The 72,089-nt window shown below is 43.8% G+C and overlaps 2 protein-coding genes across 3 annotated transcripts in view; both read right to left on the reverse strand.

Moving 5' to 3' along the window:
• rab3il1 (RAB3A interacting protein (rabin3)-like 1) overlaps nucleotides 1-11,774 on the reverse strand; it is a 43,729-nt gene extending 31,955 nt beyond the window's left edge. Inside the window, exons 1-2 of the mRNA XM_045705986.2 lie at nucleotides 11,624-11,774; nucleotides 9,398-9,551 (exon numbers count right to left, since the gene is read on the reverse strand). The gene's annotated coding sequence lies outside the window, so the exon portion shown is untranslated. The remainder of the gene's footprint in view (nucleotides 1-9,397; nucleotides 9,552-11,623) is intronic.
• Nucleotides 11,775-15,260: 3,486 nt separating this feature from the next.
• Nucleotides 15,261-55,601, reverse strand: LOC106584785 (inner centromere protein). Of its 2 annotated transcripts, XM_045706327.2 has the most exons (17): nucleotides 55,342-55,601; nucleotides 54,624-54,772; nucleotides 54,338-54,445; nucleotides 52,955-53,607; nucleotides 44,147-44,189; nucleotides 43,817-43,874; nucleotides 41,689-41,833; nucleotides 32,396-32,526; nucleotides 31,943-32,077; nucleotides 30,555-30,572; nucleotides 29,852-30,061; nucleotides 29,636-29,740; nucleotides 27,013-27,155; nucleotides 25,674-25,791; nucleotides 20,059-20,169; nucleotides 19,050-19,251; nucleotides 15,261-17,781 (listed from the first exon to the last, which is right to left on the reverse strand). In XM_045706327.2, exons 1-17 carry the CDS (start codon nucleotides 55,342-55,344, stop codon nucleotides 17,597-17,599), a joined length of 2,517 nt encoding a protein of 838 aa, XP_045562283.2. In that variant the 5' UTR covers nucleotides 55,345-55,601; the 3' UTR covers nucleotides 15,261-17,596. The 2 variants fall into 2 exon arrangements, with proteins under 2 accessions (XP_045562283.2, XP_045562284.2); XM_045706328.2 differs by lacking the exon at nucleotides 30,555-30,572.
• Between the last annotated feature and the right edge of the window lie 16,488 nt (nucleotides 55,602-72,089).

Here is a 72,089-nt window from a genome sequence, read left to right on the forward strand (position 1 = left end):
TAACTCCATCATATATACAGCTAACTCCATCATATATACAGCTAACGCCATCATATATACAGTGTTTGATAGTGACAGTAGTGTTAGATAGTGACAGTAGTGTTTTGGTGTTAGATAGTGACAGTAGTGTTAGATAGTGACAGTAGTGTTAGATAGTGACAGTAGTGTTAGATAGTGACAGTAGTGTTAGATAGTGACAGTAATGTTAGATAGTGACAGTAGTGTTAGATAGTGACAGTAGTGTTAGATAGTGACAGTAGTGTTAGATAGTGACAGTAATGTTTGATAGTGACTGTAGTGTTAGATAGTGACAGTAGTGTTAGATAGTGACAGTAGTGTTAGATAGTGACAGTAGTGTTAGATAGTGACAGTAGTGTTAGATAGTGACAGTAGTGTTAGATAGTGACAGTAGTGTTAGATAGTGACAGTAATGTTTGATAGTGACTGTAGTGTTAGATAGTGACAGTAGTGTTAGATAGTGACAGTAGTGTTAGATAGTGACAGTAGTGTTAGATAGTGACAGTAGTGTTAGATAGTGACAGTAATGTTAGATAGTGACAGTAGTGTTAGATAGTGACAGTAGTGTTAGATAGTGACAGTAGTGTTAGATAGTGACAGTAGTGTTAGATAGTGACAGTAGTGTTAGATAGTGACAGTAATGTTAGATAGTGACAGTAGTGTTAGATAGTGACAGTAGTGTTAGATAGTGACAGTAGTGTTAGATAGTGACAGTAGTGTTAGATAGTGACAGTGGTGTTAGATAGTGACAGTAGTGTTTTTGTGTTAGATAGTGACAGTAGTGTTAGATAGTGACAGTAGTGTTAGATAGTGACAGTAGTGTTAGATAGTGACAGTAGTGTTGTAGTGTTAGATAGTGACAGTAGTGTTTTGGTGTTAGATAGTGACAGTAGTGTTAGATAGTGACAGTAATGTTAGATAGTGACAGTAGTGTTAGATAGTGACAGTAATGTTAGATAGTGACAGTAGTGTTAGATAGTGACTGTAGTGTTAGATAGTGACAGTAGTGTTTTTGTGTTAGATAGTGACAGTAGTGTTAGATAGTGACAGTAGTGTTAGATAGTGACAGTAGTGTTAGATAGTGACAGTAGTGTTAGATAGTGACAGTGACAGTAGTGTTAGATAGTGACAGTAGTGTTAGATAGTGACAGTAGTGTTAGATAGTGACAGTAGTGTTAGATAGTGACAGTAGTGTTTTTGTGTTAGATAGAGACAGTAATGTTAGATAGTGACAGTAATGTTAGATAGTGACAGTAGTGTTAGATAGTGACAGTAATGTTAGATAGTGACAGTAGTGTTAGATAGTGACAGTAGTGTTAGATAGTGACAGTGGTGTTAGATAGTGACAGTGGTGTTAGATAGTGACAGTAGTGTTTTTGTGTTAGATAGTGACAGTAGTGTTAGATAGTGACAGTAGTGTTAGATAGTGACAGTAGTGTTAGATAGTGACAGTAGTGTTAGATAGTGACAGTGGTGTTAGATAGTGACAGTAGTGTTTTTGTGTTAGATAGTGACAGTAGTGTTAGATAGTGACAGTAGTGTTAGATAGTGACAGTAGTGTTAGATAGTGACAGTAGTGTTAGATAGTGACAGTAGTGTTTTGGTGTTAGATAGTGACAGTAGTGTTAGATAGTGACAGTAGTGTTTTGGTGTTAGATAATGACCGTAGTCTTTTTGTTTTAGGTGGTGACTGTCGCAGTCTACAGTTTCTTCCTGGTGTGTCTGATTGGTCGACAGTCTTAGACCCCGCCCAGGGCTACGCTGGTAACGACATCGACTTATACCTGCCTGTCTTCACCCTGCTACAGTTCTTCTTCTACATGGGCTGGCTCAAGGTGGGGAAGGAGGGAGGGAGGGAAGGGTGGATGGTTGATTGTATAATGGTTGATTTTCTCTGTGTGTGGACAGGTGGCAGAACAAATGATAAATCCATTTGGGGAAGACGATGAGGACTTTGAAGCCAACTATCTCCAGGTTTGGCATCCTCCATTTAAAATGCCATTAAATTCTTCTGCTCTATTTGGCTTCTGCTCTATCATTACATTTTCTCTCTCACATCATTCATTCCATTGCATTCGTCTTGTAGAGGTTTATGTTAGACCAGTCCACCATGATTGAGACTTGGGTTGTGTTCATTAGGGTATGCAGAACAGAAAACATTAAAAACATTTTACAACAGTTTTCTTCCATTTGCTGTCTAATGAACTCAACCCTGTTCTACCTGGAGCAGATCAAGGAGCATGAGGAGACCAACCACTCCTCTCCTGGGGAGGGGGGGTCTGAGTCGCCTCCTGGGGGTTCATTCCCCAGTCTTCCCCCACTCCTCCAGCGTCTCACTGCTCTGCCGGCGCCCCGGTGCTTCGTTCAGCCGCTTCCCCCCTCTTCCTGCACATCGAGGGGGCCACCTTCATGCCGGGCCCCATCCACGTCACGACTCCAGCCACCTTGACTACATCTTCTCCTCCATGCCGCTATACGAGAGGTCTGGCTTCTACAGCTGCCCCCAGACCCCCATCCACTGTGTTCCCCCAGCCATGTTCCCCCAGCCCCCATCCACTGTGTTCCCCCTCCGATGGAGCTCACACCTGGGATTGCAGCACCAGCTCCCTGGCCCCTCTGATGGTGGGCTCTGGAGGTCTGCTACCCCCGGGTCATACACCCCCTCTGCCTTCCCCTGGCTGAGTTAGGAGGGAGAGGGTCCTTGTCTTCCGGCCTTCTCCTTCCCTGACCCTGGCAACCCTCCGGAACTCTGCCCCATATCGAAGCTCCGGCCCGGGCAGGGCCTGATGTCTCGACAGATAACACACAGTCACCCAAAGGCCTATAGCCTGGAGCCCTCAGCCCCTAGGGAGGTGGCGGGGAGAGAGTGTTCTCCTTTAACCCCCCCTCTCGCACCCCAGCTCACAATCCCAACAACAGCTCCTCTAGTATTAATGCACCCCAGCACTATCAGCACCACCAACCCCAACACCACTACTCCAGCCAACTTCTGCAATGGTACCAGCCACAACAACTTTTGTAACCATGCCAATTTCAACAGCAGCAGTACTCAAGGAGCAGGTAGCAACAGTGGCACCAATGGAGGACTGAGAAACAACTTCAACAACATCTCCACCTCCACTTCCATGTCCTCTAACCAATCAGCCATTCAGCATCCAAACTCGCCCAATGATTCAGAGATTTCATTGGCTAAGGGGGATCCTCACTGGTTGGGAGCTCTGGTGGTGGATAGTGGGATGAACAAGGCTCCTGGGAGGTGGGTACAAAACTGAGGAAGGAGAGAGATGATTGGACAAAGCTCCTGGGGGGGTGGGAGCAGGACTGAGGAAGGAGGGAGATGATTGGATGAATTGGGGTTCAGAAGCAGTGTACACGCATCTTTTGGACTTAAGGTTTCCCTCACTGACATTGTCTGGAAAATATTGTCTGAGAGAATATTGTCAGAGAATCTTGTCTAATGTTGGGCGAACACAACAAATTCAAAAATCCTAACATCGCTGAGCCTAAATCAGGGCCAAAAATCAAGAATCTTGTCAGAGAATCTTGTATGGAGAATCTCACAATGGATTCCAGCAAATAAACCACAGTGAAATCTACTGAAGAATAATTTATTCAAATCAACCCCTTATAAAACACCAATCAACCCCCGTATAAAATACCAATCAACTCCCTTATAAAACACCAATCATCCCCCATATAAAACAACAATCATCCCCCATATAAAACAACAATCATCCCCCATATAAAAGACCAATCAACCCCTGTATAAAACCCAAATCAACCCCCGTATAAAACCCCAATCTACCCCTTATAAAAACACCAATCAACCCCTTATATCTTCTTCAGGATTGGTGGGTCCCCTGTGAGACGGCTGAGCTAACATAGGCTAATGCGATTAGCATGAGGTTGTAAGTAACAAGAACATTTCCCAGGACATAGACATATCTGATATTGGCAGAAAGCTTAAATTCTTGTTAATGCACTCTCCAATTTACAGTAGCTATTACAGTGAAATAATACCATGCTATTGTTTGAGGAGAGTGCACAGTTTTGAACATGAAAAGTTATTAATAAACAAATTAGGCACATTCAGTCTTGATAGAACATTTTGAACCGAAATGCAATGGTTCATTGGATCAGTCTAAAACTTTGCCCGTACACTGCTGCCATCTAGTTGCCAATATCTAAATTGCACCTGGGCTGGAATAATACATGATGACCTTTCTCTTGCATTTCAAAGAAAAAGTTTTTTTTTTTTCTTTGTATTATCTTTTACCAGATCTAATGTGTTATATTCTCCTACATTCCTTTCACATTTCCACAAACTTCAAAGTGTTTCCTTTCAAATGGTACCAAGAATATGCATATCCTTGCTTCAGGGCCTGAGCTACAGACAGATTTGGGTCATTTTAGGCGAATGTTTTTTTTAAAAAGGGGCCGATCCATAAAACCCCTTATAAACACCAAGTTCTCATGCTCCTAAACAATGGCGGCTGTTTATTTACCCAACAACTCTGTTCCAATGAGCTGTAGAAAAGGAAAATCTACACATTTAAAAACACCGCATTCCCTACATAGTGCGCTACTTTAGACCAGAGCCCTATAGGACCCTATTCCCTATATATAGTGCACTACAATAGACCAGAGCCCTATAGAACCCTATTCCCTATATATAGTGGACTACAATAGACCAGAGCCCTATAGAACCCTATTCCCTATATATAGTGCACTACTTAGGACCAGAGCCCTATAGAACCCTATTCCCTATATAGTGCACTACTTTAGACCAGAGCCCTATAGAACCCTATTCCCTATATATATAGTGCACTACTTAGGACCAGAGCCCTATAGAATCCTATTCCCTATATAGTGCACTACTTTAGACCAAGCCCCATAGAGCCCATCAGGTCCTAATGGCCTGGTACTCAGGGCTCTATTGTCCCTCTAACCACGATGTGATTTTTGATTTCATTTGCATCAAACACTTTGCATCAAAACAGTATTGTAACGACCCTGGGTTTATAAGTCTGGAAATCGACTCTGCCGCACGAGCATGCTTTTGCGACACGGTCGATAGTGTGCCGGACCTCGGGCTAGAAGGTCGAGGGTTCGAGACCTGCTCCCTCCCTGTTTCATTACAGTATCATGCTTTTAACAATCTCCATTAGGCTCCAAAAAGTGACATCACTTTCATGAGCAATTTGAAGAAAGAAGTTAAAAAAATTAAAAAATATATTGGTACATAATTGGTTTAGCCTATACTCCAAAATTAAACAAAGTAATCGCCTTTGAGTGTGGACTGTTATCACGCATACTGGATGGACTGGTTTCCTTATGCTACGCTCCAAACGTTCTATCCATGAGTCTGGGAGAGAACGTATAGGCCTAGGCGATGCTGTTGGTTCATTGATTGTGCAGGGCTGATGTTACGGATACAGGTATCCTGTGTATGTATCCTGTGTGTTTCTTTTCTCTCCTTCTCCCCTCACAGGTGACAATCAATATTCCCCAATCAGTCATCAATCAGTCACCAATCAAGACACCTGCTCCTTTTCCCTCAACCAATCACATCCCTTTCCCTTGGTTTAAAAACCCAGCCAGTTGTTTTGTCTTTAGTTCAATCTCACTCTCTGTGTCTATAGCTCTCTCTGAACACAGCTCTCGCTTTTGGCAACTACATGTCACTTTGTCCGTCAGCCTGTGAGTATTGTTTTTGTTAAAGTGTTGACTGTTTGTTTGTTGGTGGGAAAAGGGGGTACCAAGACAAGTCGCCCATGGGCCTACATTACCCGTAGGTAACCCTTGTCTAAATACCCTAGTTAGAACTGGGCGGACCACCCACTGTATTTTTGGTTAGTTAGCTAGCTGTTCTTGAAGTAGACTAGTCTAGTTTTGGATTATTGTTTCTTTCCTTGGGTCCAGCTCAGCCCCTCTTCCCGCCCCCCTTTACCGTGTGTTCTAAAATAAACCTTTAGTGTTTGACGGTAAATTTAAGTTGTCTGTGGTTTTTGTTCTCACTGTTCTTTATCACTATTATAATTTGCATGAGTTATGTTACGGGTCTCATTTCCATCCCCCCTAGACTGCAGGGCCAAAGGGATTCGTAACAGCTGATTAAAGTTACCAAATACAAATTCAAATTGTAGGCTGTTGAATAGCCTAGTAATAGGGCATTGTTTATATTTTCATTAAAAATAACACATTACCTTCAGCTACAGAATCTCACCACCGTGCGTTTCCATCTCCTCCTCTCTGTCCCTCATTCCTTTCTTGAGCGTACACAGGTAAGTGCTATAAAAAATCTGTTAGTCGGGAGCTTCATGAAATGGGTTTCCAAGGCCGAGCAGCTGCACACAAGCCTAAGATCACCATGTGCAACGCGAAGCGTCGGCTGGAGTGGTGTAAAGCTCGCCACCTTTGGAGCAGTGGAAACACGTTCTCTGGAGTGATGAATCACCATCTGGTAGTCCGACGGACTAATCTGGGTTTGGGGGATGCCAAGAGAACGCTACCTGCCCCAATGCATAGTGCCAACTGTAAAGTTTGGTGGATGAGGAATAATGGTCTGGGGCTGTTTTTCATGGTTCGGGCTAGGCCCCTTAGTTCCAGCGACGGGAAATCTTAATGCTACAACATACAATTCTGTGCTTCCAACTTTGTGGCAACAGTTTGGAGAAGGCCCTTTCCTGTTTCAGCATGACAATGCTCCTGTGCACAAAGCGAGATCCATACAGAGATGGTTTGTCAAGATCGGTGTGGAAGAACTTGACTGGCCTGCACAAAGCCTTGACCTCAACCCCATCGAAAGCCTTTGGGATGAATTGGAATGGCGACTGCAAGCCTGGCCTAATTTCCCAACATCGGTGCCCGACCTCACTTATGCTCGTGGCTGAATGGAAGCAAGTCCCCGCAGCAATGTTCCAACATCTTGTGGAAAGCTTTCCCAGAAGAGCAGAAGTTGTTATAGCAGAAAAGGAGGGACCAACTCAATATTAATGCCAATGATTTTGGAATGAGGTGTTAGATGAACAGGTGTCCACATACTTTTGGTCATGTAGGGTACCTTCGTGTCACGGGAATTTTGCTATCTCAATGGTTGAACTCAACTATCACTCAAGCTTTGTCTATTTCCCAGAGGTCGTAAATCTCTGGTGACTGAGGGAGGTGGTGGATAGCTGAGTCGAGAGTCCCCTTACTGCATCCCTAGTCTGATTAACAAATCTTTCTTGGTTATAATAGATATAGTTTATCCAATCCACATTTTTATTTATCGTAACCCACCAAAAGAAAGTAGTAGTGAACCCTTCCCCTGTTTTGATTCAACGGCTTGTATTCATTGGGTACTCCCCTAGGGATCCCTATGGAATCCATCCATATGGGGCTACCCTCATCTAGGACTAGACTTCTCTTATTTCTGTCCATTTTACTCACAACTGGCCATTGATGACTAATCCTCACTGGTTGAACCAATAACACCGGGGCACAAGTGCCGAACCACCCTTTTGGCAATGCTTGTTTGAGTCTACCTTTACTAGTACAGGCCCACCAGACATCCGTCAAAGGAACCACGAGATTCGAGAGTTTTACAGCCATTGAATGCACCCAAATTTCTGGTGCCATTCGTATGTTTAACACTGGTACTCCCCAGGAGTCACCTTGAACGGCAGTGGGGTGGCGGAGCTTTTCAATCGTGCAAGGCCAATCCCCGTACAATTGACTTCAGTTTGGTTAGACCCTAAGTCTAAGACGCAGGAAAACATTACCTGTGGCATCGGGGCCGTCAACATAGTTGGTTGCCCCGTAGAACATGCATAACAATTGGTTTGGCCCAGAGCCCTGGCCGTGTAATTCATCCATCTCAACCAGAGATTTTCATCTGGTATTCCTTCTACCTCCCCTTGGTTCCTTTCTTGGAGAAGGAAATCCTTCACATTGGGTAGAATCAAAGGAATGTCCACCTGAATGATCAACTCGCCTTGGTCCTAATAATAGATTTACTACGGGGTATTTCACTGTGGTGTCCGTCAATTGAAATGGGGGCAGGTATCCTTGCCATACTTATCAGCGCATGCCAGATACAAATTATGTCTCTCCTAGTTACATTTTGTATAGTTACTACTATTCCCAACATGTATGAAAGAATATCCTTATTCCGTTTAACACCCCACCGTGCACTCCATTTCCAGATATTAGTCTCATATTCCCTGCCCCATGTGTGTTTAAACACCTGGGACCGGGAACATGTGGACATAATTGTTTGACACAGGTATAAGGGGGTGTTGTCATCGGTTATCTCCTTACAGTAACCCGACCTGATCTTAAATCTCGCGTTTTGTCCTTCTCTAACCCCTATTATATATGTCACTCTTCCTTGGCTGTCCTTATATTGAGTATTTTGTCTTTTGCTTCTCAACAATGGTAGAGATTCGGTACGATTTATGCCGACTGGTGGTGGATCTGGATGGATTAGGAAGATTATTAGTACGATGATGCAGCTTAGGGTCCCCCATATTCCCAAAAACCGCCAACCCCCCCCCCCCCCCCCCCTCCTGTCTGTAGCCTATCTGCCAGGAACCACCCCATACTCGCACCTCTAGGAGCACACACAGTGATGAAAGGTCGGGATAGGGGATCTTCGTTAAGGAAGTAACCCCCGAACCCTGTTGATACTCGGTTCTTCTCCTAACTCTGATCAGCAGTGCTTGTATGTGTTCCTACCTTTTTGCAGTGGGTAACGTGGACCCAGTTAGCTCTCTCAGCTATTCTAACAGCAAAGGCGGTGGTTAACAGAACCTGGTATGGGCCTTCCCAACGGGGCTGCTTCCAGTCTTTTCTCCTCAGGGACTGGATCCACACCCAGTCTCCTGGTTGGCTTGAGTGAATCACCTTCTGTAATTCACCTGTTGGACACAATCTTTGACATACGGGTGTGGTTAACCTGTCTGGGCTAGGGGGCAGTATTTTTCACGGCCGGATAAAAAACGTACCCGATTTAATCTGGTTACTACTCTTGCCCAGAAACGAGAATATGCATATAATTAGTAGATTTGGATAGAAAACTGTAAAGTTTCTAAAACTGTTTGAATGGTGTCTGTGAGTATAACAGAACTCCTATGGCAGGCAAAAACCTGAGAGGATTCCATACAGGAAGTGCCCTGTTTGACAATTTGTTGTCCTTCTGTTGCATCTCCCGTTTTATATTTATCCAGCTACTAATGCCTCAAACTATCTCTCGTTAAACACCAAAATACGGTATACCGAACAAATCCTGCTGGATTATTAGTGGTAACTATCCTTTCTACAACGGATTAAAACGATATTATATCTAATGCAGTTTACAGATATTTATCCCCCAAATCCATGAATAAAGATTACTGACCTTATTCTTGCAGCTGAGAATTCAATGTAGGTTGGATCTCATCACCGTCTCTGTAGTGGACCAGTCTACCACCGGCCTGAAATAGACCCTCAGTTCAGCGGTCAGGTCTTTCTTTCACGGATCCGTCATCCGTCCATGCATGGTTTCGGTGCATCTGGGATGAGAGGCAGGTATTGAGATCCGGCTCGAAAGACCAAGTTGTCACGAATTTTGCTATCTCAATGGTTAAACTCAACTATCACTCAAGCTTTGTCTATTTCCTAGAGGCTGTAAATCTCTGGTTAATAAAGAATTAGACAGTCTCAGATTCTGCAATAGATCAATACTTTATTCAGAGAGCGCTCTGACTTCAAAATAAGAACACACAAATGAACTCACATCAGTAGAAACTCCACCTCTCTTTAGGTGGGCTGTATTTTTCCAAAGTTCACATACATTGTTTATCACCCTTCTGCAACATGTTTCATCTTCTGCAAGCCTAGCCATTTCTAACAGTTTTTCTCCTCCATAGGGTGGGGAGGCCTCTTTCCAGTGTCAACGTTATCACAAGTTGACAGTTCGGTTGTCCCTGAATGTCTCAACTATACCCAGCTCATATTGCGAAATAGTAACAATGGCCTAGTCACACACATTATTGAATTATGACTCGACACATTTCATACAATTATATGGTTTCAGGGTGGAATACTTTAGAATAATTTATGTTTAAGATAATGACTATCACTTCGAGCGCTGTAATTTGTATTTTCTAAATGTAGCATTTTGTGGCCCCGTTTCACCCTGCATTGGTATCAGAAGTCTGATGGTGCGATATGCGCATCTGCTAAATGAACTAAATATACTCTAACTGTATATGTGAAGATTAACAATTGCAAAAGCCTTCTGAGTATTTTTTGAATGTGCTTCACCATGAAACAAGGCCAATAATAATACCCAAAGTGCTTTGCGGTTCCTGTTGGTATGTTCATTTTTACATATACACTGTGTACAAAAGATTAGGAACACCTGCTCTTTCCATGACAGACTGACCAGGTGAATGCAGGTGAAAGCTATGATCCCTTATTGATGTCACCTGTTAAATCCACTTCAATCAGTGTAGATGAAGGGGAGGAGACAGGTTAAAGAAGGATTTTTAAGCCTTCTGACAATTGAGACAGATTGTGTGCCATTCAAGAGGTGTATGGGCAAGACAACAGATTGAAGTGCCTTTGAACAGGGTATGGTAGTAGGTGCCAGGCGCAACGGTTTGTGTGTGTCAAGAACTGCAACGCTGCTGGGTTTTTTCAAGGTCAACAGTTTCCTGTGTATCAAGAATGGTTTTCCAACGAATTGAGGCTGTTCTTAGGGCCGGGGGGGGGGGGGGGTTGCAACTCAATATTAGGAAGGTGTTAGGTAATTTAGTAGACACTTAACCAGAATGCCTTACAGTTAGTTGAATGCACTAAGATAGATAAACAACATGAGTCATAGCAAGTAAAACATTTCTGTAACTGTTGGAGAGAACGTTGTTGCTGTTCGGGCAAGTTACTTCTTAAATGTATTTTAAAATGCTAAATAAATATTGTAATGCTATACACTGTTTATGGTATTTTGTAATTGTCATTTTTCCCTGGGTGCCACCAGACATTCAGACGTCAAAAGTGTTAGCACTTGGTGGCCTATATCAGCCCCCCAAAATAAGTCTTTAGATGAGGCAGGTGAACCTGCAACCACAACACTTAAACCACATTAGACATGACATATTCTAAGATTCACAGGAATAGTTAGCTTTGCCCCTTCTTGTCCAACCTCAAAACATTAATGGAAAATCCAAAACCTGTAACCCCTTAAGACAACAAATAAATATGTTAGTGTGTGTATATGACTATTTCTACTGCTAACCCTAATGCCTAACCTTAAATATTTTTGTTGGACACGTTTGCTCACCACCAACAGAACTTCCGTTGCACTACATAATCACCATAAATGTGTCGCCTCCTCCAACATGAACATGGCATCTACTGACTTAACAGTTAAATGAGAACACACTTGGTAAATATTTTTCTCTATAGTTGCCTAAAACTCAAACATCTATAACTCTCGTCCCCTTGGAACAAGCCCAAACAAAACATGTCCAATTTGGAAAAATGTGCAGTCAAAATAAATTGTGCGCCAGGGTTACACACTGGCTAAACCGAAAACTTGACTATCAACCCTCAAGACGATCAGCAATAAAGTTGTCCTTACCACAGACATGTCTGATTTCAAGGGGAAACTCCTGCAATATCTGTAGTAACTTTCCTCTAAGGAAAGCTACCACCTCACTGCACAGGCCCAGTCCAACATCAATGTCATGGCTCTAGTAGATTTGTCTGGGTTGGTACAGTTTAAGTTCGGTTACATTGGACCAGGGGTGAAAGTAAGGCGGTACTGTCGCCTTTCGACTCGTGCACACTTGCATACAGTAAATTGCCTCGTGCCGCTTGTGAGTGGCTCGCTTGTGAGCGTGCTGGCAGCACGTTTGATTGTGCATCAAGAATTTAGCACAGCAAGTTTGTTTGAAGGTCTGGTTAAATAGGTAAATTGTTTAATCCATTTCAAGAATTTATTCACAGGTAAATAGTAATATGCTCTGGTGAGAAACTTTGCTGCCCTGTTTCCAATCATCCAAATGGCTGGGAGAACCTCAAGGAAGTAAATACATTTAGAAAATGAAAAACGATGTATGATTAGCTACAGTGCAGTGCAGGCTAACTCAAATGAGCTTCTAATGTAACTAGCTAGCTATCTAGCCAACTTTACATACTGTATAACTAGCTTGCTAAATGAATTAAATATCGCTAGTTATCTTCATGTATGTATCACAAAAAAAAAATCGAAATGGATTTGTAGGTAGCTAACAGCCATGGAGGAGGGTGAAAGGATAGCAGCCCCAACTGTCAAAGTGAGAGAGTAGGCTATTCTGGATAGGGCAGGTACTTTTGTGTAGTTCCTGTCCCTAGAAGTAAAGACGGAGATAATAGAAGTGAGGACGGAGATAATAGTAACCTAATATTCAGTGCAATGAAGTGAAAGCCTGTCTGCAGATGAAGAGGTCCCACTGAAGAGCAGTGGTTCTCAGTCCTGGGGACTCAAAGGGGTGGGTGAACATTTTTGTTGTTGCCTTAGCACTGCACAGCTGATTCAAATGATCAACTCATCAAGCTTCAAGTGGTATTTATGTATTAGTTTGTGATGTTATCCTTGATATGATCCTGCTATTGTCACATGCTACACATGCACATATCTATCCAATGTTATCAGGGATATTATACTTTAGTAATCCACAATGACCTGGTGATGTAAGTCTAATGACATTATCTTCCATATTCCTACAGATACCTTGTAACTGGCGATTCCTTCAAAACGTTTGTCTACATTTACCGTGTAGGGCACTGCAAGGTTGCCTGACCAGGGCCATCTGGGACTGCCTCCTGGAGGAATACAGGCATGTGAAGGCTACCTGTGTCCTGCATAACTTGCTGAGGATGGGCACAAGGACCAGGAGGGGATCTGCAGCTCACCGTCATGTGCCAGAGGAGAGGTCTGCTGCTCTGCAGAATGTTTCAAGGATGGGGGCCAACAATGCTCTAGGTTATAACCCCACCCACAGAGGGCACAGCATGATCAGATGTGAGAGGTCACTTGGTCAGGTCAACAGGAAGTATTATTAAAGAGATGCTTTACATTGAAATACAGATAGATGTAGTAGTCCCAGAGTTAATGATCCAAGGTCAGTTTTGCATTTCACCTCCTGATGATTGACAGTATTAGCATGATTAAGCCTTGTTTTTAAAATAATTCTCTCTCATCTGCAGGTATGTTTTGATGTGAGAGAGGATGCCAACCCCCAGTCCCGTCATCACCCACTCTTAAGATAACCTTCGGGCCAACTTGGGACACAAGACACCATTATGCAATTGTGATGAAATGAGAGATTATTAGGGTAGCACTGTAATTTATTAATTATATGCCATCTTCCCTGCTTCTCTGTTCTTACCTATTTCCCTTTCACACTTCTCTCTTCCTCTGTTTTTATAATGCACACCAGATGTGCATTTTATTTATTTAACCAGGTAGGCCAGTTGAGAACAAGTTCTCATTTACAACTGCGACCTGGCCAAGATAAAGCAAAGCAGTACGACAAAACAGAGTTACACATGGGTTAAACAAACGTACAGTCAATAACACTATAGAAAAATCTATATACAATGTTTGCAAATGGAGTAAGGCGGTAAGGCAATTAATAGGCCATAGTAGGGAGGTAATTACAATTTAACAAATTAACGAGTGTTATGTTCAGATGATGATGCGCAAGTAGAAATACTTGTGTGCAAAAGAGCCCAAAAAAAAGTAAATAAAAACAATATGGGGATGAGGTAGGTAGTTGGATGGGCTATTTACAGATGGGCTGTGTACAGCTGCAGCGATCGCTCAGATAGCTGATGCTTAAAGTTAGTGAGGGAGATATGTCTGCGATTTTTGCAATTCGTTCCAGTCATTGGCAACAGAGAACTGGAAGGAAAGGCAGCCAAAGGAGATGTTGGCTTTGGGGATGACCAGTGAGATGCGTGTGCTACGAGTGGGTGTTGTTATGGTGACCAGTGAGCTGAGGCGGAGCTTTACCTAGCAAAAACTTATAGATGACCTGGAGCCAGTGGGTCTGGCGACGAGCATACAACAAGAGCATACAGGTCGCAGTGGTAGGTGGTATATGGGGCTTTGGTGATAAAACGGATGGCACTGTGATAGACTGCATCCGATTTGCTGAGTAGAGTGTTGGAGGCTATTTTGTAAATGACATTGCCAAAGTCGGGGATCGGTAGAATAGTCAGTTTTACAAGGGTATGTTTGGCAGCATGAGTGAAGGAGGCTGTGTTACGAAGTAGGAAGCCGTTTCTAGATTTAATTTTGGATTGAAGATGCTTAATATGAGTCTGGAAGGAGAGTTTAGTCTAGCCAGACACCTAGGTATTTGTAGTTGTACACATATTCTAAGTCAGGACCTACATGTATATAGGACTTGCATCCTTGGCACAAAGTTATTATATTCTACTCAATCCATACGCTTCATTAATGTCATTTTAGAATGTTTTTAAGTCGATACAACTGGCTCTGATAGCTGAGGTTCATAGTTTGGTATAAATATATTAGTTCAGAACATAACGTTTTAGGGTCCATACACAGATTGGATGTGTAGCTAGCTATGTAGCCATAGGCATACAGCTATTTTTATCCTCCGCTTCACAATAAGCAAGACAATAGTTAGCTAGCTACGTCACATCAGCTGCATTGCATTGGAAATATCAGCAAGGCAAGCTTACAAAATTGTACATCCAATTGCAATAAATGTTTTAGCTAGCTAGATTCTTTACATCCACTGTTTCACATGATGACAGCCTAGTTTGCTGGTTCTCTCAGGAATCCCTAACACATTAAAACACAAATTTCATATGTCACAACACCGCATAAAGCTAGCTAGCTGGTTGGCTAATGTTAGCTAGTTTGCTAAATAGCGATGTTTCATAAATGAACTTTATGACAAAAAAATATGCATAATCGTTTGTCTCTACATTAACATATTCCTCTCAACTGTATTTTTTTTACATGAGTCGTGATGACGTCATAATGAATTACCTACAATTGCTTCCATACCAGTAAAATTTCATAAAAATATGAATTATTTTAACATATTGGAGCATGCATGGTCCATATTATCAGATGTGCTACTTCATATGGCCCAAATATATCAATATCACCTGTAGCCCAACTGATGCAGCATAGTGGCTATAAATAAATAGGCTGAAGCATAGGGTTGGCTGCATTTACCCCATTAGACACATCCTGATTGTTCATATTTTTATTGTAAATATGAATATATAAATATTCACTCAAAATTACATTTTTTGGTTTCTACTACAAAAAGGATGTCATTGCCCTTTTAAAGAAGCCATTTCCCAAACTGCATTTGTAAAATGATGACACAATCGCAATTGCATGAGTAGACAAACGTGATAGCAATGTAAAAAGGCCAAAACTACTTTTCAAAATACATGTTTTTGTTATTGCCAAAATGAACATGGGAAGTGTGAGCAACAAATCAAGCATGTCAGTTCAGATCAGACAAAATAATTTGGTAATATATTTAGTCTGTATTAGACTGACATCTCCAAACCAGACTGTTATTGAAGATCTACACTTCTCCAGAATACATATATGATAGAAATCCATCTGTTTCTGCGCAGTGAGTAACAATATAGTAACAAAAAATAAAGGGAACACTAAAATAACACATCCTAGATCTGAATGAATGAAATAATCTTATTAAATACTTTTTTCTTTACATAGTTGAATGTGCTGACAACAAAATCACAAAAATAAATCAATGGAAATCCAATTTATCAACCCATGGAGGTCTGGATTTTGAGTCACACTCAAAATTAAAAGTGGAAAACCACACTACAGGCTGATCCAACTTTGATGTAATGTCCTTAAAACAAGTCAAAATGAGGCTCAGTAGTGTGTGTGGCCTCCACGTGCCTGTATGACCTCCCTACAAGGCCTGGGCATGCTCCTGATGAGGTGGCGGATGGTCTCCTGAGGGATCTCCTCCCAGACCTGGACTAAAGCATCCGCCAACTCCTGGACAGTCTGTGGTGCAACGTGGCGTTGGTGGATGGAGCGAGACATGATGTCCCAGATGTGCTCAATTGGATTCAGGTCTGGGGAACGGGCGGGCCAGTCCATAGCGTCAATGCCTTCCTCTTGCAGGAACTGCTGACACACCCCAGCCACATGAGGTCTAGCATTGTCTTGCATTAGGAGGAACCCAGGGCCAACCGCACCAGCATATGGTCTCACAAGGAGTCTGAGGATCTCATCTCGGTACCTAATGGCAGTCAGCCTACCTCTGGCGAGCACATGGAGGGCTGTGCGGCCCCCCAAAGAAATGCCACCCCACACCATGACTGACCCACCGCCAAACCGGTCATGCTGGAGGATGTTGCAGGCAGCAGAACGTTCTCCACGGCGTCTCCAGACTCTGTCACATGTGCTCAGTGTGAACCTGCTTTCATCTGTGAAGAGCACAGGGCGCCAGTGGCGAATTTGCCAATGTTGGTGTTCTCTGGCAAATGCCAGACGTCCTGCACGGTGTTAGGCTACAAGCACAACCCCCACCTGTGGACGTCGGGCCCCCATACCACCCTCATGGAGTCTGTTTCTGACCGTTTGAGCAGACACATGCACATTTGTGGCCTGCTGGAGGTCATTTTGCAGGGCTCTGGTAGTGCTCCTCCTGCTCCTCCTTGTACAAAGGCGGAGGTAGCGGTCCTGCTCCTGGGTTGTTGCCATCCTACGGCCTCCTCCACATCTCCTGATGTACTGGCCTGTCTCCTGGTAACGCCTCCATGCTCTAGACACTACACTGACAGACACAGCAAACCTTCTTGCCACAGCTCGCATTGATGTGCCATCCTGGATGAGCTGCACTACCTGAGCCACTTGTGTGGGTTGTAGACTCCGTCTCATGCTACCACTAGAGTGAAAGCACCGCCAGCATTCAAAAGAGACCAAAACATCAGCCAGGAAGCATAGGAACTGAGAAGTGGTCTGTGGTCACCACCTGCAAAACCACTCCTTTATTGGGGGTGTCTTGCTAATTGCCTACAATTTCCACCTGTTGTCTATTCCATTTGCACAACAGCATGTGAAATTTATTGTCAATCAGTTTTGCTTCCTAAGTGGACAGTTTGATTTCACAGAAGTGTGATTGACTTGGAGTTACATTGTGTTGTTTAAGTGTTCCCTTTATTTTTTTGATATTTTTTTTTTTACCTCCCAGTCCCTTTTGTTATTGGTTGTACCATTTGGAAGGCGGTAGCCGGCCCCTTCTCAAGTTTGTCACAGTTCCACTGGATATCCCTTCATGTGAACAACGGAAAATGACCATCTTCAGAAGCGGGGACATGTTCTACTCATTTTATTCAGGAGAATTTTTGAAATGTAATCTAAATGTATTTAAAAAGAATATATATATAAAATTGTTAGCTACATTCCTCGCACTTATCTGAAGTCACTTCAGGTGTCCGTCAGCCAGAGGATTCTATAATATAATACATGCAAAAGAACAAACGTAACAAAAATACAATATAAAACCCATTCTATCCCAGTTCCCAGTGTTTAAATGGGCAGGGCCTCCATTTTAGGAGGAGAGTGCCAGATACCAGAACTGGTACGTTTGAGGTAGCGAGGTTTGTTCTTGTAGAAGATGTGGTCCAACATTGGGGGTTCAATCTCTCCATAGTGACAGTCCACGTCCGTTGGGTTGAAATATTGCTTCTTCATGGACTGTTTCAGCTGTTCGCCTAGAGGGGAGTACAGGTTCGCTTTAATAAATATATGTTATAAGGAGTTGGCTGCAGCTCTGACTTTTCTGGACCCTTCTTCCCCAGGGGGCTAAAAGGTCTCTGCTCTACTCCAAGAGAACAGGTTACTCTAACGAATGGTGCTTGTTTAATAAAGTTAGATGAAAGCTGAATCAATTTCGACAAGCTCACATAATGATAGTATTGTACATAACAGAACCCAATGTAATAGCATAGTTTAACGTTACTGTAAGAAAAAAAAATTACAAATTAAAAATAACAGACCAATGCATTTCCTATAAGAGTTTAGGATGATTGTGTGCTTCTACACCTGCATTCCTAGGTTTTGGCCTTTCTAGGGAGTTTTTCCCAGCCACCGTGCTTCTACATCTGCATTGCTTGCCGTTTGGGGTTTCTGTAAAGCACTTTGTGACATCAGCTGATGTAAAAAGGGCTTTATAAATACATTTGATTGATTGATTGATTGATTGTGTGAAGTGGCCGTTTGAGAGAAATGTGACCAAACCCAACGTGTGAGCCACTAGGCAAAACATGTCCTTTGATTTAAACCACACACAGGTATGCTACAGTTGATTAACACCACCTGCTGTGCCCAAGTCACTCGCCGTGCCCAATGTGAAGCACTGTACACATAAGAGCTAAATGCATATTCCCATAAAAATTGAGCTCAAAAATGGTTGGCATGCAGATGCAGCATGGACGTTTCACTGGTAAAACTAACGATTATCATTCACAAATTGACAATGAGAAATGTGAAGGGAGGGCAACCATTTTTTTGGGGGGGGGGGGGGGGGGGGGGGGGGGCTTGCGGTAAAGAAACACATGCACAGAACATGATACGGCTCATTCCAGCTGGATCCAGGGGGGTTGGAACGGACGGTTACCTATGGATCCGCAGCCGATGTTAGAACTCATGGTAAGTTACCCAACATCAGGTTTAAAGTAGACTTGGCATATTGCTATAATACACAGTAGGGCCAATTCCTGCTTATAGAAAACAAGAATTGACATCTACCCAAGACTGCCACTACTGGTTCTTCCCAATATAACCCTGGCTTGATTCTGAAATGAGCCATTTCCACATCAAGAGACCATTTTTTATAATGTCTTTTCACTAAGAATACTCACCGATTATGTTACATGTAATACAGATTATGTTATAATTTATAATGATTATGTTATATTGCAGTTTTAACCGTCTTTGGAGGAGAGTAAAATAAAAAATATTGAGTTTCTTCTCAACGTACCCTTGGCCCATTTGGGGATGGGTTTCCTTGGTGCCGACTCATCATCAGTAGAGTCCTCACTGTTCTGGTCCATCCCATAGTCCTCAGGGTTGGTGTTGAGAATAACGGGCTTGTTGCCCCCCTTAGGAGTGATCTCATACGACTGGGGAGACCGCTTGATATCTACAGTGACGTCGAGTACTCCTCCCTTCCCTAGGGGAGTCTTCGTCGTGGGCCATGGGAGAACATGAAGGTATATTATGGATACATTTTCAATTAAAATAATTATTATGCAGACCGACTAAATAAACCAAGGCTCTATGCAGACAGACTAAATAAACCAAGGCTCTATGCAGACCGACTAAATAAACCAAGGCTCTATGCAGACCGACTAAATAAACCAAGGCTCTATGCAGACCGACTAAATAAACCAAGGCTCTATGCAGACCGACTAAATAAACCAAGGCTCTATGCAGACCGACTAAATAAACCAAGGCTCTATGCAGACCGACTAAATAAACCAAGGCTCTATGCAGACCGACTAAATAAACCAAGGCTCTATGCAGACCGACTAAATAAACCAAGGCTCTATGCAGACAGACTAAATAAACCAAGGCTCTATGCAGACAGACTAAATAAACCAAGGCTCTATGCAGACAGACTAAATAAACCAAGGCTCTATGCAGACAGACTAAATAAACCAAGGCTCTATGCAGACAGACTAAATAAACCAAGGCTCTATGCAGACCGACTAAATAAACCAAGGCTCTATGCAGACAGACTAAATAAACCAAGGCTCTATGCAGACAGACTAAATAAACCAAGGCTCTATGCAGACCGACTAAATAAACCAAGGCTCTATGCAGACAGACTAAATAAACCAAGGCTCTATGCAGACAGACTAAATAAACCAAGGCTCTATGCAGACAGACTAAATAAACCAAGGCTATGTACCTTTCTCAGAAGTAGAGCTAGCTCTAGATGTTATCCAGGGACCTTTCCACATCAGTTACCCCCCTAGTCTCCTCACCTGAACTTCAGCAGTCAGGTGACAATTGGTAACAGTGGTGGCAGTCTCTGTTTTTGTCTGTCTGGCTGCTTCTCTATGTCTCTCCTCCTCAGCTTGCCTCTGCTGCTCCTCCTGGTGGGTAGAACATAAAACTATTTAGTAACAAAATAAAAAAAGGTACACAAAACATTAACAGCTGCTCTTTCCATGACAGACTGACCAGGTGAATCCAGGTGAAAACTATGATCCCTTATTGACATGACTAGTTAAATCTGCTTCAGTGTAGATGAAGGGGAGGCAAGTTAAAGAAGGATTTTAAAGCCTTGAGACATGGATTGTGTATGTGTGCCATTCAGAGGGTGCTATATTGTAATTACTTCACCACCATGGCCTATTTATTGCCTTACCTCCCTTATCCTACCTCATTTGCACATGCTGTATATAGAGACTTTTGTACTGTATGTTTGTTTACTCCATGTGTAGCTCTGTGTTGTTGTCTGTGTCTCACTGCTTTGCTTTATATTGGCCAGGTCGCAGTTGCAAATGAGAACTTGTTCTCAACTAGCCTACCTGGTTAAATAAAGGTGAAATAAAATAAAAATGGGAAAACAAAAAAATCGAAGTGCCTTTGAACGGGGTATGGTAGTAGGTGACAGGCGCACCAGTTTGTATCAAGAACAACAATGCTGCTGGGTTTTTCATACTCAACAGTTTCCAGTGTGTACCAAGAATGGTCCACCACCCAAAGGACATCCAGCCAACTTGACACAACTGTGGGAAGCGTTGGAGTCAACATGGGCAAGCATCCCTGTGGAACGCTTTTGACACCTTGTCGCGTCCATCCCTTGACAAATTGAGGCTGTTCTGAGGGCCACTCAATATTAGGAAGGTGTTAATGTTTGGTATACTCAGTGTAGGTTTTGGTTGATTGAGCCACACACACACACAGGTTCCAGTTCATTGGGGTATATCGTAGCAAAATGTTTCACAACAGAAAACAAAAAGTTTATTCTTGGACAAATCCAGGTAGTCCCTCCTAAGGTTGCACATTCTAGGGAATATTCAGAGGTGGAAACTTTCCATGGGAGTTATCGGGAATATATGGGAATTAACAGAAATATGCAAATTAATATTAATACCATTTAAGTGTAGATGTTTTTTGCTTTGGATATATACTGCTCCAAAAAAATAAAGGGAACACTTAAACAACACATCCTAGATCTGAATGAAAGAAATAATCTTATTAAATACTTTTTTCTTTACATAGTTGAATGTGCTGACAACAAAATCACACAAAAATAATCAATGGAAATCCAATTTATCAACCCATGGAGGTCTGGATTTGGAGTCACACTCAAAATTAAAGTGGAAAACCACACTACAGGCTGATCCAACTTTGATGTAATGTCCTTAAAACAAGTCAAAATGAGGCTCAGTAGTGTGTGTGGCCTCCACGTGCCTGTATGACCTCCCTACAACGCCTGGGCATGCTCCTGATGAGGTGGCGGATGGTCTCCTGAGGGATCTCCTCCCAGACCTGGACTAAAGCATCCGCCAACTCCTGGACAGTCTGTGGTGCAACGTGGCGTTGGTGGATGGAGCGAGACATGATGTCCCAGATGTGCTCAATTGGATTCAGGTCTGGGGAACGGGCGGGCCAGCCCATAGCATAAATGCCTTCCTCTTGCAGGAACTGCTGACACACTCCAGCCACATGAGGTCTAGCATTGTCTTGCATTAGGAGGAACCCAGGGCCAACCGCACCAGCATATGGTCTCACAAGGGGTCTGAGGATCTCATCTCGGTACCTAATGGCAGTCAGGCTACCTCTGGCGACCACATGGAGGGCTGTGCGGCCCCCCAAAGAAATGCCACCCCACACCATGACTGACCCACCGCCAAACCGGTCATGCTGGAGGATGTTGCAGGCAGAACGTTCTCCACGGCGTCTCCAGACTCTGTCACGTCTGTCACGTGCTCAGTGTGAACCTGCTTTCATCTCTGAAGAGCACAGGGCGCCAGTGGCGAATTTGCCAATGTTGGTGTTCTCTGGAAAATGCCAAACGTCCTGCACGGTGTTGGGCTGTAAGCACAACCCCCACATGACCATTTGTGGCCTGCTGGATGTCATTTTGCAGGGCTCTGGCAGTGCTTCTCTTGCTCCTCCTTGCACAAAGGCAGAGGTAGCGGTCCTGCTGCTGGGTTGTTGCTCTCCTACGGCCTCCTCCACGTCTCCTGATGTACTGGCCTGTCTCCTGGTAGCGCCTCCATGCTCTGGACACTACGCTGACAGACACAGCAAACCTTCTTGCCACAGCTCGCATTGATGTGCCATCCTGGATGAGCTGCACTACCTGAGCCACTTGTGTGGGTTGTAGACTCCGTCTCATGCTACCACTAGAGTGAAAGCACCGCCAGCATTCAAAAGTGACCAAAACATCAGCCAGGAAGCATAGGAACTGAGAAGTGGTCTATGGTCCCCACCTGCAGAACCACTCCTTTATTGGGGGTGTCTTGCTAATTGCCTATAATTTCCACCTGTTGTCTATTCCATTTGCATAACAGCATGTGAAATTTATTGTCAATCAGTGTTGCTTCCTAAGTGGACAGTTTGATTTCACAGAAGTGTGATTGACTTGGAGTTACATTGTGTTGTTTAAGTGTTCCCTTTATTTTTTTGAGCAGTGTATTTACCACATCATATGGAGACAGAAACATAAACCTTTTACCTTATCATAAGTAGACATAATTGCAAATGAATAAATCCATCCAATTGACATTAAAAAAAACTATTTAGTTACAAAATGAACTTTAATTAAATGAGTTGACTCTTCACATGGGATGATTTCACTGAATAACAAAAGGGAATATTGAATGATACCCAATGATCCATCGCATCTCCCAAAAACGTTTTCAACATACATCTGTAAAATGATAGTCTAGAAACTAAAGCGTTGGTTGTCTTCCTCTCAGGCTTCCATGTCTTCTCCCTGGACCTTCTCAATGTCCACCTCTTTAACATCAGACTCGGAGGCCTCATCTTCACTGTCACTTTCCAACCTTGTTGAGGATGGCTCGTTGTCAGGTTCAAAAAGCCAAAAATTTACCCAGATGGACACCAATTTTTCAACCCTTGTATTGGTCTGCCTGTTGCGTGCTTTGATGTGTGTGTTCCCAAACATGGACCAGTTGCGCTCTGAGGCGGCTGATGTTGGTGGGATTTGGAGGATGATGCAGGCAACAGGGGAAAGAGCCTCAGATCCACAAAGTCCCTTCCACCAGGTGGCTGATGAGATATGTTGGCACGACTGCCATATTGCATCTCCATCCCAAAGCCCTTGCTTGGAAGTGTACTTCGCCAGACTGCCAAGAACTTTGCCCTCATCCAGGCCAAGGTGGCGAGACGCAGCAGTGATGACACCATAGGCCTTGTTAATCTCTGCACCAGACAGGATGCTCTTACCAGCATACTTTGGGTCCAGCATGTATGCTGTGGCATGTATGGGCTTCAGACAGAATTCTTCACGCTTTTTGATGCATTTCAGAATTGCAGTTTCCTCTGCTTGGAACAACAGTGAGGTGGGCAGGGCAGTACGGATTTCTTCTCTTACATCTGCAAGCAGAGTTTGAACATCAGACAGGAGCGGCAGGTAGCCTTGTGGTTTGGGACGGTAGGTAGCCTAGTGGTTAGAGTGTTGGACTAGTAACCGAAAGGTTGCAAGATCAAATCCCCGAGCTGACAAGGTAAAAATCTGTCATTCTGCCCCTGAACAAGACCGTTAACCCACTGTTCCTAGGCCATCATTGAAAATAAGAATTTGTTCTTAACTGACTTGCCTAGTTAAATAAAAGTTAAATAAAAAAAGGATGGCATTGTCTCCCTCAATCCGTGCAATGGCTACGGCAATAGGTTTCAGGAGTTTCAGGTTGCTTACCAGTCTCTCCCAAAATACATCATCCAGGAGGATCCTCTTGATGGGGCTGTCCATATTGGCAGACTGATATGGCCATTTCTTGGAGAGACTCCTTCCCCTCCAGGAGACTGTCAAACATGATGACATCACCACCCCAACAGGTGTTGCTGGGCAGCTTCAATGTGATGCTCTTTTTCTTCTCACTTTGCTTGGTGAGGTAGATTGCTGCTATAACTTGATGACCCTTCACATACCTAACCATTTCCTTGGCTCTCTTGTAGAGTGTATCCATTGTTTTCAGTCCCATGATGTCCTTGAGGAGCAGATCCAATGCATGAGCAGCACAGCTAATGGGTGTGATGTGAGGGTAGGACTCCTCCACTCCACAGACCAAGCAGCATTGTCTGTCACCAGTGCAAATACCTTCTGTGGTCCAAGGTCATTCATGACTGCCTTCAGCTCATCTGCAATGTAGAGACCGGTGTGTCTGTCCCTTGTGTCTGTGCTCTTGTAGAATACTGGTTGAGGGGTGGAGATGTAGTTAATTATTCCTTGCCCACGAACATTCGACCACCCATCAGAGATGATTGAAATAGAGTCTGCTTTCTCTATGATTTGCTTGACCTTCACTTGAACTCTGCATCCAGCAAATGAGTAGATAAAGCATGTCTGGTTGGAGGGGTGTCTGCTGGGCAAAGAACATTCAGAAATCTCTTCCAATACACATTGCCTGTGAGCATCAGAGGTGAACCAGTTGCATACACAGCTCGAGCAAGACATTCATCCAGCATTTCTCTGACTACGTTCCTCCATTGAGTCAAAATAACTTCTGATTCCAGGAGGACCATGAGCTGTTGCAATCGATAAGGTGTCTGATTCATAAATTTTCACCTCGAATAGAAGTAGAGGGACTTATGTCAGAGGTTGATTGTTGTGAGCGCTGAGGGAACTTTATGCACTTGGCCAGATGATTCTGCATCTTTGTTTCATTCTTTATATATGCTTTGGCACAGTATTTGCAAATGTACACAGCTACTCCTTCTACATTAGCTGCAGTGAAATGTCTCCACACATCAGATAGTGCCCATGGCATTTTCCTGTAAAGATTAGAAAAAAAGAATAAAAAACCCAAATACAATGCCATGTACAGATAAATAGTTAAGCAGTTAGATTAAAACAATAAATATTTAAAAATGAAACATGAATTAACACTCCTCAGTTACCAGGCTCAGGCAAGCTAAAACCCACAGGGTAGCAAAAACTGTTAACAAGTTAGAAATTATTTAAACACACTTTGCTGTAGGCTACTATTTACTAGTTAGCAAAGAAATCATGTATGTCATATAAAATATATTAATCCCACCCAGTATTGTAATCAAAACTTACCCTAAAGCATGTAGTCCTTGGCCCAGAAAGTGTAGTAGTGTGGGCTCAATAGCATCTCATTACATGAGAATCAGCTGTACATGTGATGGAAGAATGCACTGTGCATGCAGAGGGTTGCAATTCCAGTGAATTGGGGATAGTTTAACCAAAATATGCCACAAGACCTAGAATTGCCTTGTGTATCCCACAAAAAAAGGTTCACTGTTATAAGCCAACTTCTTTGATTCATTTAAGCAAAATTCCCAGGTTTAACTTCACATGGAAAGATTCTGGAAATTTATTGGAAAGTTTCCAACCCTTTGCAACCCTAGTCGCTTCCCCTAAAGCATGACTTACCCTCCTACTCCTCTCCTCCAGCTCCCTCTTCTCACACAACTCTTTCCTCTCTTTCTCCCTGGCAGCGCTCTCCACTTCTCTCTGAAGAGCAAAGGCCTGTTCCCTCTCCACTCGCTCCCTGAAACACACAATATTCAGCAACAGCCTTCTGTCTCCACATCAAAAATATTCCTGCTATTTTAATGTTTTTTATTATCCTTTTTAATTATATAGAATTAGTATAATAAATATAAAACAACATGTAAAGTGTTGGCCCCATGTTTCAAGAGTTGAAATAAAAAGTACCTGACATTTTCCAAGAGCACAAAAAGCTTATTTCTCTCAAATGTTGTGTACAAATATGTTTACATCCCCATTGGTGAGCATTTCTCCTTTGTCAAGATAATCCATCCACCTGACAGGTGTGGCATATCTGGAAGCTGATTAAACAGCATGATAATTACACAGGTGTACCTTGTGCTGGGGACATTAAAAGGCCACTAAATTCCACAGATGTATCAAGTTATGAGGGAGTGTGTAATTGGCATGCTGACTGCAGGAATGTCCACCAGAGCTGTTGCCAGAGAATCTAATGTTCATTTCTCTACCATAAGCCGCCTCCAACGTTGTTTTAAAGAATTTGGCAGTGCGTCCAACAGGCCTCACAACTGCAGAACACATGTAACCAAGCCAGCACAGGACCTCCACATCCGGCTTCTTCACCTGTGGGATGGTCTGAGACCAGCCACCTGGACAGCTGATGAAACTGTTGATTTGCACAACCAAAGAATTTCTACACAAACTGTCAGAAACTGTCTCAGGGAAGCTCATCTGTATGCTCGTCATCCTCATGATGACGAGATGTGTCACGCTGCATGAGACAAATGGTGGTCACACCAGATACTGACTGGTTCTGATCCACGGCCCTGTAACCGATGTGAAATGGCTAGCTAGTTAGCGGGGTGCGCGCTAATAGCGTTTCAAATCGGTGACGTCACTCGCTCTGAGACCTTGAAGTAGTTGTTCCCCTTGCAGAGGGCTTTTGTGGCGCGATGGGTAACGATGCTTCGAGGGTGACTGTTGTCTGGGTGCCGAGGGTCCCTGGTTCGAGCCCAGGTAGGGGCGAGGAGAGGAACGGAAGCTATACTGTTACACCCCTACTTCTTTTTTTTTTTTTTAAAGGTATCTGTGACCAACAGATGCATATCTGTATTCCCAGTCATGTGAAGTCCATAGATTAGGGCCTAATTCATTTAATCGACTGATAACCTTTTATGAACTGTAACTCAGGTTAAATCTTTGAAATTGTTGCATGTTGCGTTTATATTTTTGATCTGTGTAGTTCGCTATGGAAAAGTACCTTTCAGCAGCATCTTGTCTCTCTCTCTCCTGTTCTTTCTCCAGCTCCATCGCTAGTCGGGCCTCAGCCATTTTGCGAGTCCTCTCCTGCTCCTCTTCTGTTCTCCTCTTAGCCTGCAGCTCCTGCTGATGCTTCTCCTCCTCCTGGGGGGGGGGGGAAGACAAAGGGTTACATTAACAACCCACCCCTGCCTTAAGGAGATTTGTATTAAATTCCAGATCAACCCCTAGGCAGGTCTGAGATGATTGGATAGGTAGTAGCTTCGTCTTGCCCTCTAATAGGCCAGTCACCTATCCAATGATCTTGAGCAGGGTCACCCAAACCCTGGGTGCACGTTTAGTTTTTTTGCCCTAGTACTACACAGATTATTCAAATAATCAAAGCTTGATGAGTTGGCTATTTGAATCTGCTGTGTAGCGCCAGGGCAACAACACCCCCCCCCCCCCCCAGGGGCAGGACCAAGAGCAAAGATCATCCAACACAGCAGTGGTCACCAACGTTTTCTGAGTCAAAATGCAAGCAGAGATCTACTGCTCAGATTTTAGACATATATATTTTTTTAAACATGCTTAAGATGTAAGCCTATGCAACATTAAGCTATTAAAAACAGTACTGTATCAATGCGGTTTGTAGTTAGCTATAGGCCCAATACATTATCACTACATATTGGCTATGCTTGAATTGCCCTGCCAATGTTGTTCTTCTCAGACAGTTTTGAAATTATATATTTTTTTTTTTTTTAGGTAGCCTATATGATCACACTTGTAATAAATTTGTTGTATTACTTTTGAGGCACAGCTGAGCGAGCATAATCATTTAAACATTTTAGTAGACTGATAGCCTGCATCTGATGGTCAGTTTGAGGGGGGGTGGGAGGGAAGGAGAGAGCAGCAGTGAGGCTGCCTCTACCTGATTTACTTAACGCTGAGGAAAAAAATAAATAAAAAAAAAATAATAATAATAATTAAAAAAAGGGACACCGTCTTCCAGCTGATGGCGAAATTCTAATCACACTGCATTATTTCCGCGTCATGCACCAATTCATGTGGTTAATGATGTCCAGATAAAGTGAAATCCTCAATATAAAAAATACAAAAAGAGACAAGCCGCTAATATTAAACGCCATACTGAAACACTTTTCTATAGGCTACTTATTTATTGCAGCTGCAGTGCTGGTTGTTTTGCATTTTATGTCACGTTGAACAACGTGTTGGCCGTGCTGAATAACAGCAGCAGTGTTTCGCTGTCCCTCTAGTCATTGTTTTTAAAAAGTTTTTACATTTTCCAGTGTCAACGTTCCTGTGCGTTCAAGGCTTCTTTTTACATTCTATGGCTCAAGAAAGCTCCGTGTCTGCACAGTTATCTGATTGGCCAGCCGGTAGGCCTATAGGTTCGCTTGATTTGCTCTCTGGGCCTGCTGGATAGGCAGAGTTCTACCTTCAGACAAATGGTTCAAAATGTGAACACTTTGCCTTCCCCGCACTAGGGCTGCTGAATCAAGTGCACCTACCACCAACAGCACAAAAACGATAGAAAACTATAGGAATGGAATGCTTTATCTATCGTTGTTTTTTTGTTTGTTGATCGACTAGAAACGCCTTGGAGATCGACCAGTCGATCGATGAGTTGGTGACCACTGCACTAGTTTTAGCCGTGGGCCATTTATTTTTTTATTATTATTATTTTTTTTAATGAGTGGATGTTCATGGGGCCAGAACATAATTACAAATAATTTGAAGACTGCAAATTGACCGCAAGTACCCCAAACAGATATTTGGCTAAAACAATAATTTCAAACCTTGCTTACATCCTAAACATACGGTACATATGCATCTCTATGTGTGGTAATACCTTGGAACAGATTTCCACAATTAAAGTAGCTTGGAGCTGATTTTGTGTTTATAACAGTCTTATGTCCAACAATAAAATACATTTATATACACATTTGTTTTTCTTCAGAAAACTTGGGAAGGGGGGGGGGGGGGGTCAAATAAAATCACCGGAGGGACAAATTCAGCCCACGGGACAGCAGTTGGGGAACCCTGACCTAGGGGGACTAGGGGTTGATTTGACATAGCCAGGGATGCAATTAAAATATATTTAACAAATTTTTTTAATTGAACCCTTATTTTACCAGGTAAGTTGACTGAGAACACATTCTCATTTACAGTAATGACCTGGGGAATAGTTACAGGGGAGAGGGGGGGGGGGGGATGAATGAGCCAATTGTAAGCTGGGGTTGATTAAGTGACTGATGGTATGAGGGACAGATTGTGAATTTAGCCAGGACACCAGGGTTAACACCCCTACTCTTACGATAAGTGCCATGGGATCTTTAGTGACCACAGAGAGTCAGGACACCCACTTAACATCCCATCCGAAAGACAGCATCCTACACAGAGAAATGTCCCCAATCACTGCCCTGGGGCATCAGGATATTTTTTTTAGACCAGAGGAAAGAGTGCCCCCTACTGGCCCTCCAACACCACTTCCAAGCAGCATCTGGTCTCCCATCCAGGGACCGACCAGGACTAACCAGCAGTGGGATGCAGGGTGGTATGCTTCTGGCATTATAAACTATATATAAAATATAAACCAAACAATGTCAGGATATTTGTCTCACAGCTTGTTGAATCTTCCTCCTCCTCCTCCTCAGTTCCAGCTCCTCCTGGCGTTTGGTGGCCATCTTCTTCCTGGCTTTTTCCTCTGCCACGCGCTCCACTCGCAGCTGGGGAACAACAGGGGAAATGGTTGAGCACTTTTGCGTCAATAAATACTACACAGTTCTGCTTCTCATAAAAAATACATCTAATTCAAGTTAATTGTCAAGCTCTCCTACGGTGTCGTGTTTCTCATCAATCTGGAGAATCTTCTTCTCTTTCTGTTCTTCCTTCACCCGGGCCTCGACTACCATCCGCAGCCGCTCATCCCTCTTCTTCATCATCATCTCTTCCTGTTTTCTCCTCTTCTCTTCCTCCATCTTTTGCTTCCTCTCTTCTTCTTTCTCCTGCTTCTTCTTTAGTGCTTCCAGTTTCAGGCGTTCTCTTTCCTAGAACAAGAACACACTGATGTAATAGAGGAATCAGCTCTCCTTAGTACGTTGACAGTTTACCACGCATTCTAGAGGCAACTCATTTGGGACTGAGTGAAATCAGTGTTAGTAGTAAGTATATATATATATATATATTTTTTTTTTAAATGGGACGACAAATGGAAAGGGAAGAGTGAGTAAGATTAACATGAGACTTAAAAAGGCACCAAGGGTGATGTCTGAAATAAAACCCATCTCAAGGTGCCTTACAAAGATCTGCAGAGTAAAAGTCCATGTATTTAAATGAAAGCCATTAGTTGGTGAGGAACGAACGGATGCGGGTTTTTTTGGGGGGGGAAAAGACCCAGAAAATGCCTTAAAACAAGTTAGACATAAAGCCCAGCCTTTGTTACAGATGGGGAGGAAGGGGGACAGACAGGTAGAGCTGTACCAGTGAAGAACCAGACGGAACACACCTCCACATATCCCACTAGATTCCTCTGATACGTACCACGAGACCACTGCCTGACTGTAGATGGGACCGCGAGAGAAAGATCCAGTTAACAAAGCTGCATATGTTCTGGTAAGATTCATGTTTATAAAAAAAATATATACTTTTATTTTCTTTTTTTAAAACACACTTTTGGCTCAAAATGAAAACACACTAAGGGTGTAACGGTTCACCAAAACCCACAGTGTTGGTTCGGTACATATTGCGGTTTTTGGGGGTCACGGTTTGATTACGTAGTACCGGTCTTGACTGCATCAAACCGAAAGAAGCAACAAAGCTAAGTTAGCTAGTCTAATTGAGGCTACATGCACTTTTCCCCGTCCTTCAGTTAAAACAACTGAGATTATTAACTTGCAGCTCTAGGTTCTTGGTCATTGTAGCATATCCTTCTCATTGAACATTGATGAGATAATCTCCTAAATTGCTTTGCCACACCGGAGACTGTGGACTGTAGAGCCGCTTTCGATGACTTGTGATTGGCCAACGACAAGCACCACTCTTGCGTAGGCTATTCTCGTTGAGCAGTGACGACATACTGTTTACGTTTTATCTGACCATCGACATTGTGATCTACCGATTAAATGTTCCCAAAATGGAGATTTAAAACAGCCTCAAATTCTGGTTTAAAAATAGTCCCCACCACTCGACATCCTAAAGAAATTGTTCTTGTTTTCAGCTCAGATTTACACAAGAGGCAATGGCATACAACGCAGCAGAGGCAGTTTGAGTGTTTATATTAAGCAAAAATGATGTATTCATTCTGATTCACAGTGCGGACTGAGCAGATGTCCTCGTAGCGAACGGTTCGGTATGTTACACTAAAACAGTTATGAGATGTGATCAGGACAACATTTGGGCAAAGGTCAAAGGTCAGTTATGGAATAAGGGCCAAGGGGGTGTGGTATATGGCCAATATACCACGACTAAGGGTTGTTTCGAAGGCACGACGCAACGGCCCTTAGCCCTGGACACGGCCCAGTGGTGGGTCAGTCTCCAGCCTCTTCAGTTCAACATTAATCCAGAATGCTCCTGCCACAGCCCAGAAGTCAAGTGGCTCTAAACCTGCCCCCAGTCAACGCTATCAGCCCAGCTATATGTTCAATACAGCCCTTAGCCCTGGTATACTGACCATAAATCACAAACCCCCGAGGTGCCTTATTGCTTTTATAAACTGGTTACCAACGTGATTAGAAAAAAGAAAATGTTTTGCCATACCCATATATATCACAGCTGTCAGCCAAATCAGCATTCAGGCCTTGAACCACTCAGTTTATAATTTAAATTATATATGAGCGGAGGATGTCAGAGAAGGAGGACGTCCTTAATTCCTCAGGAAGTAGCATAACCCAAGGGCTCCTAAATAAACAATGAAGAAAATAAAAACGAACCTTGAGGTCGACTCTGCCCGGCGTGGTGTGTTTGATGAAGGACTTCATGACCGTGCTGCGACCCAGAGAGCTGGGGATCATCAGCATCTGGTTTTTCTGGACCGTGTGGAGGAACGACCTCACGTTGGGCCTCACCTACAGTAGACAAAAAAATAAAGATTACACAGGCTGCATTTACTACATCAGGGTCTATTGAATACACATGACACTATGATTAAAAACCCTTTAACCCCGTGGAAGAATTAGCCCACTCTGTGCCAGACAAGCTAGAGGGAAAACATGGTTGAAAATTACAACAAGTATACATCCACAAAATGGTTTAAAATGACATCGATTCAAATAGTTTTTTTTTTTTGCACACTAGGAAGACCTACATTTTTCACTCGCGACACTTTGGAAAAGAAAAATACAATATTGCTATACAAAGATACCGCCTTAAGTCTTAGTTCTTACACTCTGGCTCTTCTTGAGGGGTGAAGGCTTCTTCCCGGGGGTCTGGAAGTCCTCTTTAGCTTCTGCTGCTACTCTGCGCTTGGCACTGAGGCGAGGACCCAGACTTGATGGTGGCTTCTTACCACTGCCATCTAGGAATGGATGGAATAAGCACGTTAACCACCAATAATCCTAATAAAAATCTTATTGCTTGCACACATATATTTGGCAGATATTAATGGTAGGTGCAGCAAAAATGTTTGTTTCTTGCTCCAGCAGTGCAGTAATAGTGAATAATACACAAATCCCCAAAAAGAAACGAAATTAAGAAATAGCAGAAACAGTCCGGAATATCTATATATCTATATATATATATATATCTTTTCCAAAGTGATGGGGTGAATAGACAGTATATGAATAGAAAAGTTGTGTACAGCAAATAGTTATTTAGGATGAGCCATGACTACAAAACAGTATATACAGTGCATTCAGGAAGTATTCAGACCCCTTCCATTTTTCCACATTGTTACATTACAGCCTTATTATTAAATAAATTATTAATTAATTAATTATTAATTAATTATTAAATAAAATTTTTTTTTAAATTATAATAATAAAAATTTGTTTTTGGGGTTTTCCCCTCAATCTACACACAATACCACATAATGAAAAAAGTGAACAGGTTTAAAAGTGTTTGCAAATGTATTAAAAATATAAACAAATACCTTATTTACATAAGTATTCAGACCCTTTACTAGGGGAATTGAGATTGAGCTCAGGTGCATCCTGTTCCCATTGATCATCTTTGAGATGTTTCTACAACTTGATTGGAGTCCACCTGTGGTAAATTTCATTGATTGGACATGATTTGGAAACGCACACACCTGTCTATATAAGGTCTCACAGTTGACAGTGCATGTCAGAGCAAAAACCAAGCCATGAGGTCGAAGGAATTGTTCGTGGAGCTACGAGACAGCACTGTGTCGAGGCACAGATCTGGGGAAGGGTACCAAAAAAATGTCTGCAGCATTGAACACAGTAACCTCCATCATTCTCAAATGATAGAAGCTTGGAGCCAAAGACTCGTCCTAGAGTTGGCCGCCCGGCCAAACTGAGCAATCGTGGGAGAAGGGCCTTGGGTCAGGGAGGTGACCAAGAACACGGTGGTCACGCTGACAGAGCTCCTCTGTAGAGATGGTTGTCTTTCTGGAAGGTTCTCCCATCTCTGCAGCACTCCACCAATCAGGCCTTTATGGTAGAGTGGCCAGAAGGAAGCCACTCCTCAGTAAAAGGCACATGACAGCCTGCTTGGAGTTTGCCAAAAGGAACCTAAAGGACTCAGACCATGAGAAACAAGATTATCTGGTCTGATGGAACCAAGATTGAACTCTTTGGCCTGAGTGCCAAGCATCCCATCTGGAGGAAACCTGGCACCATCCCTACGGTGAATCATGGTGGTGGCAGCATCATGCTGTGGGGATGTTTTTCAGTGGCAGGGACTGGGAGACTAGTCAGGATCGAGGGAAAGATGAACAGAGCAAAGTACAGAGAGATCCTTGATGAAAACCTGCTGCAGAGTGCTCAGGACCTCTGACTGGGGCGAAGGTTCAACTTCCAACAGGACAACGACCCTAACCACACAGGAGTGGCTTCGGGACAAGTCTCTGAATGTCCTTGAGTGGTCCTGCCCGAGCACGGACTTAAACCCGATCAAACATCTCTGGAGAGACCTGAAAATTGCTGTGCAGCGACACTCCCCATCCAACCTGACAGAGCTTGAGAGGATCTGCAGAGAAGAATGGGAGAGACTCCCCAAATACAGGTGCCAAGCTTGTAGCGTCATAACCAAGAAGACAAGGCTGTAATCCCTGTCAAAGGTGCTTCAACAAAGTACTGAGTAAAGGGTCTGAATACTTATGCAAATGTGATATTCCTCTATATTAAAAAAGACCAGCGGTAAATAATAACACAAGCTTATGAAACACTGTTTCGTTGCAACTGCAGTGCTGGTTGTAGCATGAGTGGAAGTAGGGAGAATGCAAATGTTATGGCTGTTTTAACAATGTTGACAGTGCTGAACAACAACTTAAACATAAACTAAACACAAACAGCAGCTTGTTGCTGCATTCGTTGAGTCTAGTCATGATTTTAAAAGTTATGGAATATCACATTAATCAACTTTGCTGTGCATTCAAGGCTTCTTTTTACAGTCTATGGCGCGAGGGAACTGCAGACACGGTGATCTGAGCCATCCGATTGGCCAGCGGTAGGCCTAAAGGTTCACTTGATTTTCTCTCTGAGCCTGTTGGGTAGGTGGAGTTCCACCTTCACATGAAATGGTTCAAAATGGGAACACTTTGCCTTCCCGGCACTAGGGCTGCTGAATCAAGTGCACCTACCACCAACAGCACAAAAACAAATGAAAAATAATAGGAACGCAAGGCTTTATCGTTGTTTTTTTTTTACAGAAATGTTTGGTAATCAACTAGGAATGGCTTCGTGACCACTGGTCTAGGGTGTCGGGTAAGGTGATATGATCCTCAACTAGACTCACAAAGCAGTTCATGATGACAGAAGTGAGTGGGTAAAGGAACGATGGTGGACATCTTGAAGCAAGTGAGAACAACACACTGGGATAGGGAGATTGACGGACATATTCAACACTCCAGCCAGCTAGTCTGCACATGCTTTGAGAACTCGGCTTGGTATGCCGCCTGGGCCGGCAGCCTTAAAAATGTCTTAAGTCACATCGACCAAGGAGAATGAGAGCTCAGTCCTCGTGAGCGCCACTTGTTTCCTTGAAATGGGCAAAGAAGGTGCTTGTCCAGGAGCAAGGCGTCGGTGGCAAAATGTTGCTGGTTTTCCCTTTACAACCTGTGATTGTCTAAAGTCCCCGCCACATACATCTCGTGTCTGCGCTGTTTAATTGCGGCTCCACTTTGGCCCTGCACTGTCATTTTGCCTGTTTGTTTGCCTAACAGAGGGCATAGCTGGTCCGTTTGTACACGTCCACGTTCCCAGTTACCTTGCCGTGGTTAAATGCCGTGGTTCGCACTTTTAGTTTTGTGTGAATGCTGCCATCAAACCATGGTTTTTGTTTTGGATAAGTTCTAATCACAGTAGGAACAACATCCTCTATGCACTTCCTGATGAACCCAGTCACTGAGTCAGTGTATACGTCAATACTATTCTCAGAGACGACCCGGAACATATCCCAGTCCACGTGAAACAATCTTGAAACATTGATTACAAATTGGCCAGACCAATGTTGAACAGTCCTTACCACGGGTACTTCCTGTTTAAGTTTCCGCCTATAGGAGGGGAGGAGCAAAATGGAGGTGTGATCTGATTTGCCGAAGGGAGAGCCTTGTAGCCGTCCCAGAAGGGGGAGTAGCACAGGAGACGCATTGATAAAAGTTCAGTAGAGTTTTCCTTAGATTTCCTTTATTCAAGTCAGCAGCTACAATAAATGCGGCCTCAGGTTATGCAGTTTCCAGTTTGCACAAAGTCCAGTGTAGTTCCTTGACAGGCGTCGCGGTGTTTGCTCGGGGGGAATATACATGGCAGTGACTATAACCAAAGCAAATTCTCTCAGGAAGTAATGAGGTCGGCATTTGATGGTGAGGTATTCCAAATCAGGAGAACAAGACGACTTGAGTTCCTATACACTATCACACGATGAGTAGTTAATCATGAAACATACACCTCTACATTTCTTTATCCGCCCAGAGAGTTCCTTTTTCCCCCCATCTGCGCAATGGACAGAGAACCCCGCTGGTTGAATGGACGGTGACAGTATATCTGGAGAGAGCCATGATTCCGTAAAACAGTATGCAAGAGTCCCCGATGTCTCTCTGGCAAGGAGATCCTCGCCCCGAGCTCGTCTATTCTGTTGTCCAGGTATACGTTAGTGAGTAATATGCTCTGAAGCGCCTCCTGAGTTGGACTAAAAACCCAATACTTCACGGATCCGTTTCCCCTAACACAGATTAAGTCTAGCCCTGGACTAATAAATGCTTTCAAAAGGAAATCCTCCATTTAGAATGCTATTAAAAAGTGGAATTGACAGCCTTTTAACCTGTTGGGGGTAGGGGGCAGTATTGACACGGCCGGATAAAAAACGTACCCGATTTAATCTGGTTACTACTCCTGCCCAGTAACTAGAATATGCATATAATTATTGGCTTTGGATAGAAAACACCCTAAAGTTTCTAAAACTGTTTGAATGGTGTCTGTGAGTATAACAGAACTCATATGGCAGGCAAAAACCTGAGAGGATTCTATATGGGAAGTGGCCTGTCTGACAAGTTGTTGTTCATCTGGGCTCTTTTTATTGAAGACGGAGGATCTTTGCTCTAACGTGACACTTCCTACGGCTCCCATAGGCTCTCAGAGCCCGGGAAAAAGCTGAACGATATCGAGGCAGCCTCTGGCTGAAACACATTATCGCTTTTGGCAAGTGGCCGATCAGAGTACTATGGGCTTAGGGTGCCCGAGTCAACCCCGTGCTTTATTTTCTTTCGTCTGTTTACCTAAATGCAGATTCCCGGTCGGAATATTATGGCTTTTTTACGAGAAAAATTGCATAAAAATGGATTTTAAACAGCGGTTGACATGCTTCGAAGTACGGTAATGGAATATTTAGAATTTTTTTGTCACGAAATGCGCCATGCTCGTAACCCTTATTTACCCTTTCGGATAGTGTCTTGAACGCACGAACAAAACGCCGCTATTTGGATATAACTATGGATTATTTGGGACCAAACCAACATTTGTTATTGAAGTAGAAGTACTGGGAGTGCATTCTGACGAAGAACACCAAAGGTAATAACATTTTTCTTATAGTAAATCTGACTTTGGTGAGTGCTAAACTTGCTGGGTGTCTAAATAGCCCGGCATCACAGGGCTAGCTATCTACTGAGAATATTGCAAAATGTGCTTTCACCGAAAAGCTATTTTAAAATCGGACATATCGAGTGCATAGAGGAGTTCTGTATCTATAATTCTTAAAATAATTGTTATGCTTTTTGTGAACGTTTATCGTGAGTAATTTAGTAAATTCACCGGCAGTGTTCGGTGGGAATGCTAGTCACATACTAGTCACATGCTAATGTAAAAAGCTGGTTTTTGATATAAATATGAACTTGATTGAACAAAACATGCATGTATTGTATAACATAATGTCCTAGGTGTGTCATCTGATGAAGATCATCAAAGGTTAGTGCTGCATTTAGCTGTCTTCTGGGTTTTTGTGACATTATATGCTAGCTTGAAAAATGGGTGTCTGATTATTTCTGGCTGGGTACTCTGCTGACATAATCTAATGTTTTGCTTTCGTTGTAAAGCCTTTTTGAAATCGGACAGTGTGGTTAGATTAACGAGAGTCTTGTCTTTAAAATGGTGTAAAATAGTCATATGTTTGAGAAATTGAAGTAATAGCATTTCTAAGGTATTTGAATAACGCACCACGGGATTCCACTGGCTGTTACGTAGGTGGGACGATTTCGTCCCGCCGGCCCCAGAGAAGTTAACTACTTTGCAGGTATGAAACAAACAAAAATAAAATCAGTCAAAAATGGTTTCAATGACCGGAGGCTGGGACAGCTTGGCTTTCTCTGTACGCAACTACAGAGAGAGATACAAAGTAAATACACAGGAAGAGCTATACAGAGATATATACATATATATATATATATATATATATAGGAGTAACTTGGTCAGGCAGTAAGAGACGGGTCAGTAGGCTGGTAATGTAGTACATTATGTACTACTAAATTATGTACTACATTACCAGCCTCCTCTAGTCACTCCCCTATATATATATATATATATATATATATATATATATATATATATATATACTGCTCAAAAAAATAAAGGGAACACTTAAACAACACATGCTAGATCTGAATGAACAAAATAATCTTATTAAATACTTTTTTCTTTACATAGTTGAATGTGCTGACAACAAAAATCACGCAAAAATAATCAATGGAAATCCAATTCATCAACCCATGGAGGTCTGGATTTGGAGTCACACTCAAAATTAAAGTGGAAAACCACACTATAGGCTGATCCAACTTTGATGTAATGTCCTTAAAACAAGTCAAAATGAGGATCAGTAGTGTGTGTGGCCTCCACGTGCCTGTATGACCTCCCTACAAGGCCTGGGCATGCTCCTGATGAGGTGGCAGATGGTCTCCTGAGGGATCTCCTCCCAGACCTGGACTAAAGCATCCGCCAACTCCAGGACAGTCTGTGGTGCAACGTGGCGTTGGTGGATGGAGCGAGACATGATGTCCCAGATGTGCTCAATTGGTTTCAGGTCTGGGGAACGGGCGGGCCAGTCCATAGCATAAATGCCTTCCTCTTGCAGGAACTGCTGACACACTCCAGCCACATGAGGTCTAGCATTGTCTTGCATTAGGAGGAACCCAGGGCCAACCGCACCAGCATATGGTCTCACAAGGGGTCTGAGGATCTCATCTCGGTACCTAATGGCAGTCAGGCTACCTCTGGCGAGCACATGGAGGGCTGTGCGGCCCCCCAAAGAAATGCCACCCCACACCATGACTGACCCACCGCCAAACCGGTCATGCTGGAGGATGTTTCAGGCAGCGGAACGTTCTCCACGGCGTCTCCAGACTCTGTCACGTCTGTCACATGTGCTCAGTGTGAACCTGCTTTCATCTGTGAAGAGCACAGGGCGCCAGTGGCGAATTTGTCAATCTTGGTGTTCTCTGGCAAATGCCAAACGTCCTGCACGGTGTTGGGCTGTAAGCACAACCCCCACCTGTGGACGTCGGGCCCTCATACCACCCTCATGGAGTCTGTTTCTGACTGTTTGAGCAGACACATGCACATTTGTGGCCTGCTGGAGGTCATTTTGCAGGGCTCTGGCATTGCTCCTCCTGCTCCTCCTTGCACAAAGGCGGAGGTAGCGGTCCTGCTGCTGGGTTGTTGCCCTCCTACGGCCTCCTCCACATCTCCTGATGTACTGGCCTGTCTCCTGGTAGCGCCTCCATGCTCTGGACACTACGCTGACAGACACAGCAAACCGTCTTGCCACAGCTCGCATTGATGTGCCATCCTGGATGAGCTGCACTACCTGAGCCACTTGTGTGGGTTGTAGACTCCGTCTCATGCTACCACTAGAGTGAAAGCACCGCCAGCATTCAAAAGTGACCAAAACATCAGCCAGGAAGCTTAGGAACTGAGAAGTGGTCTGTGGTCCCCACCTGCAGAACCACTCCTTTATTGGGGGTGTCTTGCTAATTGCCTATAATTTCCACCTGTTGTCTATTCCATTTGCACAACAGCATGTGAAATGTATTGTCAATCAGTGTTGCTTCCTAAGTGGACAGTTTGATTTCACAGACGTGTGATTGACTTGGAGTTACACTGTGTTGTTTAAGTGTTCCCTTTATTTTTTTGAGCAGTGTATAATTCACCAATACATTTCTTGGTACTCCAACAAATATTGCTATCAGGTTGTAAGTCACAGCTGGCCTGGAACATTGTTTGCTGCCTCCATTCAGGATGCACTGTTTGAGTTTTAATGACCGAGTTTAAATCAGATGATAAGGCTGGGAATGTCAATACAATCAAACTACCAAGGGTAGCTAATACGTCGCTAATAGGCTAGTGTATCAATTTATTTCGCAAACAAAAAAAACCACACAGAGCCTAACATTAGCTAGCGGCAGGGAGGATGTCATGTAATTGGAGGAGTGGGTGAGTAATGTTAGGGTTGAACTGGCTATTTATATGCATAACCTTTATAATACTGGGGAAGCTATGCTAAGTACATAAACTACGAGTAAATCATCTGTTGAAGACAAGAACTAGAACCGGCAACAGGAAGTGCGTCACGACGCTGGGATCAGCCTACAACGCCGACGACAGGAGGAGCAAGTTTAAACCACGCTCCTCCTCCCTCGGACAGGCCAGCATTGAGCGGGAAATATCTCTCGGTATAAATGAGAGAACAATAGAATGTGACTCTCTCTTCTCTGTTTTGCCCTGCGAGGTAAAACAGCGAGACCGTATATACGAACAACCCATTTACCACACACGTGTTTGCATTAATTAAAGTACAGCTAAATCAGAAGTTACTATGTGCTGACTATTTGTTCTGTTACCAGAAACGAACTGTCGCAACATTAACAGTAACCTACTTTTCCCCCCCACACTCATACCGTTTTTCAGTGGCTACAGCTAGAGATGCAGGTTAGCTAGCAAGAAATGTGAATCACTTTGCTAGCAAGCTAGCTATGCTGAACGAATGTTAGCCAGATTGAATTTACGAACACACCCTGGATATCTAATCTAATTTCAGAGCACTCTCGTCTGGGTGTGCCAGAGCACAGAATACCTGATGAATTTACAAACGCACAATACCCTGAATGTGAACGCTGAGGGTAAACGTTGGCAAAAAAAAAAAAACTCACTTAAATTGGTGCCAGCAGCACAGTTAATCACTAACGCTCCAGATAACATGAAAACAGCCTATCCAGCTCTGCTAGGGTGAGTAAAATGGCCAGAGTGAGGTGTTCTCATTTCTGTCTGGAAGTAGCTAGCCAACTTTAGCCAGTTAGGTTGGGTGCTTGACTGCCGTTGTGAGTTAGACTTGGATCAACCCTACTCCTTGGCCAGAAGGTCCAGTGTCATTAGTGTTGTGTGCACTCTGAATTTACCAGACAAACAATCTGACAACGGTGCGAATTTACCAAACAGACAATCTGACAACGCTCTGAATTTAGGAATGACCCAGAGCGCACTCTGACACACTGGAGGCAATTTACGACCGCACCCTTAAGTTGCCAATCTTTTGGCATTGATCAAATGGGCAGGGAAGTGTTTTTACAGACACCTATGATTACACAGGTTAGAACCAATGCATTTACTTCCTTGTTGTTTCCACTCCCTGTTTGAACAGGGCAATAAGGGGAAAACATGTGCTTGGGTATGTGGTACGACGCAGCTGTGGTAGGTGTGCCAGTCTTGCCTTGCTGATGGTGGTGGTGATGTGTGGCATGATGGTGGTGTGTGGTATGGTGAGGTGGCGTGAGGTATGGCGGTGGTGACGTGAGGTATGGCGGTGGTGGCGTGAGGTATGGCGGTGGTGGCGTGAGGTATGGCGGTGGTGATGTGTTGATGCTGGTCTGGTGATTTGGGTTGTGGTGATGGTGGTGTGAGGTATGGTGATGATGGTGTGTGGTATGATGATGGTGTGTGGTATGGTGGTGTGTGGTATGAGGTATGGTGATGTGAGGTATGGTGTGTGGTAGAGAGAGAGGTATAATCGTCTGTACCTGATCCAGAGTGTGGTGTGCCAGTCTTGGCCTTGTTGATGATCGAGGCTGGTGTTGGCATGGTGGAAGGTGTCTGGGCCATGGAGCGGGTGAAACAACGAACCTCAACACTAAGAGCCCCTGGGTGGTTCGACACCGTGTTAAACTAAAATAAGAGATGAGTTTAGATGATACATTTCACTGATACATCAATATATTTACATGTGGAGAACACAATAAAACGGTAAAGCTAGATAGACATGGTATAAATTACTAAACAGGGTTGTCAGGATACCTGAATTTTGACTTCGATAACAGGTTTTGTATCATTATACCAAAAACACAAAAAAGTTAGAATTACGACTGGGAATTATTTTTTCAAACATTTAACAATATGTTGATACCTGGTAGAACAAAATAACAAACATATTTTCTATATTAAATTTCTTACAAAAAATAAAACATTAAATAAGAAGAATATTTTCAATTTAATTATACAAAACCATATGGTGAGATTCAGAGCATTCAAAATCATTGTACAATTATATCTGTTTTAAAATGTAATTTGATACATATCAGGGTTAATTTGCTCATCTATGACCATAATATTGGGCAAAATTCCATTCATTAAAACATACGGTTTTTCCACATTTTGTTGTTACAAGGTGGGATTAAAATTGATTTAATTTTAGTTTTTTTTGGCCAACTATCTACACAAAATACTAATGTCAAAGTGGAAGAAGCGTTTATAAAAAAATGTATACAAAATATTTTCAATGACTGAAGTCTAAGAGCTTTGCACACCTGGATAGCACAATTATTGCAAACATTCTTTTTTTTATTCTTCAAGCTCTGTCAAAGTTGGTTGTTGATCATTGCTAGACAGACATTATCATGTCTTGCCATCGATTTTCAAGCCGATTTAAGTCAAAACTGACGGGGCTGTAGCAGAGCAGGTCGAGAGTTAAGTTCCTTGGTGCCCACATCACTAAAACTATCATGGTCCAAACATACCAAGACAGTCGTGAAGCGGGCACGACAACACCTTTTTCCCCTTAGGAGACTGAAAAGATTTGGCATGGGTCCCCAGATCCTTAAAAAGTTATACAGCTGCACCATCGAGGGCATCCTGACCGGTTGCATCACCCCCGGCTATGGCAACTGCTCGGCATCTGACCGTAAGGTGCTACAAAGGGTAGTGCATACATCACTGGGGTCAAGCTTCCTGCCATCCAGGACCTATATACCAGGCGGTGTCAGAGGAAGGCCATAAAAATTGTCAGACTCCAGTCACCCAAGTCATATTGTTCTCACTACTACCGCACAGCAAGCGGTACCGGAGTGCCAAGTCTAGGTCCAAGAGGCTCCTTAACAGCTTCTACCTCCAAGCCATAAAACTCCTGAACAATTAGTCCAGGTGGCCATTTGATTATCTACAATAAACCCCCCCCCCCACTACTAGCTGTTTATTATCTATGCAGTCACTTCACCCCTACCTACATGTACAAATTACCTCGACTAACCTGTACCCCCACACATTGACTCGGTACCGGTCCCCCCTGTATATCGCCTTGTTATTGTTATTTAATGTGTTACTTTTAAATTGTATTATTTAGTTTATTTAGTAAATATTTTCTTAACTCTTTCTTGAACTGCATTGTTGGTTAAGGGCTTGTATAAGTAAGCATTTCACAGTAAGGTCCACACCTGTTGTATTCGGCGCAAGTGGCAAATCAAATTTGATTTGATTGCCATGCTGAATATTACGTTCAACAAGTGGCTTGTTACTGTGTCAGCGGCATGCGCAAGTAGCCTTGCTAGCTTACTACTGTCCCTTTGAGACGATTCAGACAAACGACTAGACAGATGCGATCCTCTCGATCCGTATACGATGTGAGACATTTTGACAGAAGTACCGAAAGTAACAAAAGTACTAGCACCGAAACCAGATTCTAGTATGTTCTATTATCCAAACAGCGATAAAAAGTTTCTACATACCGTGCAACACTACCAATCAGGGTTGAGGTCCATTTTTTAAAAATCAGTAAATGAGGAAAATCTCAATTAGAATTTTTGTTTAATTCTTGAAATGTATTGGAATGACCCCATCTTTCAGATACATGCATCTACCAGGTGCCAAGTTTCCTACCTCAGGAGAAGTCTCAGGACCAAGACATCCTGTCTCCATTGGCTCCTCTGACAACACCCTGCCATATACACAACAGTTGATCAGATACATGACTCAGGGGCTGCGTCCCAATAACACTTCCCTTCGTGGATTTGAAAGAAAAATGACTGGTATGTGGAAACTCCCTCTAACCCACGTCTACACCAATCCAGTGCTTTTAAAATTTACTAGTGAACGAGGAATAAGAGATTGGGATGTAAACTCCCGTCTATAACCTTAGCATACAAATGACAACAGAAGTACATACATTTAGACATGACAATATTTGATTAACAGGTAGATATGACTTACCCATCTGTCTGCATCTTGACCTCATCACCGTCAGCTTCCACATCTGTTACAGTAGACAGACACAATCAAATCAACATGGACGTCCGAACCGTTCCTATAATGTTCATCATTTACAGGGTTGTGCCGACATGACCATACTCGTAATCGTATCCGTAAATTGACAGTTGATAGTCGTTCTCACAGATTAGTCCGACGGATGGGTGTGTCCTCAACTTGCAGCAGGTAGCCAAGTTTGCTGTCACTCTGTCAGAATGCACATTAGCATTTCATATTTTCCCCCTACCCTAAGCCCCACTTGCTAGATATTATGCACATTGATAGCAAACTTCCTCGCCATGTGATTTATCATAGTAGCAGGCAGCAGCAAATCTAAATGATCAGACCGAAAAACGTGCGAGGAAAAGGGATCGGATTAAAATTATGAAACGAGTGGACGGAGAAATAAAGCTTCACTCTATCCAATCAGAGCAGCAGGATCAACGTACAGCCCGCCCTTCTCTTTAAAGACAGGCAAACTAGCCAGTTGAGTTATTTAGACCATTCACATGACTGACTCAAAGACAGTTCAGTATGGTTTACAAAAACTGTGACTGACATGAGAAAGATGCTTGCTGGAACCTGAAAATAACTTCCCCACCCCCCAATCATGGATAATTAAATTAAAATAAAACACTGATCATAAATCGTATGATTTTAATCCAGGCGCTTATAAGAAATCCCCCTACGCCTACCGACGAACCATCAAGCAGGCAAAGCGCCAATACAGGACTAAGATCGAATCCTGCACTTGCAAACTATAACAGATTACAAGGGAAAACAGTAGGGTTGGGCGATATAGAGTTACATTTGATTAATTTCAATATACACTACTGGTCAAAAGTTTTAGAACACATCCTTCAAGGGTTTTTCTTTATTTGTACTATTTTCTACATTGTAGAATAATAGAAGACATTATAACTATGAAATAACACATATGGAATCATGTAGTAACCAAATAAAAAAAAGTGTTAAAATATATCTTAATTTTTGTTTATATTTGAGATTCTTCAAATAGCCATCCACTTTGCCTTGACAACTTTGCACACTCTTGGCATTCTCTCAGCTTCATGAATGCATTTCAATTAACAGGTGTGCCTTAAATGTTAATTTGTGGAATTTCTTTTCTACTTAATGCGTTTGAGCCAATCAGTGGTGTTGTGACAAGGTAGGGGGAATGTCATGACTCTCCTGTGAAGGTCTAAAGGATCAGGTTACAGTGGGTCCTCTCTACAGCATGCTCGCTCTCATGGGGAGGGGGGTCGGTCATAAAATACACTGCCCCTATGCTCTGTAGTGTTCGAGATTGGAATGTAAACTGAAACAGAGAGACCCTTGGAGATCAAAAGTTTTACTAATTAAATAATATTTATATTTTTGAGAGTAAATATGAAACTATTTAGGAGAAGATGGGTTTCTCAAATGACTGCCTCGCCTGGTTCACCAACTACTTCTATATCTATATCTATATCTATATATATATATATATATATATACAGAGAAAAGAGTCGGCCTGAGAATTGAAAACTGTGGCACCCCATAGACTGCCAGAGGTCCGGACAACAGGCCCTCCGATTTTATACACAGAACTCGGTCTGAGAAGTAGTTGGTGAACCAGGCGAGGCAGTCATTTGAGAAACCCATCTTCTCCTAAATAGTTTCATATTTACTCTCAAAAATATAAATATTATTTAATTAGTAAAACTTTTGATCTCCAAGGGTCTCTCTGTTTCAGTTTACATTCCATATATATATATATATATACATACATACATACATACATACATACATACATACATACATACATACATATATATATATATATATATATATATACACATACATATATACATACATACACACACATTTACATATATATATGTGTATATAAATATATATGTATGTATATATATATATATATATATATATATATATATATGTGTATGTGTGTATATATACATACATACATACATACATACATACATATACATACATACATACGTATGTATACACATATATATGTATGTATGTATATATACACATATATATGTATGTATGTATATATACACATATACATACATACATATATATATGTATGTATGTATGTATATATATATACACATATACATACATATACACATATATATATATATACGTAAACACACATATATACACACACACACACATATATATATACACACATATATACACACATATATATATATATATACACATACATACATACATACATATATATACATACATACACATACATATATATATATACATATATATATATACATACATACACATACATATATATATATACATATATATATATATACATACATACATACACACATACACATATATCTCTATCTATCTCTCTCTCTCTCAATGATGTCGCTCTCGCTGCTGGTGAGTCTCTGATCCACCTTTACGCAGACGACACCATTCTGTATAGTTCTGGCCCTTCGTTGGACACTGTGTTAACTAACCTCCAGACGAGCTTCAATGCCATACAACTCTCCTTCCGTGGCCTCCAACTGCTTTTAAATGCAAGTAAAACTAAGTGCATGCTCTTCAACCGATTGTTGCCCGCACCCTCACGCCCAACTAGCATCACTACTCTGGACTAGAGGTCGACCAATTATGATTTTTCAATGCCAAAAAAAGGCGATACCGATTACTCGGCCGATTTATTTATATATAAAATAATGACAATTACAACAATACTAAATGAACACTTATTTTAACTTCATATAATACATAAATAAAATCTATTTTGTCTCAAATAAATAATGAAACATGCTCAATTTGGTTTAAATAATGCAAAAACATAGAAAGTAGAAGTGCAATATGTGCCATGTAAAAAAGCTAAGGTTTAAGTTCCTTTAGGTTGTAGTTATTAAGTTTTAGGTTGTAGTTATTATAGGAATTATGACGCGTCGACTATTTCTCTCTATACCATTTGTATTTCATATACCTTTGACTATTGGATGTTCTAATAGGCACTTTAGTATTGCCGGTCTAATCTCAGGAGTTGATAAGCTTGAAGTCATAAACAGCGCTGTGCTTCAAGCATTGCAAAGAGCTGCTGGCAAACGCAGGAAAGTGATGTTTGAATGAATGCTTACGAGCCATGCCAATTAAAAATCGGTTGACCTCTAGTTCGTTTGTTATGTAATTCTGTGTGATTATTTAGTGAGTAAATAAATAATTAAGCCAATTTGTATATCGCTGATTCATGATTTAGGCTAGGGTTCGTGCAGATATCCAAGCGTTTGTGACGTTCAGTATCTGAAGAGCTGAAATTGACACTCTATAAACAACATGTTCCCGTGGTTCCCCGACTTCCTGGTTAATTAAAGTTACATGATTAGTTTAAAATCGGTAATTAAATTGATAATATACAGTCTTCACATTTAATGATAGTCCAGACACGACAAGGGTATACAGAAGATGGTCTTTTACCAAATAGGGCTAAGTCCATATTATGGCAAGAACAGCTCAAATAAACAAGAAACGACAGTCCATTACTTTGAGACATGAAGGTCAGTTAATACGGAAAATTACGAACTTTGAAAGGTTCTTCAGGTGCAGTCACAAAAACCATCAAGCGCTATGATGAAACTGTCTCTCGTGAGGACCGCCACAGGAAAGGAAGACCCAGAGTTACCTCTGCTGCAGAGGATAAGTTCATTAGAGTTACCAGCCTCAGAAATTGCAGCCCAAATAAATGCTTCAGCGTTCAAGTAACAGACACATCTCAAACATCAACTGTTCAGAGGAGACTGTGTGAATCAGGCCTTCATGGTCGAATTGCTGCAAAGAAATCACTACTAAAGGACACCAATAGTAATTGACTTTCCTGGGCCAAGAAACACGAGCAATGGACATTAGACTGGTGGAAATTTGTCCTTTGGTCTGGAGTCCAAATTGGAGATTTTTGGTTCCAACCGCCGTGTCTTTGAGACGTAGTGTGGGTGAACGGATGATCTCCGCATGTGTATTTCCCACCATAAACCATGGAAGTGGTGGTGTTATGGTGTGGGGGTGCTTTGCTGGTGACACAGTCTGTGATTTATTTCGAATTCAAGACACACTTAACCAGCATGGCAACCCCAGCATTCTGCAGCAATACGCCATCCCATCTGGTTTGGGCTTAGTGGGACTATCATTTATTTTTCAACAGAACAATGACTCAACACACCTCCAGGCTGTGTAAGAGCTATTTGACCAAGAAGGAGTGCTGCATCAGATTTATTTTACCTTCATTTAACTAGGCAAGTCAGTTAAGAACAAATTCTTATTTTCAATGACGGCCTAGGAACAGTGGGTAAACTGCCTTGTTCAGGGGCAGAACGACAGATTTGTACCTTGTCAGCTCAGGGATTCAAACTTGCAACCTTTCGGTTACTAGCCCAACGCTCTAACCACTAGGCTACCCTGCCGCCCCAGATGACCTGGCCTCCACAATCCCCAGATCTCAACCAAGTTGAGATGGTTTGGGATGAGTCTGACCACAGAGTGAAGGAAAAGCAGCCAACAAGTGCTCAGCATATGTGGGAACTCCTTCAAGACTGTTGGAAAACCATTCCAGGTGAAGCTGGTTGAGAGAAAGCCAAGAGTGTGCAAAGCTGTCATCAAGGCAAAGGGTGGCTGCTTTGAAGAATCTAAAATATATTTTGATTTGTTTAACACTTTTGGTTACTACATGATTCCATGTGTTATTTCATAGTTTTGATGTCTTCACTATTATTCTACAACATACCAAATAGTAAAAACCCTTGAATGAGTAAGTGTGTCAACTTTTGACTGGTAGTATTTGTTTTTGCGAGAAATTCCAAAATTGCTGTATCGCAAGGCATTTTGTATTCCCCATTTCATGAACGTTTATGTCCACTTGTTCTCATGTTGTATTTCTGGTCATCTCCTGTGTACCTTCCCATTTACACCAGAGATCTATATATAATGAAGAGATGCACGTCTCTGCCCTAACAATTAGAGTCGTCATCCCAAAAGGCAGGTGACAAGCATAAATCCAAAATAAGTCCATAGAAACACATTGGGCTTATTTTGGACAGATTTTAGCGAGAGTGAAACCTCTCGTGTCGCATCTTCCTCTACGGTTACACACACACACACACCAAGCCCCTCCCTCTGCCACACAACAACAAAGAGAGATCTCTTCTTCTTCTCTGACAAATGGTTTCACTATTTGAATTAGAGGTTCAACAGAATGGGTCATATGGACACCAACACATGGAGACATTATTTCACTCAAATAGAGGAAAAGTTAACCTTTCTAACGATACCCCCCCTTTGTGTCAACTACTCAAACTGCACACAAAGCAAACACTTCTAAAACAAGTGGAAAATGAATGCTCAGTTAGTCGCGCACAGCATTGTGGTAATAGATTTTAGCCAAAGACTTTTATACTAGCTGTATAGTCCATTTTTATAAAATGTGCAATAAGCATAAAACAATAAGGAAATGGCGGCAACTTCTCATTCTGAGGGCACTTGATTTCAACATCTGAACAAGGTAGACAAGCTAACATAAGTTTGACATTTTTCTTTTTTTTAGGCCATATCACCCAGCCCTAAAACCCAGCTGAGAGCTGCCCAGTTAAGCAAGCCTACCAGACGAGCTAAATACCTTCTATGTGCACGTCGGGGCAAGCAACACTGAACCATGCATGAGAGCACCAGCTATTCCAGAAGACTTATCAAGCTTTCTGCAGCCGATGTGAGCAAGACCTTTAAACAGGTCAACATTCACAATGCTGCAGGGCCAGACGGATTACCAGGACGCGTACTCAGAACATGCACTGACCAGCTGGCAAGTGTCTTCACTGACATTTCAAACTGTCCCTGTCCGAGTCTGTAATACCAACATGTTTCAAGCAGACCACCATTGTCCCTGTGCCCAAGAACACTAAGGTAACCTGCCTAAATGACTACCGACCCGTAGCACTCACGTCTGTAGCCATGAAGTGCTTTGAAAGGCTGGTCATGGCTCACATCAATGCCATTATCCAAGAAACCCTAGACCTACTCCAATTTGCATACCACCCCAACAGATCCACAGATGATGCAATCTCTATTGCACTCCACACTGTCCTTTCCCACATGGACAAAAGGAACTGCTATGTGAGAATTCTGTTCAACACCATTATGCCCACAAAGGTAATCACTAAGCTAGGGACCCTGGGAATAAATACCTCCCTCTGCAATTGGATCCTGGACTTTCTGATGGGCCGCCCCCAGGTGGTAAGGGTAGGCAACAACAACTGCCACGCTGATCCTCAACACAGGGACCCCTCAGGGGTGCGTGCTTAGTACCCTCCTGCACTCCCTATTCACCCACAACTGCGTGGCCAAGCACAACACCATCATTAAGTTTGCTGACGACACAACGGTGGTAGGCCTGATCACCGACAACCATGAGACAGCCTATAGAGAGGAGGTCAGAGACCCGGCTGCGTGTTGCCAAGATAACAACCTCTCTCTCAATGTGATCAAGACAAAAGGAGATGATTGTGGACTATAGGAAAAGGAGGACAGAGCATGCTACCATTCTCGTCGACAGGGCTGTAGTGGAGCAGGTTGAGAGCTTCAAGTTCCTTGGCGTCCACATCACCAAAAACGATCATGGTCCAAACACACCAAGACAGGTGCCCCCTCAGGAGACTGAAAAGATTTTCCGGGCGCACCATCTAGAGCATCACTGCCGGGTATGGCAACTGCTAGGCCTCCGAGAGTCAGTATGAGAGAGGAGATAACATAATACAGGACAGACTCCCAGTGGTTCCTCAGGACAGACTCCCAGTGGTTCCTCAGTCCAGACTCCCAGTGGTTCCTCAGGACAGACTCCCAGTGGTTCCTCAGGACAGACTCCCAGTGGTTCCTCAGGACAGACTCCCAGTGGTTCCTCAGGACAGACTCCCAGTGGTTCCTCAGGACAGACTCCCAGTGGTTCCTCAGGACAGACTCCCAGTGGTTCCTCAGGACAGACTCCCAGTGGTTCCTCAGGACAGACTCCCAGTGGTTCCTCAGGACAGACTCCCAGTGGTTCCTCAGGACAGACTCCCAGTGGTTCCTCAGGACAGACTCCCAGTGGTTCCTCAGGACAGACTCCCAGTGGTTCCTCAGGACAGACTCCCAGTGGTTCCTCAGGACAGACTCCCAGTGGTTCCTCAGGACAGACTCCCAGTGGTTCCTCAGGACAGACTCCCAGTGGTTCCTCAGGACAGACTCCCAGTGGTTCCTCAGGACAGACTCCCAGTGGTTCCTCAGGACAGACTCCCAGTGGTTCCTCAGGACAGACTCCCAGTGGTTCCTCAGGACAGACTCCCAGTGGTTCCTCAGGACAGACTCCCAGTGGTTCCTCAGGACAGACTCCCAGTGGTTCCTCAGGACAGACTCCCAGTGGTTCCTCAGTCCAGACTCCCAGTGGTTCCTCAGGACAGACTCCCAGTGGTTCCTCAGGACAGACTCCCAGTGGTTCCTCAGGACAGACTCCCAGTGGTTCCTCAGGACAGACTCCCAGTGGTTCCTCAGGACAGACTCCCAGTGGTTCCTCAGGACAGACTCCCAGTGGTTCCTCAGGACAGACTCCCAGTGGTTCCTCAGGACAGACTCCCAGTGGTTCCTCAGTCCAGACTAGAGTCAGTATGAGAGAGGAGATAACATGATACAGTCCAGACTCCCAGTGGTTCCTCAGGACAGACTAGAGTCAGTATGAGAGGGGAGATAACATGATACAGTCCAGACTCCCAGTGGTTCCTCAGTCCAGACTCCCAGTGGTTCGTCAGGACAGACTAGAGACAGCAGAATAAGTGGAGCAAGCACTGTGTCTCGTGCTATAAGGGGACATGGGCTGTGATGATAGACTTGATCTGCTCTCAAGTCAGCAGACGATGTGAGATACATTTGACAGAAGTAACATTCTAGTACGTAGTATGTTCTATCATCTAAATAGTACACAAGTTTCATTTACCATCCACCACTAAACTCACACGACTAGCTACATTTACCATCCACCACTAAACTCACACGACCAGCTACATTTACCATCCACCACTAAACTCACACGACCAGCTACATTTACCATCCACCACTAAACTAACACGGCCAGCTACATTTACCATCCACCACTAAACTAACACGGCCAGCTACATTTACCATCCACCACTAAACTAACACGGCCAGCTACATTTACCATCCACCACTAAACTCACACTGCCAGCTACATTTACCATCCACCACTAAACTAACACGGCCAGCTACATTTACCATCCACCACTAAACTAACACGGCCAGCTACATTTACCATCCACCACTAAACTCACACGACCAGCTACATTTACCATCCACCACTAAACTAACACAACCAGCTAGATTTTTTTAAATCGACCTAAAGAAAACTGCCTTTTCAATGCCAAGTCAAAGTTGCACAAACGCACGTGTTTTGGTCGCAGTCTCAAACCCTGAACTGGGTTGTCTGTCCTTGCATTTCGTTTATGTTTGCTTGCGCTTGTTAGCATTTAGTTAGCGTCTGCTATGGGAATCCGCCAGTACTTAGTTAGCATAAAAATATACATTTTTGGGAAAGAACTAGCGCCCCTTCTGTGCACTGCCAGTAATACCGTATACCCTGGTATGGTACAGGAACTGCAGGAACATCTGGATAGCACCAAACTGTACAGCACATCAACCCTATTCACAGTCTAATGGCACAACGCCAAGTCATATTTCATCACTCACCAAGCCCGCTGACGTTACTGCTGCAGGTGGAGCTGCCCAGCCGAGCCTCCTTCTTCTTCAGGAAGGATCTCCTGGAGGCCCTGCGGACAGACTCCTGGGTCATGCTGTTTCTCAGCCCTGCCAGGGAGAGCCGCACAGTCAGGGAGTGTCTCACGGAGCTACGCCTGGCGCCCAAGAGCGTGGCAGCAGCAATGACTATCTTAATGGCGGCGCGGCCTGGAGAGCGCTCTGCGTTGGGGTTCATCTGGAGCTCTGCAGACTGCCGCTCGGAGGCTGAGCTCTTGACTACGGCTTCAGTTATGTGGCTTTGGGTCTGAGGGGAGTGAGGGGTTGTGAAACATGGGGGCTGGGAGGAGTCTGAGCTGGACTCCCCCCTCTTACTCTCAACCTCCTCCTGGATCTGGCTGATGGAGCTAGACACGTGCTGCTGTGCCTCCTCCAGCAGGAAGGAGGTGGTCTGAGCAGCTCCTTTGTGGGTGCTGCATACAGGTGATGCCACCTCAAGCTGGGTGGTCTGTTTGGGTCTGCGAGCGCATGAGGGTTTGACCAGCTCTTCCCTTGTGACTAGGGATCCTCCTTCATCCTCTGCTATCAGGTTCAGGGATGTGGACACGAAGGAGCGACGCAGGTTGCTGCGCTTGCCCTTGGAGAAGCTGCAGGACGGTCAGAGAGAGAGAGACAGAGAGACAGAGAGAGCCACAGAGAGACAGAGAGCCACAGAGACACTGTTTATTGTAAGGCGTTGTCAGCACCATCACCAAGTTCCTGGTACATGCAAATGTGTTGACGAATAACGGTGATTCTGATAACTGTACTATTAAAAAATATATATATATTTTACCAGGTAAGTTGACTGAGAACACATTCTCATTTACAGCAACAACCTGGGGAATAGTTACAGGAGAGAGGAGGGGGGATGAATGAGCCAACTGGAAGCTGGATGATTAGGTGGCCGTGATGGTATGAGGGCCAGATTGTGAATTTAGCCAGGACACCAGGGTTAACACCCCTACTCTTACGATAAGTACCATGGGATCTTTAGTGACCACAGAGAGTCAGGACACCTGCTTAACGTCCCATCTGAAAGACAGCATCCTACACAGGGCAATGTCCCCAATCACTGCCCTGGGGCATTTTTTTTTAGACCTGAGGGAAAAAAGTGCCTCCTACTGGCCCTCCAACACCACTTCCAGCAGCATCTGGTCTCCCATCCAGGGACCGACCAGGACCAACCCTGCTTAGCTTCAGAAGCAAGCCAGCAGTGGGATGCAGGGTGGTATGTAGCTGGCACAACGTATAGAGTATCACTATGATTAACATGATAGATCATAAATTAAAAGGTTATACTGAGACATGTCTGGGCAGGACAACACAGGAGCCTACCGTCTCTTGTTGCGATTTTCATTCTGACCCACAGAAAGACGTTTCCTTCGGTTGCTCTTCTTCTGTGATGGAGTCTTTGGCATCAATTCCGGTTCCGCACTAAAGTCACTGAGACGGTAAGAAAAATCAAATGTTAATATGAATGACTGCAGAAAGAAAAGGTCAATGGCTGTAGGATTAATTCTTCCTTCTGCCAATCATTACTTTCCAGAATTTAAAAAAAAAAATGACAAAACAATTAGCTCAATGTGTGTCTATGACAACGGTGGGGTCTTTTTCCTCCCACCTTGAGAATATGCGGTTGGCTTCATGTTGGATCTCAAACAGCCAAACCATGTGGTCATTGTCAATTTCATTGGCAAACGCTTGTATTTTCACGTCGAACATCTGCATCAGGATGCGCGTTGAGGACAGTACAGAGCTCATAGTTGCTACCTGTGAAAGATCGGTTTTAAAAAAACCGGATTATTACATATGTGGTGGGATGTGTTAAACCTCCTCTCGTAGATAAATTAAATCGTTTCTCCCATCTAAAAATGGGCTATCTAGGAAGGACAATAAACATAATATCGTAGTACGCTCATGCTTTTTAACCAAACATTGCAGTTAACGTTAAACATTACATCAAATGACACACAACAAAATAAACAAAGTGACACGACAACCATCCAGACAATAAAACATGTATAAAACAAACATGTATTGTATCAAATGTTAGCTAACTTGGGATTTATCGTTACAAACTGGCTAACAAGTGAACTAGATTACTTTAATTTGAGATATCCCGTGCATTTCCCCAAAGTGGCCTCCGATGATCATGAATCAGAGTTAGCTACCATGCAGTTTAAACAGAAATATGCTAAGTATATAAACATGTTGAAGAAACAGAAAGCTAGCTAATGCCGGTTTAGCCAAATTAGCGAGTTGTTTAAAATGTTAGCGGCACCGTGTATTCATAGCTAACGTAGACTGAGCCTAATTTAAGGAAAATACAACTTGCATACCATAAAACTCTTCCGGCTTCGACCAAATACAATCCGTTTCTCTGCGGTAGCAGTTCACTCTACATTCCAGATAAATTCAATAATGTTCATAAAAGCATAATCCACCATTATCATTCTATGCACAACATAATTGTCGGTCTTTCCTTCAATTTGATTTCTACACCCGCTGAAATCCCTTTAAATTGTCCTAAACTGTCTGAGCCAATTGGGGACTGGTTTGTAATGACGACCCCCAGTCTGCTCCCCATAGCCAATAAAACCCGAGAGCGCATGTCCGGGATACACTGAGGGGATTCGATTATCTGGCCCGGGTTACACCACTGGGAGGACTTTGTATCGGGTGAAATGTGATTGCATTGGTTTTGGCCCCTTTCAAAAAGCCCACTGGGAAGTCGGCTCAAAACCTTAGTGATGTAGCCTAGGCTAGATTAAGCACGTGGAGTAATAAAGGCATAACTTGTCGTGATGTGTGTTTTGTCCTATATTTGTATTTAATGTATTTTTATTTTTAATCCCAGCCCCCGTCCCAGCAGGAGGCCTTTTGCATTTTGGTAGGCCCTCATTGTAAATAAGAGTTTGTTCTTAATTAACTGACTTGCCTAGTTAAATAAAAGTTAAATAAAAAATAAAATAAATAAAAGGGCATGAACGAAAGAACTTCCTCCAGCAGAACAGCAAAAATGACTATGCTTATTGAAACATCCAAGCAGGTAACCAGTGCTGGAAATATCTTCCCTACAATTGACAGTCAAGCCATCCATCTGTCTTCTGTCATGTCCAACATGGGAGTCAAGTTTGATCCTTCTCTGTCCTTTGATGCTCATATAAAACATATCTGCAAACATAATTTTTCCCGTCTAAGAAATATCACCTGGCTCAAACCACCCAGATGCAGAGAAACTCTTCCACGCCTTCATCCTCTTCCGGATCGACTACTGCAAAACTGTGTTTCCAGCCAAATCACTTCAGAGGCTACAATATTTCCAGAATAGTGCTGCCAGAGTCGGATTATGTGTTTTCAAATGCAAAGGTAATTGCATTTGATAAAAACGCTTTATCTGCATTTCCATTGAAAACTAGTTTGAAAATATTTAATGGAAAAAAGATAATATGTTTCTGGACGATGCAGCATGTTGCCTTGTTTGACAACTTGACCGAACGGCACAGAGTGTTCAATTTGAGAAGGGCGCTTCTCCCGGCTTTCCCAGTTCACATCACCGCTCAGGTTAATAAGTTCCAGTCACTGATTCAAACCATCCAATCAGATGAGTGTTTTTTGTTCAAGACACAAAAATCTTTGTCTCTTTGATGTTATTCATGTTTCAGCAAATCATACTATTCAATCATGTACTGTAGCTGGAAGTCTGAGCATATTGAGGTAGAAAGGCTTGGCAGATGTTTTTTAATGTTTATTATAATGATGTGGAAAACAAACTATGATTTTCACAAGCCATAAACTACAAAAATGTAAACATTGGCGCAAATGCATCTCTGAGTCCATCTAGGTTTAGCTAGGTCTGCTATGATATTAGATACAAAGAATTCAGATTATAAAACGTCTTCTCTTTTTAGTCATAAAAAAATAATTTTGATTTTGATTTGTTAGCCTGAATTCAAAATGAATTACATTGTGTTTTTTCTCTCACCCATCTACACACAATACCCCATAATGACAAAGTAATTTTTTTTTGTAAACATTTTTGCAAATTGATTGAAAATTAAAGACAGAAATATCTCATTTGCATGAGCATTCACACCCAAGCACCTTTGGCAGCCTTTCTGGGTAAATTTCTAAGAGCTTTCCACCCCTGGATTGTGCAACATTTGCCCATCATTATTTTCTAAATTCTTCAAGCTCTGTCAAATTGGTTGTTGATCATTGCTAGACAACCATGTTCAGGTCTTGCCATAGATTTTCAAGCAGATAAGTCAAAACTGTAACTCGGCCACTCAGGAACATTCACTGTCTTCTTGGTAAGCAACTCCAGTGTAGATTTGGCCTCGTGTTTTAGGTTATTGTCCTGCTGAAATGTGAATCATCTTTCCAGTGTCTGGTGGAAAGCAGACTGAACCAGGTTTTCTTCTAGGAAAATACTCCCCAGTCCTTAACGATTACAAGCATTCCCATAACATGATGCAGCCACCACTATGCTTAAAAATATAGAGAGCGGTACTCAATAATGTGTTGTATTGGATTTGCCCCAAACATAACACTTTGTATTCAGGACAAAAAGTGAATTTCTTTGCCATATTTTTTGTAATATTACTTTAGTGCCTTGTTGCAAACATGATGCATGTTTTGGAATGTTGTTATTCTGTACATGCTTCTTTCTTTTTACTCTGTCATTTAGGTTAGTATTGTGTAATAACTATAATGTTTTCTCCTATCACAGCCATTCAACTCTAACTTTTTTAAATCACCATTGGCCTCTTGGTGAAATCCCTGAGTGGTTTCCTTCCTCTCCGGCAACTGAGTTAGGAAGGACGCCAGTATCTTTATAGTGACTGGATGTATTGATACACCATCCAAAGTGTAATTAATAACTTCACCATCCTCAAAGGGACATTCAATGTCTGTTTTTATTTTTTAAACTTTTTATTTTTTACCCATCTATCAATAGGTGCCCTTCTTTGCGAGGCTTTGGAAAACCTCCCTGGTCTTTGTGGTTGATTTCCCCCCCCCCCCCCCCCCATGTCACGTCCTGACCCTAGTAAGATGTCATTTTCTATAGTAGAGTAGGTCAGGGCGTGACAGGGGGTGTTTTCCGTTTTTCTATGTTTTCCATTTCTATGTTTGTGTTCTAGGTTCTCTGTTTCTATGTTGTTTTTTTGGGGGTTGATCTCCAATTGGAGGCAGCTGGTCCTCATTGCCTCTGATTGGAGATCATATTTAAGTAGGGGTTTTTCTTCCTGGGTTTTTGTGGGTAGTTGTTTTCTGTTTTGTCAAGTGTACCCGACGGAACTGTTGGCTGTCGTTTTGTTGTTTTGTTTAAGTGTCTTCATTAAAGTTAAGAAATGAGCACTCTATACGCTGCGCCTTGGTCCCCTTTATACGACCCGCGTTACACCCGAGTACCCAGTTGTCTTGAAATCACCATTAGCTGTGGAATCTGCCCCATGATTTGACAGCCTGCAAATATGCAGTATGAGAGAAGCAACCTCACCGCAGCAGACGGTACGGGGTGGAGTCAACCTGCCCACCACACGTTTTTCATTTACGGAGGCTTTGCCGACAGACAAGCAGACAAGCAGACAAGCGGAGCGGGGGTTCGTAGCTCAGTGGGTTCGCCTGGACATGTTCAGTACAACAAAAACGTCTTGGAACGTTCCATATAGAAATGCCATGAATAGAACTGAGGTGATTCATGAGAATCAGAGACATGTTTGTTCTACATAACACATCTCTAACCATAACACGCACACACATTCATACTGACTCTACCTACGCACCCATACTCATATACAATCCTCATTTATGCTTCTGCTACTCTGTTTATCATATATCCTTATGCCTGGTCACCTTACCCCTATACATGTCTACCTCCATCACTCCAGTATCCCTGCACATTGTAAATATGGTACTGGAACTGACCCTGTATATAGTCACCTTACCCCTATACATGTCTACCTCCAGCACTCCAGTATCCGTGCACATTGTAAATATGGTACTGGAACTGACCCTGTATATAGTCACCTTACCCCTATACATGTCTACCTCCAGCACTCCATTATCCCTGCACATTGTTAAGTCTGTCAAAAGTGTGCAGGTTTGAGCATGTGTCTGTGTGCCCTCACATCTCTATCAAGCCCAAAAGCACAGAGAGAGAGAGAGAGAGAGAGAGAGAGAGAGAGAGAGAGAGAGAGACTCTACCTAATACTACAACTGAACCTGGTGGAGAGGATTACAGAGAATCATCTCACAGTGAAAACAATCACAGCGTCTGTGGATATTGAGACTGGAGGACCTCAGTCAGGTTTTAAGCCAGTCAAATCAAATAGGACAAAGATGATAAAAGGACAAAGATCCCGTATCAATACTAAAGTGTAGGAAATCCACTGAGTTGTCCTTCCTGAAATCACCCAGTCAAAGACATGCTACATCCTGTTGTTGTATTGTGTGGCAAGTTTTTTCTTTACATTGGGTACATTTGATTAAACGTGATTAAACATGTGCAAACCCATACAAAGGTTAAAGAACAGATCTGTGATATTTGTGGATTCTGTTTTCACTCCACAGAAAAGTCACCTCCAAACTCCTGCTGCAGACAGGTTTACTTGTCATCTTTGTAGTAAAAGGTTCATCTTCAACAGTAGGCTGATAGAGCACACGAGGAGCCACACGGGAGAAATCACATCACTGCCGTGATTGTGGCAAAGGATTCAGTCGGAGTGAACCTTTAAAAGTGTACTCGAGGAGCCACACAGATGTGCTGTCTGTCTGGGGGAAATGTCTTGAGACAGAAGATTGAGAGACAAAGTTTAACTCCCAGCTGTGAGAGGCACCTCAGGACACTACTATGTACATGAAGGCAGGGTAAAGTGACTAGGCATCAGGATAGATAATAATAAGGTATTTGAGGTAGATATGTACATGAAGGCAGGGTAAAGTGACTAGGCATCAGGATAGATAATAATAAGGTATTTGAGGTAGATATGTACATGAAGGCAGGGTAAAGTGACTAGACATCAGGATAGATAATAATAAGGTATTTGAGGTAGATATGTACATGAAGGCAGGGTAAAGTGACTAGACATCAGGATAGATAATAATAAGGTATTTGAGGTAGATATGTACATGAAGGCAGGGTAAAGTGACTAGGCATCAGGATAGATAATAATGAGGTAGATATGTACATGAAGGCAGGGTAAAGTGACTAGGCATCAGGATAGATAATAATAAGGTATTTGAGGTAGATATGTACATGAAGGCAGGGTAAAGTGACTAGACATCAGGATCGATAATAATAAGGTATTTGAGGTAGATATGTACATGAAGGCAGGGTAAAGTGACTAGACATCAGGATAGATAATAATAAGGTATTTGAGGTAGATATGTACATGAAGGCAGGGTAAAGTGACTAGACATCAGGATAGATAATAATAAGGTATTTGAGGTAGATATGAACATGAAGGCAGGGTAAAGTGACTAGGCATCAGGATAGATAATAATAAGGTATTTGAGGTAGATATGAACATGAAGGCAGGGTAAAGTGACTAGGCATCAGGATAGATAATAATAAGGTATTTGAGGTAGATATGTACATGGAGGCAGGGTAAAGTGACTAGACATCAGGATAGATAATATTAACAGTAAAATTAAGAACAGAGTAGCAGCAGCATATGATAAGTGTAAAAGTGTGTGTGTGTGTGTGTGTGTGTGTGTGTGTGTGTGTGTGTGTGTGTGTGTGTGTGTGTGTGTGTGGGTGTGTGTGTGTGTGTGTGTGTGTGTGTGTGGGGGGGTGTGTGTGTGGGGGGGTGGGTGGGTGTGTGTAGGTGTGTGTCACACCTTGATCTGTTTCACCTGTCTTTGTGCTTGTCTCCACACTCCTCCAGATGTCACCCATCTTCACCATTATCCCCAGTGTATTTATACCTGTATTCTCTGTTTGTCTGTTGCCAGGTCTTTTTGTTTGTGAAACCTACCAGCGTTTGTTCACCTGCTCCTGTCTGTTTCCCTGCTCCTGTTTTCTAGTCCTTCCTGGTTTTGACCATTCTGCCTGCCCTGACCCTGAGACTGCCTGCATCTCTGTACCTTACCCCACCTATCTGGATTATTGACCCCTGCCTGTCCTAACCCTGAGCCTGCCTTCTGTTCTGGACCCTTTACACCCTCTCTGGATAATTGACCCCTGCCTGCACTGACCTGTCGTTTGCCTGCTCCTGTTGTTAGGAATAAACTTTTGTTTCTTCAACTCTGTCTGCATCTGGGTCATACCTCAAACGTGATAGCGTGTGCGAGTGTGGCGTCAGTATACTTGTTGTGTGTGTGTGTGAGAGAGTCAGTGTACTGTCTGAGTGAGTGTTTATACACTGAGTATAAAAATACCAAATATTAATATTGAGTTACACCTCCCTGCCCCCCAGAACAGCCTCAGTTCATCGGGGCATGGACCCTACAAGGTGTCGAAAGCGTTCTACAGGGATGCTGGCCCATGTTGACTCCAATGCTTCCCACAGTTGTGTCAAGATGGCTGGATGTCCTTTGGGTGGTGGATCATTCTTGATACACACAGGAAACTGTTGAGCGTGAAAAACCCAGTAGCGTTGCAGTTCTTGACACTCAAACCGGTGCTCCTGGCACCTACCACCATACCCAGTTCAAAGGCACTTAGGGGTTGAAACTGTAGAACCCAGTTCCTACATTTCAATATAAAAATGCATACTATCAAACAAAGCTATGCTACATTTAATCTCTGGGACCCCCAGGATGACAAATTAGAGCAAGATTACTGAATGTAAGTACATTATTTACCATCAGAGGTGAATGTATCAAACCAGTTGCTGTGATAAAAGTGTTTTGTTGTTGTGCACTCTCATCAAACTGGGCTGCTGAGTGGCGCAGCGGTCGAAGGCACTACATCTCAGTGCAAGAGGCGTCACTACAGTACCTGATTCAAATTCAGGCTGTATCACATCCGGCCATGATTGGGAGTCCCATAGGGCGGTGCACAATTGGCCCAGCGTCGTCCGGGTTTGGCCGGGGTAGGCCGTCATTGTAAATAAGAATTTTGTTCTTAAATGACTTGCCTTAGTTAAATAAAGGTTAAATATATATATATTTTTAACAAAATAAACAATAGCATGGTATTTTGGACACTGCAGTTAGATTAACAAGAATGTAAACTTTCTGCCCATATAAGACATGTCTATGTCCTGGAAAGTTGGCTGTTACTTACAACGTCATTCTAGTCACATTAGCGCACGTTAGCAACAACCGTCCCGGTTTAGGGACAACAATCCCATAGAGGTTAAATCCTTAGTGATGTGGATGTCAAGGAACTTGAAGCTCTCGATCTGCTCCACTACAGCCCAGTTGATGTAGATAGGGGTGTACTCTCCCCCCTGTTTCCTGTAGTCCACGATCAGCTCCTTGGTCTTACTGACTTTGAGTGAGAGGATGTTGTCCTGGTACCACACTGCCAGGTCTCTGACCTCCTCCCTGTAGGCTGTCGTGTCGTCAGCAAACTTGATGATGGTGTTGGTGTCATTCGTTGCCACGCAGTTGTCGGTGAACACAGAGTACAGGAGGGAACTAAGCACACACTGCTGAGCGGCTGCTTGTGTTGAGGGCTAGCGTGGCAGAGGGGTTGTTGCCTTCCCTCACCACCTAGGGCCAGCCCAATGAGGAAGTCCAGGATCCAGTTGCAGAGGGAGGTGTTCAGTCCCAGGGTCCCAGTTTGGTGATGAGCTTGGAGGGGACTATGGTGTTGAACACTGAGCTGTAGTCTATGAAGAGCATTCTCACAGTTATTTCCCCTCTTGTCCAGGTGGGAAAGAGCAGTGTGAAATGCAATTGAGATTGCGTCATCTGTGGATCTGTTCGGGCGGTATGTGAATTAGAATGGGTCCAGGGTGTCTGGGATGATGGTGTTGATGTGTGTCATGACCAGCCTTTCAAAGCACTTCATGATTACAGATGTGAGTCCTATTGGACGCTAGTCATTTAGGCAGGTTACCTTGGAGTTCTTGGGAATAAATGTAAAAATAAATAAAATAATAATAATAAATAAATAATAAATAAATAATAATAAATAATAAAAAAAATCCCTGTAATTTCTTGGGTAAAACACCAAACGTTTCGACATCACTGTGTCTTCTTCAGGGTGCTCACCATATGTCTTCCGCAGAGGGAGAAGATAAAATGATTTTTGATCTGTCATGGAAATAGAATTGCTGAAAAAAGGTTTTGTTTGTAAACAGAAAGCAGGAGGATAGAGTCGTGGTCTGATTTACCAAAGGGAGGGCCTTGCATGCGTTTCTGTGGGTAGAATAAAAGTGGTCCAGAGATTTGCCGGCCCTTGTGGCGCAGGAGACGTGTTCGTAGAAGAGAGGTAGAACAGATTTTAGTCTCCGCCCACAAGAAATGCAGTTTCTTGTTTGTTTACAGCCCCATACATTTCGTTGAGTGCCAAAGTGGTGTTGGCTTATGGTAGGATGTACAGTGCCTTGCAAAAGTACTCATCCCCCTTGGCATTTTTCCTATTTTGTTGCATTACAACCTGTAATTTAAATAGATTTTTATTTGGATTTCATGTAATGGACATACACAAAATAGTCCAAATTGGTGAAGTGAAATGAAAAAAATTACTTGTTTCAACCCCCCCCCCCCCCCCCCCCCGGAAAAGTGGTGTGTACATATGTATTCACCCCCTTTGCTATGAAGCCCCTAAATAAGATCTGGTGCAACCAATTACCTTCAGAAGTCACATAATTAGTTAAATAAAGTTCACCTGTGTGCAATCTAAGTGTCACATGATCTGTCACATGATATCAGTATATATACACCTGTTCTGAAAGGCCCCAGAGTCTGCAACACCACTAAGCAAGGGGCACCACCAAGGAAGCAGCACCATGAAGACCATGGAGCTCTCCAAACAGGTCAGGGACAAAGTTGTGGAGAAGTACAGATCAGGGTTGGGTTATAAAAAATATCTGAAACTTTGAACATCCCACAGAGCACCGTTAAATCCATTATTAAAAAATGGAAAGAATATGGCACCACAACAAACCTGCCAAGAGAGGCCTGCCCACCAAAACTCACAGACCAGGCAAGGAGGGCATTAATCAGAGAGGCAACAAAGAGACCAAAGATAACCCCAAAGAAGCTGCAAAGCTCCACAGCGGAGATTGGAGTATCTGTCCATAGGACCACTTTAAGCCGTACACTCCACAGAGCTGGGCTTTACGGAAGAGTGGCAGAAAAAAGTCATTGCTTAAAGAAAAAAATATGCATACACATTTGGTGTTCGCCAAAAGGCATGTGGGAGACTCCCCAAACATATGGAAGAAGGTACTCTGGTCAGATGAGACTAAAATTGAGCTTTTTGGCCATCAAGGAAAACGCTATGTCTGGCACAAACCCAACATCTCTCATCACCCCGAGAATACCATCCCCACAGTGAAGCATGGTGGTGGATGCATCATGCTGTGGGGATATTTTTCATCGGCAGGGACTGGGAAACTGGTCAGAATTGAAGGAATGATGGATGGTGCTAAATACATATCTTGAGGGAAACCTGTTTCATTCTTCCAGAGATTTGAGACTGGGACCGAGGTTCACCTTCCAGCAGGACAATGACCCTAAGCATACTGTTAAAGCAACACTCGAGTGGTTTAAGGGGAAGCATTTAAATGTCTTGGAATGGCCTAGTCAAAGCCCAGACCTCAATCCAATTGAGAATCTGTGGTATGATTTATGACTGTACACCAGTGGAACCCATCCAACTTAAAGGAGCTGGAGCAGTTTTGCCTTGAAGAATGGGAAAAAATCCCAGTGGCTAGATGTGCCAAGCTTATAGAGACATATCCCAAGAGACTTGCAGCTGTAATTGCTGAAAAAGGTGTCTCTACTTTGACTTTGGCGGGGAGGGGGTGAATAGTTATGTACGCTCAAGTTTTCTGTTTCTTTTGGTCATATTTCTTGTTTTCTTTCACAATAAAAAATGATGTTGCATCTTCAAAGTGCACATTGTGTAAATCAACTGATACAAACGCCCCCAAAAATAATTCCAGGTTGTAAGGCAACAAAATAGGAAAAATGCCAAGGGGAGTGAATACTTTCGCAAGTCACTGTAGACAGCCGTGATAATTATGGATGAGAACTGTCTTGGCAGATAATAAGGTCTGCAGCTTATCATCAGGTATTCTATGTCAGGTGAGCAAAAGCTTGAGATTTTCTTCACAATGGAAGCAGAGCCGTGTGTGTGTGTTGAATGCCGTGTGTGTTGAGTGCCGTGTGTGTGGTGCGTGCAGTGTGTGTGTTGAGTGCAGTGTGTGTGTTGAGTGCAGTGTGTATGTTGTGTGCCGTGTGTGTGTGTGTTGCGTGCAGTGTGTGTGTTGAGTGCAGTGTGTGTGTTGAGTGCAGTGTGTGTGTTGTGTGCCGTGTGTGTGTGTGTTGAGTGCAGTGTGTGTGTTGTGTGTGTGTGTGTTGAGTGCAGTGTGTGTGTGTTGAGTGCAGTGTGTGTGTTGAGTGCAGTGTGTGTGTTGTGTGCAGTGTGTGTGTTGAGTGCAGTGTGTGTGTTGTGTGCAGTGTGTGTGTTGTGTGCCGTGTGTGTGTGTGTTGAGTGCAGTGTGTGTGTTGTGTGCAGTGTGTGTGTTGTGTGCAGTGTGTGTGTTGAGGGCAGTGTGTGTGTTGAGTGCAGTGTGTGTGTTGAGTGCAGTGTGTGTGTTGTGTGCAGTGTGTGTGTTGTGTGCAGTGTGTGTGTTGTGTGCAGTGTGTGTGTTGAGTGCAGTGTGTGTGTTGAGTACTGTCTGTAGTGCTACAGCACAACAAGGCCAGTTAATTCAACCACCCATGCAGGTGTTTCCGGCTCTGTGCCACAGCTCGTACAGAAGGTGTATCTCCACACGCCACACTGAAGCCCCAACACAATCTGCCATCTCCAAGACTTTCTGTAATGACTCGGGATGAGCCAGTCTGGATCTGTGTGCGAAGCTCCGTAAGGAGAGAGCTCCTTTATGAACCGGTCGAGTGAGGCTCTCAACGTCATTAGCTAGCCCTCGTAATGGCTCCCCCTGGCTGCCTTCATCTATTACTCAGCTCAGAGAACAGCAGCTCGAGGTTGTAAACAATGTCCAAAGCACCTCTTCAGTGCTACAACTAAAGCCTCATCATCACATCTGTCCTCTGCCGCTAATCAATATCAAACAGGACAGAGCATCGTCTGTGAGGTGGCACCAAGCAGGCTACTTCCTCCTTCACTCTCGTGCCGCCTCGAAGCATTTTCAGTCCCCTTTCAATTCAATTCAAGAGCTTTATTGGCATGGGAAACATATGTTAACATTGCCAAAGCAAGTGAAGTAGACAATAAAAATAAAATTAACAGTAAACATTACACTCACAAAGGTTTCAAAAGAATAAAGACATTTAAAATGTCATGTTATGTATATATACAGGGTTGTAACAATGTGCAAATAGTGAAAGTACAAAAAGGAAAATAAATAAACATAAATATGGGTTGTATTTACAATGGTGCTTGTTCTTCACTGGTTGCCCTTTTCTTGTGGCAACAGGTCACAAATCTTGCTGCTGTGATGGAACACTGTGGTATTTCACCCAGTAGATATGGGAGTTTCCTTTCACTGCTAGGCTAATTAACATAGCTATCCACAATAGTCAGCTCAAGTTTAGTTTTTACTTCTGACACCAACGTAACGATCTTGTTAAATCATAAATGAGTGTATGTCCACAACAGTTCTCACAGGCTACTGTCTGGGCTAGAAAGAGCAAAAACTAAACATGAACTGTCAGGATAACTTGCAGTGGCCCTCCCCGTGCCCAGCCCCCCCACAGGCTGACTGGTAGACAACAGGCTGACTGGTATACAACAGGCTGACTGGTAGACAACAGGGTGACTGGTAGACAACAGGGTGACTGGCAGACAACAGGGTGACTGGTAGACAACAGGGTGACTGGCAGACAACAGGGTGACTGGCAGACAACAGGGTGACTGGTAGACAACAAGGTGACTGGTAGACAACAGGGTGACTGGCAGACAACAGGGTGACTGGTAGACAACAGGGTGACTGGCAGACAACAGGGTGACTGGTAGACAACAGGGTGACTGGTAGACAACAGGGTGACTGGCAGACAAAAGGGTGACTGGCAGACAACAGGGTGACTGGTAGACAACAGGGTGACTGGTAGACAACAGGGTGACTGGCAGACAACAGGGTGACTGGCAGACAAAAGGGTGACTGGCGGACAACAGGGTGACTGGCGGACAACAGGGTGACTGGCGGACAAAAGGGTGACTGGCGGACAACAGGGTGACTGGCGGACAAAAGGGTGACTGGTAGACAACAGGGTGACTGGTAGACAACAGGGTGACTGGTAGACAACAGGGTGACTGGCAGACAACAGGGTGACTGGTAGACAACAGGGTGACTGGTAGACAACAGGGTGACTGGCAGACAACAGGGTGACTGGTAGACAACAGGGTGACTGGTAGACAACAGGGTGACTGGTAGACAACAGGGTGACTGGTAGACAACAGGCTGACTGGTAGAGAACTGGGTGACTGGCAGACAACAGGGTGACTGGCAGACAACAGGGTGACTGGTAGACAACAGGGTGACTGGTAGACAACAGGGTGACTGGCAGACAACAGGGTGACTGGTAGACAACAGGGTGACTGGTAGACAACAGGGTGACTGGCAGACAACAGGGTGACTGGTAGACAACAGGGTGACTGGCAGACAACAGGGTGACTGGCAGACAACAAGGTGACTGGTAGACAACAGGGTGACTGGCAGACAACAGGGTGACTGGTAGACAACAGGGTGACTGGCAGACAACAGGCTGACTGGTAGACAACAGGGTGACTGGTAGACAACAGGGTGACTGGCAGACAACAGGGTGACTGGCAGACAACAGGGTGACTGGTAGACAACAGGGTGACTGGTAGACAACAGGGTGACTGGCAGACAACAGGGTGACTGGTAGACAACAGGGTGACTGGCAGACAACAGGGTGACTGGCAGACAACAGGGTGACTGGTAGACAACAAGGTGACTGGTAGACAACAGGGTGACTGGTAGACAACAGGGTGACTGGCAGACAACAGGGTGACTGGTAGACAACAGGGTGACTGGTAGACAACAGGGTGACTGGCAGACAAAAGGGTGACTGGCAGACAACAGGGTGACTGGTAGACAACAGGGTGACTGGTAGACAACAGGGTGACTGGCAGACAACAGGGTGACTGGCAGACAAAAGGGTGACTGGCAGACAACAGGGTGACTGGTAGACAACAGGGTGACTGGCAGACAATAGGGTGACTGGCGGACAACAGGGTGACTGGCGGACAACAGGGTGACTGGCGGACAAAAGGGTGACTGGCAGACAACAGGGTGACTGGTAGACAACAGGGTGACTGGCAGACAACAGGGTGACTGGTAGACAACAGGGTGACTGGCAGACAACAGGGTGACTGGCAGACAACAGGGTGACTGGTAGAGAACTGGGTGACTGGTAGACAACAGGGTGACTGGCAGACAACAGGGTGACTGGCAGACAACAGGGTGACTGGTAGAGAACTGGGTGACTGGTAGACAACAGGGTGACTGGTAGACAACAGGGTGACTGGCAGACAGGGTGACTGGCAGACAACAGGGTGACTGGTAGACAACAAGGTGACTGGTAGACAACAGGGTGACTGGCAGACAACAGGGTGACTGGTAGACAACAGGGTGGCTGGTAGACAACAGGGTGACTGGCGGACAACAGGGTGACTGGCAGACAACAGGGTGACTGGCAGACAACAGGGTGACTGGCAGACAACAGGGTGACTGGTAGAGAACTGGGTGACTGGTAGACAACAGGGTGACTGGCAGACAACAGGGTGACTGGCAGAGAACAGGGTGACTGGTAGAGAACTGGGTGACTGGCAGACAACAAGGTGACTGGTAGACAACAGGGTGACTGGCAGACAACAGGGTGACTGGTAGACAACAGGGTGACTGGCAGACAACAGGCTGACTGGTAGACAACAGGGTGACTGGTAGACAACAGGGTGACTGGCAGACAACAGGGTGACTGGCAGACAACAGGGTGACTGGTAGACAACAGGGTGACTGGTAGACAACAGGGTGACTGGCAGACAACAGGGTGACTGGTAGACAACAGTGTGACTGGCAGACAACAGGGTGACTGGCAGACAACAGGGTGACTGGTAGACAACAAGGTGACTGGTAGACAACAGGGTGACTGGCAGACAACAGGGTGACTGGTAGACAACAGGGTGACTGGTAGACAACAGGGTGACTGGCAGACAACAGGGTGACTGGTAGACAACAGGGTGACTGGTAGACAACAGGGTGACTGGCAGACAAAAGGGTGACTGGCAGACAACAGGGTGACTGGTAGACAACAGGGTGACTGGTAGACAACAGGGTGACTGGCAGACAACAGGGTGACTGGCAGACAAAAGGGTGACTGGCAGACAACAGGGTGACTGGTAGACAACAGGGTGACTGGCAGACAAAAGGGTGACTGGCGGACAACAGGGTGACTGGCGGACAACAGGGTGACTGGTGGACAAAAGGGTGACTGGCGGACAACAGGGTGACTGGTAGACAACAGGGTGACTGGCAGACAACAGGGTGACTGGTAGACAACAGGGTGACTGGCAGACAACAGGGTGACTGGCAGACAACAGGGTGACTGGTAGAGAACTGGGTGACTGGTAGACAACAGGGTGACTGGCAGACAACAGGGTGACTGGCAGACAACAGGGTGACTGGTAGAGAACTGGGTGACTGGTAGACAACAGGGTGACTGGTAGACAACAGGGTGACTGGCAGACAGGGTGACTGGCAGACAACAGGGTGACTGGTAGACAACAAGGTGACTGGTAGACAACAGGGTGACTGGCAGACAACAGGGTGACTGGTAGACAACAGGGTGACTGGTAGACAACAGGGTGACTGGCAGACAACAGGGTGACTGGTAGACAACAGGGTGACTGGTAGACAACAGGGTGACTGGCAGACAAAAGGGTGACTGGCAGACAACAGGGTGACTGGTAGACAACAGGGTGACTGGCAGACAAAAGGGTGACTGGCAGACAACAGGGTGACTGGCAGACAACAGGGTGACTGGCAGACAAAAGGGTGACTGGTAGACAACAGGGTGACTGGTAGACAACAGGGTGGCTGGTAGACAACAGGGTGACTGGCGGACAACAGGGTGACTGGCAGACAACAGGGTGACTGGCAGACAACAGGGTGACTGGCAGACAACAGGGTGACTGGTAGAGAACTGGGTGACTGGTAGACAACAGGGTGACTGGCAGACAACAGGGTGACTGGCAGAGAACAGGGTGACTGGTAGAGAACTGGGTGACTGGTAGACAACAGGGTGACTGGTAGAGAACTGGGTGACTGGTAGACAACAGGGTGACTGGTAGACAACAGGGTGACTGGCAGACAACAGGGTGACTGGCAGACAACAGGGTGACTGGTAGAGAACAGGGTAACTGGTAGACAACAGGGTGACTGGTAGACAACAGGGTGACTGGTAGACAACAGGGTGACTGGCAGACAACAGGGTGACTGGTAGAGAACAGGGTGACTGGTAGACAACAGGGTGACTGGTAGACAACAGGGTGACTGGTAGACAACAGGGTGACTGGTAGAGAACTGGGTGACTGGTAGACAACAGGGTGACTGGCAGACAACAGGGTGACTGGTAGACAACAGGGTGACTGGTAGACAACAGGGTGACTGGCAGACAAAAGGGTGACTGGTAGACAACAGGGTGACTGGCACGCTGAACCCGGTGAAACTCATGAACATGACCAATAAACTCATAAACTTTTACACATAACCGACCAGGAGGGTCACGGCGACATGATCAATCCATGTTTACTGATCATGCAGACCTGCTATATAACTCTGATGATCGAGCTGAATGTGGAATATCCCTGAAATGGGTAGTTTTGACTATATGCTCTTTAAGGGGGTGATGATATTAAGTAGAGATCTCTATTCCCATAGGTTAAAAATACCCCATCTTCAACCTAGCCTAGCCCCCAGCAGCAGCCAAATCGAAACGCTCTGCAGTGTATTGTGACGTTTTATTGATAATGACCTATATCTAACTGTCTACTGCATTCAACAACAACAAAAATACACAGCACCAGCTTGTAGTTTCAACAACCCAAAGTGAAAAGGACTGCAGTGAGGAGATGGCAGAGGGCTCTCTCGTAGTGCGAGGGTAACTTTATATACTGGACTGATGTGTGGTGAGCTTTTGGTGCCTGTAATCGGCAGCAGAAGAGTCATCCCCCAAGTGGGTGCTACACATTGCTATTGGACGAGTCATCCTGTTGCTACAAAGAACTGAGGATTGAGAATGTTCTAGACCAGCTAGCCGACTCCAACTGCAGCAGCACCACCACCACCACCATCACCATCAAACCTGTCCCTCCCTAGTACCATTCAACTAGGCTGCCAGCAGAATAGAGGCTTTCACCAAGAGCAGGCACCATCCAACAGGGCCGCCAGCAGAATAGAGGCTTTCACCAAGAGCAGGCACCATCCAACAGGGCCGCCAGCAGAATAGAGGCTTTCACCAAGAGCAGGCACCATCCAACAGGGCCGCCAGCAGAATAGAGGCTTTCACCAAGAGCAGGCACCATCCAACAGGGCTGCCAGCAGAATAGAGGCTTTCACCAAGAGCAGGCACCATCCAGCAGGGCTGCCAGCAGAATAGAGGCTTTCACCAAGAGCAGGCACCATCCAGCAGGGCTGCCAGCAGAATAGAGGCTTTCACCAAGAGCAGGCACCATCCAGCAGGGCTGCCAGCAGAATAGAGGCTTTCACCAAGAGCAGGCACCATCTGAATCTGTCAAGACTAGAGACCTTCACCAAGGCCAGGCACCATCTGAACCTGTCAAAGCTAGAGACTTTACCAAGGGCAGGCACCATCTGAACCTGTCAAGACTAGAGACTTCACCAAGGGCAGGCACCATCTGAATCTGTCAAGACTAGAGACTTCACCAGAGGCAGGCACCATCTGAATCTGT

Source organism: Salmo salar, chromosome 23 (assembly GCF_965601325.2).
Source record: "Salmo salar chromosome 23, fSalSal1, whole genome shotgun sequence".
NCBI classification, from domain to species: domain Eukaryota; kingdom Metazoa; phylum Chordata; class Actinopteri; order Salmoniformes; family Salmonidae; genus Salmo; species Salmo salar.

Excerpts from the sequence above, each read along its gene's own strand:
- LOC106584785 (XM_045706327.2), bottom strand. Across the intron at positions 27,156-29,635 it reads GGAGGAAGATTCAACAAGCT|GAGGAGGAGAAGCATCAGCA; the intron begins GTGAGACAAATA and ends CCCCCCCCCCAG. Across the intron at positions 25,792-27,012 it reads AGACAAGATGCTGCTGAAAG|GGAGCGAGTGGAGAGGGAAC; the intron begins GTACTTTTCCAT and ends TGTGTGTTTCAG.